General features: G+C 38.5%; 2 protein-coding genes and 1 long non-coding RNA gene across 3 annotated transcripts; 2 read left to right on the top strand and 1 right to left on the bottom strand.

Annotated features, from left to right (window-relative positions):
- The first annotated feature begins 12,328 nt into the window (after nucleotides 1-12,328).
- Nucleotides 12,329-16,406, top strand: LOC148847326 (uncharacterized). Its single transcript, XM_088951698.1, has 3 exons — nucleotides 12,329-13,960; nucleotides 14,762-14,957; nucleotides 15,551-16,406. Exons 1-3 carry the CDS (start codon nucleotides 13,082-13,084, stop codon nucleotides 16,072-16,074), a joined length of 1,599 nt encoding a protein of 532 aa, XP_088807824.1. The 5' UTR covers nucleotides 12,329-13,081; the 3' UTR covers nucleotides 16,075-16,406.
- Nucleotides 16,407-26,034: 9,628 nt separating this feature from the next.
- On the top strand, nucleotides 26,035-37,539 carry LOC148847325 (uncharacterized). The gene is made up of 6 exons (XM_088952306.1): nucleotides 26,035-26,470; nucleotides 27,372-27,492; nucleotides 27,769-28,199; nucleotides 34,671-34,739; nucleotides 34,845-34,971; nucleotides 35,723-37,539. The coding sequence occupies exons 1-6, from the start codon at nucleotides 26,427-26,429 to the stop codon at nucleotides 37,244-37,246; spliced, it is 2,316 nt and encodes a 771-aa protein (XP_088808432.1). The 5' UTR covers nucleotides 26,035-26,426; the 3' UTR covers nucleotides 37,247-37,539.
- A 4,221-nt stretch (nucleotides 37,540-41,760) lies between these two features.
- LOC148847324 (uncharacterized) lies at nucleotides 41,761-45,087 on the bottom strand. Its single transcript, XR_016101267.1, has 2 exons — nucleotides 44,733-45,087; nucleotides 41,761-42,416 (listed from the first exon to the last, which is right to left on the bottom strand). It is a non-coding gene; the product is annotated as an uncharacterized LOC148847324 (long non-coding RNA).
- Between the last annotated feature and the right edge of the window lie 15,861 nt (nucleotides 45,088-60,948).

The following is a 60,948-nucleotide window of genomic DNA, read 5'->3' as shown; positions in this document are numbered from 1 at the left end:
CCAAGAAGACTTATTTGTTAATGCACACATCCGCGGTGAATTTTCCATTGCATGGTTATAGAAATTCTGTCTCCCACAAAATCCAAACCAAATAAAGGAGATGATGAGAAGGCTTTGGCAGGTTTTGAGCCGGCAAATATGAGGTTGGTAAGTTTCCACTTGTATGGTTAACTAGGCATTCATGCTAGTCAAGGTTTGCTTCCACTTTCAATGTGATTTTCTCGTTTAATTTTTTTTGTTTGGTTCTTGATAGATCAACTTTTGGTGATGTATTAATTCTTTGATCAAGTACCTCGTCATTTGGTCTATTTCCAAGTGGCCGATAACTTAGGCAGAAGTATAGAACTTTGACTGTCGAGCTGAGTCGAGCTGGGCAGGTTAGTGGTGAACTGACTATAGTGCCGAGCTAACCAGGTGACGAGCTGCCTATGAGGTGCCGGGTTGACCAGGTGTTGAGTTGCTTGTGAGGTGTTGGGTTGCCTGTAAGGTGCCAGGCTAACCAAGTGGGGCACCATCAACTTGGCTAAGGCAAGTTGTTGCTAAAGTGGTTCCGAGTGTCACCTATTTGTTTCGAGGTGCCATGTGTCACAATATCATTGAAGGAACAAATCCACCCTCATCATTTCTCATGCAGAAGCTATATATGTTTGCTATCGTATCTACACAAGAAAACAAGCATGAAAAGTGGGAATCCTCTTACTTGGAGAAGAACCCTATTTCCTGGGTTGCTTAAACTTGAAGTCTGATCGATGTATTATTTTTAGTGTTATTTGGACCAAGGTTTTTAAAATTGGATCAGACAGGGAATCATTTTTGGGTCCAGTTTTCGGGCCGAATGGTCTGACCATCCGGTCTAGACGGATAATCCATTTTGATAAAAATATAAAAAATAAAAAACAGTCAAAACCCATTGTCCAGGTCGATAATTTGACGGTTCAACTGCCTGGATCATCAATTCACTGATCAAATCAATGGTCTTTTTGGCCAAAAACAGTTTTAGGGTAAAACGGAATCGATCAGGTGACCATTTCCGATTTTTTCCGGTATGTCCGTGCAGTCCGATCCGGTTATGAAAACACTGTTTTTCATCAAAGATTATAGAGAAGGACAAGACACACGAATGGGTGTGAATTGATGTGGACAATGAGGCCAAGGGCAGTAAAAAATGGACGGAATCCCTGGCTTCCATGTGGACGATATGCCATCCACCATTGAAGCTTACTTGACTCACTGTTTGGCTGATCTATTGAAATCCAAAAGTAACAATTGACCTACATTTCCAAACCAAGACTGATTTTGTACGCAGACGCAGTTGATGTTAGAACCCACTACCCATCATATACTTCTTCTAGATTTTATTTTTCTTGAAGTAAAATTAGATGAAAAAACAAGGGAAAAGTTCAACAGTATTTATTATTTGTTCTTATTTTGCAAAAGAAGACGACAAGGTGGTTAGAGAATTGGAAGGACAGAATAAAGGAGATTTGGATTTTATTGCCAAGAAGGGATGGGCGTACATGACGACATGTAGTGTCACAAAGAATAATCTGATTTTATGAAGAATTGGTCTACAAATAATGGGCAGGAAATCACTTTGTTATTTATTTTTATGCACTGAAATTTGACACACATGGATATGAAAGTATCTGCAATCAGTGGTTTCCCTTTTATTTATTTACTTATTTTTTGTTTGTTTCATGTCATTCTGAGTCTGAATAATTGGTCTGCAACCATGTACAGATGTGTCTGTAAGAAAAATGAAAATCAAGGTATGAAAAATAATCAATTAACAATGTTCAATTCTATAAGAGACTAATGAGATCAGATTCCTTGTTTCTCAATCCATTAAAGGACAATTTGGAACATAATAGCTCATTATGTTAGTGTTTATGGAGGCAAAAACAGATTATGATTCCAAAACACCATGAAATTAAGAAACAATGAACAACTCTTTTTGGTAAGGAGGATAAAAACAAAAAGTGCAATCAGTCAGAACAATTGGTCTGCAACCAAGTAAAGGTGTCTGTAAAAAAACGGAAATCAAGGTATGAAAAATAAACAACAAAATTCAATTCTATCAGGCACTAATGAGATCAGATTCCTTGTTTCTCAATTCATTAAGGGACAATTTGGAACATAAGAGTTCATTGTGTTAGTGTTTATGGAGGCAAAGGCAGATTATGATTCCAAAAACAACATGAAATTAAGAAACAATCAACAACCCTTATTGGTAAAAGGAAAAGAAAAAACAGAAATTGCAATCAGAAGTTTTCTGAATCTGAATAATTGGTCTGCAACCATGTAAAGATGTGTCTGTAAGAATAATGGAAATCAAGGTATTAAAAAATCAACAATGTTCACCTAGAATTGGGGCATTAATTAGATCAGATTCCTGTTTCCCAATCCATATAAGGGACAATTTGGAACATAAGAGTTTATTATGTTAGTGTTTATTAGGGCAAAGACAGATTATGATTCCAAAGCATCATGAAATTAATAAGAAACAGTCAACAACCCTGTTTAGCAAAGAGAAGAAAAAACAAAATCTGTTTTATGATTTCGTTAGGGTCCCCTAAAATGTTCACATGGAGAGATGCCTTTTCCTAATGGATTTGCCTAAATGCCTCAAATGAGGAAAACAAAAGAGTTTGTCTCAATATTCAAATGGGTTCTTTCCATTATTTGGTAGGCTATGGGTATCAAGTTCAATAAATTGGGAATTCCTTTTTCTGTAAGTGCATTTTTATCCCTCAGATAGGAATCTGCTTAATAGCTTTTTCTCCACCTTGAATACTTCAACAAGCTGACAGTTGAAAAATGGCCCTAATATGAGGACCCCAATTTGAACTGCAACCTTTTTTTCTCAATTTGGAAAGCCCTATGACGATTTCAAGAACCAGTGTCTGTGAATCCACCCTTTAGAATGGAATCTGAGGTATACACATCCCTAGACATGTCCTTGTGCAACTTTGATGCCAAGAAAGAACTGATACCACAGAAAATCGTTAGGATGAACCAAGCACGAGCCTTAATAGTAAAGGGAGATTAAAGAGTAGTAACTAGTAACTTGTTAAAAGCACCACTTGGTCATTTGTTTAAGCCTTTTTTTTTTTTTTATTGCCTTTTGCAAAAGGGAGAAAAGGCAGAAAAACATGATTAAAGCAAAAGGGATTCAATAATGACTTTTGGTCCATCTTTCCCAAAAGCTAAGGCTATCTTTGGTTTAAAGGAAAATGTACGAAAAGAAGGGAATTGTAAGAAAATTTTTAAAAATCTTGTATAGATTTTCCTGTCTTTTCTTTTTTTTTTTTTTTACTTTTTCCTTTAAATTAAACATGGCTTTAAGGGAACTGAAAGGATAATTGGCTGCAAATCCCGAATTGACTCAACCAAGTTAGATAAATCCAAAAGGGAAGCAAAGCACAGGAGCTTCTGAGAGTCTCTGGGGGCATTTGGTAATTGGTACAGTGGCATTTTCATTTAATGAATACAAATTTGTGAGAAATATATGTTATTATATTGTATACGAATATCATTTCAATTAAAAAAATGCATGTGTGTGAGAAATATCGAATTCGATGTTTTCGATATAAATAACAATTTATATTAATCAATTCAAAATATTTCAAGTAAAAATCTATTGTATTGATCAATCCAAAAAGTAACGGTAAGATAATGCCACTGTACAAAATACCTGCACAATGTTCACCATTGAGTTCTTGATGCAGACTTATATTGACACCAATCATTGTACAGTTTGAATACCCAAATGCATAAAAATAAATAAAATTACTTACACCGACTGACTGAATGATCCCAACGATTCAATGTATTCAACACTTTCTTAGTTTTTCCTTCTGTTTTTGGCATGATTGTAATCTTCAGTAATTTTTCCTACTACTTTTTATTTTATTCTTAATTTTAACTTTTTATCCTTCAACATTGGATCTCAACATCAGTAGGTGTTCTATTCCCCATGGGCCCATTTTGGTTCATAAATCAAGGGGGCCCATCATATAGCCAGGTTCCTCTAAAACCGTACGATTGCTGTCAGAGGAGAGATCTTGACAATACAAGGTGGGGCAACCTACTGAGACATTTATGTTGCTTTTAATACACTGGATGGACCGGTAGAATAAAAACAAAATATATAATATGTATAAAGGAGACATTTAGTTGGTTTGGTTTGAGCACAATTCAAAAAAGTTAAATGCAAATATCACGTGTTCTTATACTAGTATAATAATATAAGAGGTATAGATGATATATATATATAAGTGAGGCCATGAAGAGAGGAGAAATAGTTTTATTTTATAATTGCAAGTTTATAAGCAATTATCCATTTTAATAAAAAATTGGAAAGAATTAGGACACAAAGAAAAAAGAAAAACCATATGATTCCAAAAAGAGAAAGACATGATATAGGAAAGGATTTGATCAATTCAAACCCCTCAAGAATGCCATGAAGCCTTATTCGGTAAAAATCCGGAAAGCCAAAATTATACTAAGCTTTCTCTGGTAGCTTCTAACCCTGCCAAATGGGATCTCAGGCTTTTGCTTTGGTCTTGAAAGTTTTTCGGCTTTACATTAAAATGCTTCTAAAACATCTTTTGGCTTAATTTTGTTTTTCACAGCCTGAATCTCAAAAGCATAAACTTATCCGACAGATCTAAGTTAAGTAAGATTTTAAATTCAAGATTAGTAAACTTTAGTGCCCGTTTGAGAGGGTTTTAACAATGGCTCAACGAAAGCAGTTCAATCAAAGTTCCAGCCCTGCAAACGGTCCCTTAACACCTTTTTACTTAAGTGTTCGGCACGTAAAATATGTAAGGTTTGCTTGAGGACATTTTGGTCGATACACGAGTAGGATTAGCAAATTTTAATTGCCAAAAATACCCTTACTAAGTTTTGACGTTTTGTGATTACGCCTGGCATGTTTTGTTACGTCTAGCATTAGTATTCCTCTAAGACAAATTGCAAAAAATAAAATAAAAGGATTAGTATTAAACTAGTAAGGCATTGTAACAACTGTCATTTGTAAGGCAAATAGGTTAAATGGTTAGCATCGGATCCTCAACACTGTAAACTTGTGGAAAAAGTTATTCAATCCCAATTCACCACCACCACCTTTCTATAGCTTTGCTTGGTTGCAGTCATGATTCCTGAACATGACGTGTCCTAAACATCCATGGGAGGACTAAATCCTGTCTCTCTAGTATTTAACTCTGTTTTGAACCAGTGTTTTCAAATTGTGGCAGTCAGACCTGCCTGTGAGTGGACAGCTGACTTGGTTTTAATGTTTTCATCAAGGAAGCCTTCCGGTTGAACCATTTAACACACCAATGGGCTGCTTTCTTCTTTGATATCGGGGTTGGATTTTGAAATAGTGGTTTGATGAACTCACAATTAAGGCTGTTAACGACTCCCAAGTTCCAATACCCGATTCGACTCTAAATCCGATCATTCTGGATTTGGATGTTAAAACTTGTATCCGATTAAAAATTGAATTGGATGTGGATTAATTCAATCTTGTCTGATTAAAATCTGAATACTATAAAAATGATTATTATAAGTATACATATATATATATATATAGATTTATAAATTTGATATTATATATATTTATATAAAATTTTTTGTCATTTTAAACACAATAATATGAATGCAGATTTAGATAGATCCAATCTGAATCCAATCCATTTACAGCCCTAGGTACAACTGGGTCTGGGCCGGGCTTAGCACCTGTGATAAGGATTAAAGAGCATGCCTGGGTTCCAGGCCTAAAACATAAACTAAGTCTGGTTGGGCCTATGAATTTTATGTATAAAATATTAAAACATATATAATTTTTATATTATATGTCATGTAATATGTGTACAAAATTAAGTCTATACATTATATATAATATGAATTGTAGGTGTCATATTATAACATTTATCTTTAAATATAAAATATAACATAAAATAGCATATATAAATGTAAATATGTACGGGCCAGGCTAGGCCTGAATATAAAACCTAGGCCCGATTCCAGAATTTCCGGGCCAAGCTGAAAATGATTACCCTCTTAGTTGAAGGTGAATCCAGACCCAACCTGAAGATGCAATGCTCGGGCTTGGGCTTGATCCACCCCAAGGCCAACCCTGAGTTTATTAACCTAGGCGGTTAGGCCCAACCCAAGCTTAATTAAACATAATTTGGGCCAGGTTTGGACAGGTTGGTTGAGTTTAAAAGAATTTATAAATATATTTTTGTACAGCCGTCTTTTATTGGGATTTATAGCGTAATTTAGGAGTATAACGGATTGAAAATTTATGCAAATTTCATTAAAAAATGTATATTATATAATTCAAAAAAATATTTTATATAGTAAAATGCATGTATATGTATATATTTATTTGGACAGATTTAGCTTTGACTGAGCTGCGTTTAAACTTTAAACTATTAGAAAAATCAACCCAAACCCAACCCAAAAGCTGGAAGCTCGAAAACTCATATCCAACCCATGCAAAAGTTTAATAAAAAATAAAAAATAAACATGCAAAAATACGGATCGGGTTGGGTTCAGGTTGAGTCCACCCAAATTGCAGCCCTACAGCCAGTACTCAGTTAAGTAGTAGGTTTATAAAAGAACCGCTGGCCTGAAAACCAAGTTTCTTACATTTAGTGATTGTCCAGATAATCCTAAAAGATGGTTAAATCAAATGAAGACAACAGTATAAGTCCGCATTAAAGAAGATTGCTACTGTGATAAGATAATTAAAAAAAGAGAAACCCATTAACTAGGTTGGTGTATAATAAATAATAAATTCATGCTTTTGTTAGTATGTAGGTCTATATACAAACAAAATAAATAAAATAAAGAACAAAAGACATGAATGGGCAATGTAGCCAAGGACTAGGACACCAATTTCATTGGTACATTGGGTTCCCCTTGTTTCTTTCTCAGGTTTCTGAACACTTTCTTGGGCCTGGTAAACGCCAGCAAACCCTATTCTTAACTTTGGGTTCCTGTGCCAACTACCATTCTAACTCTTATAGATATTGAAATGGATTGACTGCTCTCACTTTATTTATTTATAGATATTGAATTGGAGGGCTTCTAGTTCTGGTGCAGTTGCTTTATTTATTTATAATATTTTTATTATTTATTTTATTCAAGTTTTTTAAGATTGACCCGAAAATGGAATCATTTTATCCATTATTTTCTGGGTTGAATGGCTCGAACGGTCAATTTATGAGGTTTTTAAAATAAAAAAAAAGACCCAGAAATTATTGTCTAGGTCAAATGGTTCAACCATCTGAATTGACAATTTTCTGACCAATTCGGCGTTTTTTTTTGGGAAAAATTTAGGCCAAGCTAAAAATTGGAACGAGATAGATGATCATCCCCTGGGTCAAATGGTTCGACCACTCGGGTCGTGAACGGTTTTAAAACCCTGATTTCTATTATAAGATCTTTTAATTGAGGGAAATTAGGAAAGAAAAGAAAGATTTTATCAATCTTAGTTTAAATATTTATCTAATAAAATATATTTATTAAGGGTTTCCCAAATGTTTAGAACTAGGGGATGCATGCCACTAGTTAATGAGTTGTGTGGGAATGAGATATAGAGGACCCAGATATCTTTGTCGTGTCAACTCAGCTAACAGCCTCGAAGGGCTCCATGACTTTTTTTGGGCCATAGTGCAGTATGGAATCCATTCTTTCTGAGGCACATTTTTCAAGTGAAACTAATTTTGCTGCATTATTGTGGAAAAGATTCAAACACATGGTGTACCAGATGGCTGACTGGCCAGTGTACAATGCCACGTATTTTGATGAATGATCTGATTTCCACGGTGATAGTTTGGTACAGTGGTGTCGTGTTGTGTTGCAGAAATGAAAATGCATGGATTTTGCCCCAGGTTTTACATATTTTGGGTTTATGCAGCCTTACCACCAGCCTATGTGGTGGCACCCTAAATGTACATTGGCTTACCAAACACGTATAATGGAAAAGCATGACAGAACCCTCTAGTTAGTAAGTCCCCTTACCAAATATATCATCTCCCCACATTTCCCTCCATACATATTCTCTCTCTCTCTCATATGTCACATTCTCCATTCCCCCACATTTTCATAAATATGTATCTCTGTAGCCATGCTACTATTAATGAGAGTGGCCTCAACATAAGATCTATGAAATTCCTACTCTCCAAATGAAGGGATCTATACTCACTATCAAATGAATAGAGCTAGCCTAAGATAAATCAGGAAGCTTTTAATACTTATTGGTTAATATTTTCAGTAGTAGTTTTTTTTTTTTTTTTTTTTTTTTAATTTCACCATTGGATATAGAAAGATTGAAATCTGCAATCTGGGAAATTTGATATAGATATGTAAATAGGTCCTAAATCCAGTCCTCTTTATTTTGATTTTTGACCCATGGCAGCATGGAAGAGCACCTCATTGTAATGAGTGGTATGATGATGGTACTCTCATCCTACCATTGCCTCCTCTGAATCAATTACATTTAAATAGATTAGGTAATGATTTGAGCATGCTTTGCTTTTTCTTTGGTGACTGATATGGGGAAAATTTTGTCTTCTTTCCTTCTGCTTTCTTTTCCTCTTGACAAGAACTCAAATGGTTCTTCCCTCTGTCACTATTATATTCAGATGTATATTCCCAGTGAAAGGACAAAGGGTGTCTCCTCTAAATACCAACAATTTTTTTTTTTTTTTTATACATGAATACCAACTAGCTGCAAAGGTACTCCTTGTTTATTAAATATATATATATATCCATTAGTTGCTTAAATTCTTAATTTTATCTATTTTATTGGTTATTCTCTGAACATCATAAAAAGTACTGAAATGACAACAGCATAAACACAAGTGTAAAGCAGTTAAATTCAACAGCAAAACATGTATGTATGGAAGCATAAGCAGTCAGAAATTTATGTCTAACTTTTGATCAATATTACAAACCCTCCCCTTATATCTTCATCAATTAAGGTTTTAAAAACATCGTACATCCAGTTGGTTGGACCACCAGTTCCGTTTCGGCCCCAAACAGTTATTTAAAAAAAACTGTTAAATTGGCCAGTGGTCTCCGTTGTTCTGGACGGTTGAACCGTTGAATTAGATAATGGTTTTTTAGCCTTTTTTTTTTTAAGTATCATGGACATGGTTTTTGAACCGCCGTTGATTTGGATGATTGGACCATTTGGATCGGGAATTATTCAGGCAATCGATTCCATTTTACCCTAAACTCGATCTCTGATAAAAAATTATTGAATCAGTCAATAATCCGTTGATCGGGTTTTTGATTTTTGTGAAAGTGACAAATTTGTGAATTTTCTTGCCAACATTGGGTATGATCCAGGCTTCTAGGGTTGCACTTCCCTTCGTCTATGTTAGCGCTCTCTTCCGGCTTGTACCAAATGCTTAAATTATACTGTGCAAATATATACAAAATACAAGATTTTGTACTTAAATAGCCTTTTAATGCTGTACAAACTACAAATTCACAGTGAAACAAGAACCCATTTGAGTACAAAGAGATTTTTTACTTGCACATTAAGACACTTTCTTAAGACATGGATTGACTTACACTTGATAGTTTGCGGTCCAAATTGGTACGCCTATAAAAAATTTGTAGCCCTAAATTTTACTCCAGGTGAAAGTATGATCATCTTAAATTTTATTAATCATTATCAAAAGAATAATAAAGAGATACTGGAGAGGACTTATCTGCCTTGCCTCTAACACACTCACCCCATACCCATACTAGCCTGGAAAATTTGATTTTAGCACCATTCTATAACTTGTCCCATCTTGATTCATGCTTTCAATTATGGTTTATTAGCTATTGAAAAATCAACCAAACTGAATAAACTTATCTTCAAATTTCTAGACCAAAGAAATTAAGGTCAGTAATTACGAAGAAAAGAACAAATTATTTTTTATAGTTATCTCACCAATAATCTTAATTTGAGGATAAATCTATCTCTTTCAACACATGGAAGAACAGTATAGCTAAGCAGTATCGACTATTCATTATGCATGCATTACTTGTGATTGACTGTTTGGTTAGTACCATGACATCTACGTTTCAGTTTTTAATCCATTATCCAAAGGACATACTAATCCATTATTTTCTTTCTTACAAGAAAATCCTTTTCTACTAGGGTCCATTTATTTCATCATTTTTATGATGAAACATCCAAATCACTATTGAAATTATAAAATCGATCATAAAATAAATATGAATCATGCAAAGAAAAAGATGATAAAATTCAAATTATATTATTGGGATAAGTGAATAGCCAAGAAAACTCATAATAAAATAATCAGATATTAGAGATAATTGAATAAAAAATTAAATTATAAAAACATAACAAACAACCAAATAGGATGGGCTAATTATTTTCCCCGAAAGACATACTCATCCATTATTTTCTTTCTTATAAGACAAACCTTTCTATTAGGGACCATTTGTTTCATTTCATCATAAAAATGGGCATAAAACTCTTTTCACACTTAAATATTTGAGCTATATAGATTTACCTCATTTAATTTGATAACCATGCTTTCCTTATATCATGACAAAATTACGTCCCTCTCGAAGAGAACTACTCTTAATCTGCACATCAAGAGAAAGAGAAAGGACGAGCTAATATAACCTAGATTCAGTTTTTGTCAGTTGTATTAGCTTCACGGCTTCACCTACCCCCTTCATCCCCCCATTGTCCGGTCCGGATCCGATAACGATTATTCCCATGTACTGTCACAAATTTCGGGTCCTCCCCGAGAATTCATCCAACCCATTTCGGATGATTCTAAGTTCTAACTGTAAGATTTGTCACTTTCGTTCACAGTAAGTCTCATCTGGATCAAATGGTCATGGTTGAACTCACCAGACCCAGATTTTCTTACTGCGTGCCCAACTTTTGCAGCTTCCATAGAGTACTTTGAACTAGTTTATCTAAAGAAAAAAATAATGTGTTTCGTTCCTTTATTCTTTTTATCCCAATTAATTTCTTTGTTAAAAAAAAAAAAAAAGAATGGTCACTGTTGAACCGGAGGATCATCCGTCGCTGTTTGGGTGGGACAAGAAAATTAAATAAATATTTTTTTTTAAATTAAAGTTGAAGACTGAACAGGCGAAAGCGTACGATCGGACGGACGCTCTGGCGGTGACAAACAGAGAGAGAGAGAGAAAGAGGCTTTTAACTCTGGGCTCTACCTTGTGTGATACTGATTACGACGTAGGTGAATTGAGATTTGAGGGAGTTAAAAACTCAAATTTGTTTGCCTCTTCAGAGCCAATAAGTTTTGGACACAATAGCACTCACAAGGGCCTACCCAGCGGGACCACTCCCGCATGATCACCTGATTTTGCCTTTTGGGACAGAAAATAAGAAATAGTGCCAAATCAGTAAAAAGGGGTGGGGGTGGGGGGAAGGGGATTTAGCGCGGGAAAGAGGCGGTAATTAAGATCTACGGTGGAAGAGACCGTCAAAGATTACGTCCAGATCCGGTTTTGCGCTTGTCGGGATCGGGAATCGTCGGCACGCGTGGACCTCCTTTTTGTCCGTTTCTTTACGGTTTCGGCTCTAGTGCTGCCCGAGACGGAGACGGCCCTGCCCCCGATCCCACCCATCAACCATCTGTTTTCTATTTTTCGCGACAAATTGAAATTATTATTAAAATATCTCCTGGGTTGCGGTTTTATGCTTTTATTTATTAAAAGCCGTCAACGCTTTTGTGGAGGAATCATAATCATAGGAGTTAGTTACGTGTTTGTACCGGAATGATTTCCTTCAGTTAAAAAGGAAAAAAAAAAAAAAGGGGGGGGGGGGGGGGGAACCCTATTAAATTTGGGGCCCAGACCTTAATTTGTTCCGGTCATTTCAGCTTGATAATAATAATGATAGTGGTGATGATGAATCATCTGATCCCACAAACTGCCCAATAGGGTTTCTCATTAAATGAATTTGAATGCTGGGGATTATGGGCCCCACAGACACCCCTCTCTTTTAGGGTCATGATTTCATGAAGGCGCCCCATGCATCATGACTTTGATTCCAATCATCATTCGTGGTGGAGCGAGTTGGCTAAGCATTTTTCCAATGCCACATCAACAAACAGTCACTAGTAATAGCATATATTTTCTTAGCCCACGAATTTCTGATTTTCAATGTGTGGTCCAAGAAAATGGATTTTTAGCGTCTTTCAGAAAAAACAATCAACTAAACAGAATTTCCAGCCTAATCTCTACATGGTGTCTTTTTTTTTGGAAAACAGCATCAATTCCAAACACCCCCTTAAGTTCTCAATTTGGCATTAGCTGCTCTGAGCTGAGCCGTCCATCGTTCTTGAGTCATGAGTCATGACCATGAAAACAGGGCTATTTGATAGAGGACGGGTTGACTGTAGCCTGGCCAGGACTCTGCCGAATGGAAGGTTGGGCTTCTCTTTTGGTCGGGCTCTACATAAATATCAACAAATAATGAATGGGCTATTTATGAGTATCGGAGTAACTGATTATCATCAAAATATCGGGAGATGTTAAGTATTTGATTTAATTTGCAGACAAAGAAGCAGAGCGCGAGACACTCGAGAGAAGTTGTGGCGTATACCGTGACTGAGTGGTGTGCAGCAAAGACGAGAGAGAGAGAGAGAGAGAGAGGATATACAACACAACACAGAAGACAGAACCCTCCAGAGTCCAGATCACACTCCCACCTCTCCACTCCTGAGCTGCAAGGCAAGCCCAAGATGTTTATTTAATATTTGTTTATTACCTCCACGCCTCGAAATCATAAACCCAGATTTCAAATGCGAAGTCTCCTCATTCCTTCCTCTCTTTTCCTCACTGTCTCTCCGCTCCGCTGGCTCACCTATTTCTAGCGTCTCACTTTTCCACTTCTTACCTTCCAAAATCCTCCATCACCTACCTTTTGTGTTGAAGTTGAACTTTAATCTCTCCAACTTTTTCATGGAACTCAAGTTCGAAGTCATTTGAGGCTTTGTCAAATTGGTTCTCTAAACCCTTTTCCCTTTCCCCACTAGTTTTGTTGCAGAGCTTAATCATGGCTCACAAGCATTTGCGCGAGCTATTGAGCGAAGATCAAGAGCCTTTCGTTCTGCAGAACTACATTGACGAGAGATGTTGCCAGCTGAAGAAATGGACCCCCAAAACCCACTTGCAGGTTAAGAGACGGAGACCCATGTCGGAAAACTCGAGTATTCCTGCAAGTTTCTGTAAAAGCGCTTGCTTTTTTTCCTTCCACGACTCTCCAGACGTACTAAGGTCCCCTCTGTTCGATTTCGCTTCTCCGGCCAGGAGCCCGTGTAGAAACCCAAATACCGTCTTCATTCACATCTCTTCGAGGACAGCTGCTGTGCTCCTTGAAGCTGCTCTTCGGATTCAGAAGCAGTCCTCTTCTTCAAAATCCAAGAGTCCGAATAAAAGCTTGGGCTTTGGCTTCCTCGGATCGATTTTGAAGAGAATATCCCTTAGAAAACGGAACCGAAAGAGAGAGATCAAGGGTGAGGAGGTTAGAGTTTCTGTTAAGGATATTTTGAGGTGGGATTCGTGTGATGGACGTAAACTGTGCATGGAGGATAATAGGTGGGAAACCCCGGCACCAATGGAGGTTTCAGAAGAAAAGGAGGTCATCACGGAGATGGGTTTCTCCTGCTCCTGTAACAGCAGACTCAGCAGTGCTTGGTCTGAGAGCAACGAAGAGAAGTCTGAAGATTTGGAGACCTCCACTAGTAGCCGGTCCGAGGATTCTGAAGAGATGGAGTTCATCGTCGACGAGAGAAAGAATGGAGAATGCAATTCGTGTGACAAGCCATTCTGCTCTAACTCCTTCCGCTTCGTGCTTCCCAAGAGCCCATCTTCCGGTCGCCGGACGCCGGAATTTGAGTCTCCGGCTACTTCTCCTAGTCGCCGCAGAAAAGAGGTTTGTCTTTTTCATTTTTTATCCCCCAAGAAAGAAACTTTTGTCAGCTTTATTTCACTTTATTTGACCGCTGATGACATGTCCGGCAAAGTCCGGAACTCGTCACTCGGACGTGACTCGCTTACCGAGTGTCCTCATTCAAATTAAAGTCGAAACTTAAAATCACGTTCAAAATATCGAAAGTGAAAGAACACGAATTCGTAAAAGAAAGCATTTTCATGGCTTAAACCTTGAATCAGATTAGAAAATACCAATTCCATTACTAGTTTGTTGATTCAGTGCGGACGATCCGTGTGGTTCCCGTACTCGTGAGTCATGACTCAGATCGGGTCGTAGACCTGGTTAGGCCTTCCCGAGTTGTCGGCGAATCATCCAATTTGTCTTTATCGTTGTTGAAAAAATATGCTTATGAGGAACTAAGGTAAGCAAAAACTGAAGCCCGAAGGGTATTAACGTCATCTCGCTATTAATCCAATTCTCATTACTATACTCTGATCTCGGCTCTGCCATGAAATCTTTTTACAAAATTCTTGTCTCCAAAATAATTTTGGAGAAAACGACAAATAGGGTCTTTGTTTTTTCGGTTGGATTTTATAAAAAAAAATTATTGAATTTGGTCGGGTTAAAAAAAATAATAATAAATAGAAAGAAAGCAGAGGATCCAAAGTCAATAGTCGATGAATTATGACTCAGAATTTTTTGTTGCCATTTATCAAATTAACAAGGACAAATTAGGGATTTCACCATTTCCCCACTTCACAATAATCCCATCTTAATTGAGATTAATTTGCATGTAATCAGGTGTTAGGAAACGACGAGAGAAGCTGCTTAAAAAATAGTGAAGGAAAGGACTATGAAGAGGAGAAGGAACAGTGCAGCCCCGTGTCTGTGTTGGACCCTCCTTTCCACGATGACGACGACGACGACGATGACGGAAACGAGGATGAAGAGGCTCAGGAGGGCTTTGAACTAGAACGCAGCTTTGCCTTTGTACAGAGTAAGTACTAATGCATGAAACATTGAACAGTACTGTGGTTGTCTTATTTGTTTCCTGTTCGGTTGTATAGTCGTTTTCAGAAAAGAATGGTTTATTTGGTCAGTTGATTGGGTTTCATTCATGAACCAACCAAGTTCCTGTAGGTAATTGGTCCATTACTGTTTTTCTTTTCACAGCAGTTAAAAAGGAGGGCACACGTGCCATGTGGGCTGTGCCGGAAATGGTATCTTAGCCACGTGGCACATTCCTGATCTGTAGGGTTGGCAAATTTGCTATTCAAGTTTTATAGAATTCACTGTTTTGTGCTTGGTTTTGTACTTGAGCCATCATCATCATTTATCACCACTGATAATAAATTTGGAGTCTGTGAGTTTCAGTCACGTTGAGGGGGTCCATTCCTCTCATTTTCTGAACACTGTCAAGATTAATTGGAGTAGGAGGGTTGTCGCCATTAATGATGTATAGTTTGTGTGATTGTAGATTGCCCCTATTGATTCAAATTTCGGTGTATGTGAATGTGTATGTGTATGTATTGTCAGACTCACAGCTGGGTGAGGTGGTTCTGATATTTGAATTGCTTTTTGCATTCCCAGGAGCAAAGCAACAGCTATTGCACAAGCTTCGTAAATTTGAGAGACTAGCTGAGTTAGATCCCCTTGAGCTTGAGAAAAGTCTGAGGGAAGAAGCAGATGAAGATGATGAAAAGTTGGTAGACGAAGAGTGCGATTATGATGAAGATGGGTCAGTGTTATCAGATAATGAAAAGAAGGATAATGGGTTTGTGAAAGAAATTCTAAGCTGGTTGGAGGGTTCCCACGTAAGGAGAATTCCAGAGGACATGAAGAGACTAGTTGCAGACCTAATTACAGAGGAAGACGAAGAAGCTACAGCCTGCCATGACAGAGAATTCGTTGCAAAGAGAGTCTGCAAACGCTTGGAATCATGGAAGGAAGTGAACTTCAACACCATCGACATGATGGTGGAGATGGACTTGAAAAGAGAGGGAGATGAGTGGAGGAGACAGCAAGAGCAGGTGCGAGATACAGCAATGGATATTGAGCTTGCTATCTTTGGGTTCTTGGTGCAGGAACTCTCAGACGAACTTGTCTATTCATAGGGATCAGTCTGAACTCTGAAGCTCTGTCTCTGTTCATCCAAACTAATTTTGCTTATTTTTTCATTTTATTGGAGGATAGATACAGGAATAGGATAGTCTAACGAGCGCTGCAAAGGTGTAGGTTAAACCAGACTTGAAAGGCAATGCAGGAAGGTTTTGGGTTTATGATGATGTCCTTCTGGATATCCTGGTTCGTGGATAGAAGGGACGACGACGACGATGATGATGATGTATATGTTTCAACTCCATGTATTTATCGAGAAAAAAATTTATGTAGGCTAGCCTTATGAGAAATTTTATATATATCCCTGGCCTTTTGGTCTACAGGAAAACCAGAGCTTCATGCCTATTGATTCAAAACCTACAATCTGAATATCTGATGAGGATGATGATGATAAACGGAACCAGACATTTTATTATTTTCTTTTGAGGGTTAGAAAATTTCTCTCCGTGTTCAAGAGTCAAGACAACCTAAACAACTGATCAGAAAGGCAGCTGGGAAAAGAAAATCTATCATACTTATGATGATTATACTTTATAGCTAGGTTTCAAAATTCTCCAGAAAGGGTCATTCAATAATGGGTCCTGACTCCTGAGTACTCGTAGGGCTGCCACTGAGTCCCAATTCAACATACCAATTAAGATTCAAGTTGAATTGAAGTTGGCTGTATATAATTAATTACTAGCGAAAAACCCGTGCAAAGGAAATGGTAGTATATGGGATAAAATACTTTTTGCAAAGACATTATATAACAAGGATATCATCACTTTGAAGATATGCTTTGCATATTTATAATGTCGAATTCAAGGCATTAATGTACTCCATTCCTTTTATTGTCATTTATTCATGAAAAGAATAATAATAATAAACGGCCTTAACAAAATGTACAAAACTCCCTTTGTATAACTACATAATCGAAAATTGTGGCAAATGCCGTCAAATTCCAATTTCATTAACGGTTTCCATTAGCCATAAGATTAAATAAGGCGGTAAATGAGAACAACATAACATTGATTATGAGATTGGACATAACTAAGGGTGCCAATGGACTTGTTTTGGATTGGACCCCGTCCAGTCCAAAATCAATTTGGATGAATTAGACAGACCAATAAGACATTTTGGATTGGATCAATTCGGTCCAAAATATTTATTAGATTGGATTGAACCTGTTTCGTTCGTAACAAATTTATATTGGATTGGGTTGGATTGGATTAAGCCAATATCTGATCCATTGTTATAAGATAAGAATATATGTGTCAATGAACAGATTGGACAGTCTAGATATTGATTTGAACCGGTCCAAATTGGTCCAAAACATTTATTGGATTAGATTGGACCTGGTCCATTTATAATGGACTCACATTGGACTGTATTGGATTGGACCAAATCCAATCGAATTGACACTCCTAGACATCACCAATGCTCTACAAATGATAAAAAGAAAATGTGAATATCCATGAACTTGAGAAAAAAAGGTGAAAAGGTGAGACTGCGTCACTTACTGTGCTATATATATTCTCAATTGAAAATGTTATGGCTGAGAAGCTCTTTGAAGATGTAAAGCATATGATGGAAACAGCAAGGTAGAAAATTAATGTTGATGGCAATAGACTTGATGGACTGCACAACCAGTTTTATAAATGTGGAGCCCGTACACAACAACTTGTGAAAGGGCGAAACACAAGGTGATAAATATGCAGGTGATGTGTTCTGATGATTAGTATGTGAAAAAAAAATAGCAATTATTGGATAATAACATAAATATCAACTACATGGAAAAAAAAGATAAAGGATAGTTGTGTAATGGAAACATTAATGGATAATTTAATGTGTACGTTAATAAGCTTTTGAAACAAAAAGGGAAGGCTGTGAGATATGTCAACAAATTTTAGCCAGTTAGACTTGAAAATTAGGGCTTTGAACAAATTTTGATTATAAAGAAATGGAAAATAGAAAAACTAATGCAAAAATCATGGTTAGAGGCTGGATAAGAGAGAGAGAGAGAGAGAGAGAGAGGCCAGACTGAAACATTGATGGATACAATATCAATGTATCAATGGCCGGCCGAACCATTTGCAAGCCCAGCAAAGTCTTCAAGTACTATTTCCAGTACAGCTCAAAGATCCTCGTACAATTCATCAAAATAATTAATCAAACTTTCAATTTTAGTAGAATAAGACATAGAGAATCATAGGACGTAAAAACAAAAAAAAAAAATGCTGAAAGCATAAAATGGGGTGAAGCCCTGAGAAAGAAGAAAAAGAAAATAAAGAAAAAAAAAATAGATATATACCTATTGAACTGAGAATGAAGGGCTCCTCCTTTGTTAATAGTGGCTTACTGGTGGTGGTGGTGATTGTGATGGAAGGAGGAAGAGCGAAGCTAGCTGAGGGTAAGAAAAAGGTAGAACTTAAAAGTCAATTAATTAAGAGGAATATTGCTGAATCTGTGGATTGATTAAGAGGGATGTGGCTGAGTATGTGCATTGATTAATTATGAGACAATTAATCTGAGCATTAAGAGGGATATATCCGTTATATTCGAAAATATAATGGAAGATTTGAAGAAATCCGTGGAATGGGTTTCACCAAGAGAATATTTTGTGGAGAAACCGATCTTACTTTCGGTTCCCCACTAGTCCACTAGAACACTGACGGTAAAAGATGAAATTAACCTCTATATTAGTTATTAACCATATTTAAATAAGGGTGTTCATGTTCTTAAATAAGAGTCATTCGACTCATATGTGTGAAGAGTGAGAAACCAATGAGTAACTTGTGAGGCTTTGCCCCAACCTGGGGCTGGTGTGATCATAAGGAATCATTTGGGGGATCTTCTTGTTGCTCGGTCTATTAATCTCGCTACCTGCACTCCTTTGGAAAGTGAAGCCTGGGCTCTTTTGGAATCTTTGAAATTAGCAACTGATTTGAATATGGATCATATTATTTTTGAGGGAGATGCGCAAATAGTCATTAATTCTCTGTTGGGGACATCATCTCACCCCCCTGGCGAATCAACATTATCTTAGCCGACTGCAGAGAAATCCTTACTAAATTCTCCCAATACTCGGTGAACTTTACTAACAAGTGCTGCAACAAGGTTGCCCATAAACTAGCAAGACATGCAACTTCAATTTCTCGTCCTTGTACCTAGTCGGAGTGTCCTTTTTCTACGACAATCGATTGATTCTGACTGTACTCGCTGAGTATTTTGAATGAAAATTTGCCTGCCTTTTGGCGTAAAAATAACTTGCGAGGCTTGTGGTGAGTGTGGTGACAGATGTTTCAATTCTGACACATTCCTCTTTATATTATAGATCATGGTTTTAAAAAACGATCTGAAATAGAATCGTTTTAGCTACTGGTTTTTGGGTTGATGATTCAACCATCTGGTTTGAATGAATAGCCTGTTTTGATAAAAAAATAAAAATAAAAAACAGCCAAAACAATTGAATGGGTCGACAGGGCGGCGGTTCGACCACTTGGGTCAATGGGTCATTGGCTGATTCAATGATTTTTTTCTAGGAATTGGGCTTAGGGTAAAACGGAACCAGTCCAAGTTAACGACGGTTCGAAAACCATAGTATAGATAGATATAGATGCGTGTATAAAGTTTATACTTAATAAATTCAATGATTTATAATTATGTAAATTTATGATGTATATAAATTACAGAGTAATTTATTTTTAAACTTTAAGTTTTAATCCTCATTTATTTTAAGGGTTCGACTATGATACTGAAAAAACTTGAAACCAATCAACCCGTATCATGAAAGTTATCAACTAAGTGATATTTATCAAAATTCAATGGGGTTTTGATCAGGTAAAGCCTTTGTCCTTGTAGAAGCATAAATTTTTTTCTTATTTTAAAGACAATAATTTTCAGATTGGATTCAGATTTAAAAGTAATCAAATTTGATTGAGATGTGGCTAGATCCCAACTAAAGCCTTATTCGTTTATTTGCAATGCAATTTCATTTGCAATAATACAAATGCATGCAAGTACAAATTAGACAATTATAAATTTTGAAGTACTTTTGCTTTAGGTTTTATTTTATTTATCTTCAGAGTTTATTATTTTACTTCATTTGCATTACCATACCTTTATACTGGTGTAAAAGAAATTGTATTAAACACGAAACTTATGTCAGATATGTGAATTCACTATGGTGCATTCATTAGTATTGGCTGCACATTAAATCTAAATCTCAATCAATGCTACTTATTTCTTATTGAGTCATTGGTTCCTCTTTCATAAAACGTACTTTAATTACTATCATGTTCAATTAATCACGTACGTCTTTTGTTACATGAAGAACCGTAGATTTTTTCCAGATATGCATCAACTTCTTTCTTGTTCAATTATACACATGGAAATAGCTGAGGCACATATGGTTCAATAATTGAGATCTTGCATCCAACACAGTTTCTATGGCTCAAAACTAGAAATTGGAGTAGACTAGCTCTATTGTGTCCAGTCCAGTACCTCAGTATACAGGCAATTTACATTAGGCAGTACAGAATAGATTAGTGGTCCATCACATGAAGCCAATTTCACTGCTCTATTTGGTGTCAGATGGGACTTATGCCATTACAAGATGGGGTATGGGTGTCAACTATCAAGTACATTACAATCTGTCTACAACAAACTCTTCATCTCATTTAAATCAAAACTCAGTAAGAGAGTAATGTACATCTATAATTTGGAAAAGATTGTAGGCCCCATTTGGTTCTGGAATTGGAATCCTATTTCCATTCATAGTGGAATGATATGTTCTATCTCTCCTTTAGGAATAAAATCTCATTCCTTCTGATTCTAATTTTCATTTCCTTTGCTATCTGAACCAAATAGAGTATGAGAAAGACCATTCTAATTTTGATTCTGAAAGATTCCAGTTCTAATTCCAATTCTGATTCCAATTCCGACTATGAACCAAATGGACCAGTAGAATTAACACCTATAATCTTCCTGTAACCTTTGCTCCCAAGTCTTTGGTATGTTTGAGTCCAGTAATGTTACACCTATTACGTTAAAAAGGGGAAGGGGGACTGAAGATCTCTCTCTCTTTTGCACGTGCAACCACGTGACACTCGGCTAGGGGATAAAAATGACATTTGAGGTTTCGTTTGGTTCAGTTGGAGTCGGAATCGGATTTGGAATAATTCATTCCTATAGTCTGTTTAATTCAGACAGAAATGAGAATGGGAGTTAGAATAAACAGGAATAAAATTTTATTGCCAGGGGAGAGACAAAAAATAGCTATTCCCTCAAATGGGAGAATGCCATTCCAACAAAACAGTTAGAATTGAAATCCAACGGGATCTGAATTCTGGGTGCAACTTGGTGGGCTCGGGTTAGGCTTCTGCCAAATTTTGAACGAATAAAATGCTAATTGGGCGAACCCGAGTTGCACACGTAATTTGAGATATAAATAGTAAGATCCATTATATTGTTGCTGAAAAAGTGCTATACTATACCAAGAATTGATGGACACTGAAATCGTTGACAGACGAAACATACACATGATGGGCTCTTGAATTCGCTAAGGCCTCCTCCCAAGTCCCAAGCTCTGCCGGAGCTTAGGATTAGTCGGATCCGATTTGCAGCATCGATTAATACAAAAACACGAATACCAACGAAATAGAATGCATTGAAGATTAAATAACTAGTGTTTTAGCAAGAAAAAGAAAAGCATGCAAGTCAGTTATGGCCCAATTGAAAGTAAGCTTGACTTTGACCATCATTTCATTCAGCCCAGTCCGGCCCGTCAGATCAAGACCAGCCCAGACCTATAAAACTACAAACAGGTTAGAGCCGAGCAAAGTGATTTCCACTTTCCAGGTTGATCTTATCCTCAATCAAAATTTTAACTATAATTAGAGAAACAGAAAATTGTAGTTGGGTTAATCTTGGGCTTATATCCGCAAGGCTGTGTTTGGTTTGATAGAAAAGAAGAGAGAAACATAAAGTTGAAGAAAAGTATTTGAGGATTTCTTGTGAAATTCTTTAAGAATTTCAACTCCAACTTTCTATTACTCTCTTATTTTCTATCAAATCAAACACAGCATAAGTTTATTAAAACAAACTATATAGAAAAGAGGTAATCAGAGTGGAGACACAGATCTTATAATGCATTGTCCTATAAATTCCCATAAACCAAAAAACCATAATGAGCTATCAAGGAAGATATTATTAGTTAACAAAAGCAGATGAGCTCATGCTCTTATGACAAAGCTAGGCTGGCAAACTGGTCCTTGCTGGCTTCACAACACATGTGGCTAACTTCAGCTTCCGTGGACCCCAGTCATTATATACCTTCATCTTCTGTCCAATATATCATACATACTACAACAAAAATTAATGTCAAGTGTCAGCTAACTGTCACAATAAACTCAGTTCACTGAGTGACTTTTTCTAAACAATCCATTACGCCAGCTATTTTCCAAGTCTTACATCCACACTAGCAACTTATTTTACTACATAGTGGTGCAGGATAAAAAAAAAAAAAAAAACGAATTGAGCACCACTTTCTGGTTTCAAATTGAGTGAATTGAGCAAAGATCTATGAAGTTCTTAGTATTAGACTTCCTTATGTAAGTTTCATACCGAATGAGGGGATGTTTGGTACCATTGCTATTTTCTTTAAAAAAAACGGGTTATATAGACACCAATTTAGAAAGCCGTTTTTCCAAAAATTGGTAAAAAAATGCATTGCCTTGGAACTTGAGAGAACTGATTTTCTATGAAACACCCGTTATGACGTTTCCTGCTATGTCATGGCATGGCATTGATGTGGCGGCAACGTTATGCCATTTTTTATGAAAATGGCAATAGAAAAACGTCTTACCCAAAAGGCTGAATATGTAATTTACAATATGAAGGGATTTCAAACAACAACATGAGAGAAATTCTTTCATTGACATTCTCATTTGCTTCTACTTGGAGCTGGGAATTCTCACTTTAGTGAAGCTAATGACTTTCAAATGGCTATAACAATTCCTACTTGGAGCTGGGAAAAGAGTCTAATTTATATAGTTGCCTAACATAAATGAGCCTATAGATTCTGACCAGTGGAAGGTTGACTTCAATGATCTAAGTCTTTTTCTTTTTTAGTCTAAGCCTTTGAGTCTGTTCATTATAAGGTCGTTTGGTAACGTTATAAATTACCAGGGTTATAATCACTAACCTACATCGGTATCGTTCATGCCTACAAGGGATCTTCCCCTTTGTTTTTCTCATTGTGGGAGTTAGAACTGGAATTGAATTAATAAATATCCCCTCCCCCCCAAAGAATGTCTAATCCTGCAGAAGCATGGAGTCAGGAGGCTTGCAATGTAATAATGGCTACACAACTGCAAACTTGGTGTCACCAACCCTCATAAGCTGATAGGGATTAAAAACGTCAGATGAATCCAAGGATTAAAATAAAGAGATTTTTAGACTGTACTCCACCTCATGAAAGATCTTTTTTAATTATTATTATCATTTATTTTGTTAGATACCCATGAAAGATAGAGCTTGCAACCTAACTAATAACTTACTAAAAGACAAAAAAAAAAAAAAAAGGTCATTCAATTCAGTCATATCAAATGGCTCCTCATAGCTAATCACTTGATGCTAAGGCTTTTGGGGCCCATCCTCAGAGATCCAGCCTCTACTCCCTTAGTCTCTCTACAACTAAATAAGGATGAAAGAAAGATGACCCAGCCCAAGCCCAACTACCTTGAGTATCTTCGCTTCACTTTGACAAATGACAACTTACAATCTCGTGTCCAGTCCCTTTATGCTGACGCATACATATACATACATCCATACATCATCATCATAGGCAAAGAAGAGACGCTCGCTCGTGAGTCGTGATCGTGAAGCATTCCAACTTCCAAGTACAAAGACAGCTTGCGGAATGTTTAAAAGCCGTGCAGTATGAGTCACGCCTTCAACGGACCTCTCAATGTGTGGGCTTTCAGATCGTCTAATGATATCCATCCATTTCCATTTCCAGCCCACTTCTTGGTTGTATTACGATTTACGACGCGACCGGACAACATTATCCCATGCAACCTCACCATTGACTCTTTCTCACACCTTGCTGGTTGTGGGCCGTGGACGGTGACCCTGTTCCACCGAGGCCCACTTCACCCCTTCCCTTTACAATTGCATTTACATACATTGTTATTTGTTAATTCTTTCTTGCTTAAACCTTAATGCTATATATAATTCTACTCCACTCGCCATATGGGCCGGGCCCACTGTTGTAGCTGTTGGGTTATTTAAAGAATTATTCAAAGACCCGGTCCACTCATCAGGGCTCACCAGTCCAACTCTTGGTTCAACCTAGTGGATATAGTGGCGAGTGATATCGTAACTAGAATTGTTTAAAACACGAGAATAACTATGAAATTATAAATAAGAGGTCAAGAAACCTTTTTTCATTTTTTATTTGTGATATTAATTTCAGCACCTTACTCTGTGTGAATAAAATAAATGACAACGAAAAAAATTATCACCATGAAACATAAAAGAGGTGATATTATAGCCTCAGGCCCTTGGCATGATTTCTTGTTTTTTTTTTCCCTTTTAATTTCATGCTGAAACAAATGAAAAAAAAAAAAAATAGAACCCTCCCAAAGTATTAGCAAAATTAGAAGCTATTTGTAGGTGCAACTTGGACCCAATCCAAAACCCAAACTCAAAACGGTGTAAAATGTTAATTCAGGCACCCCTAATTATCAAGATAAAAAACACCTTAATGCCAATAATGAGACTCGAAAATTTTGCTTGAGGTACAATTAATTTTTTGTGCTATGGGTTATGGGCTTGCCTTATGTTTGCTAATGACCCGCTTCTCAATCAAAAAGGAATGAGGCCCAAAGCAAAAATTTTGTCTTAATTAATTAAAGTTTTCCATACTCTTCGATTTGAAAAATGTTGCATATTGAGACTTTCGATTGCTCGAAATTATATAAATTGAAGTGACAACGGAATTTGTCACATCATATATTATAACTTTAAAACAACAAAATCATAATAGCCTTATATTTAAGATATTAATGATAAAAAAAATTAATATCGTATGATACTTTCAATCTTGTTTCATACCTAGAAAGAATACTATATGCGGATTTGCACTATTATAACTGACCAAGGTTCGAAATTTCAATACATATTGGACCATATCAATTGATACATATTGTATTGGGAGCCACATTCCTATAAGGGGTGTTTTGGGGTTTAATCCGGTTCAAGAGTAAAAGGGCCTTAGACCAACCCCTCTGAATCAGGTTCTCAAAGAAGAGAAAAAAAAAAGGAATAGTGAGAGCCGATATAGCCTGATACTCCCCTCATACTGTATCGGACTGTATCAACATTTTAAACCTTGTATCTGATTGTAGAAGTCCTTTGACCAACCTTCCATCTTGCTCAGTAGGGTATGTTACGAGAGGCCAATTATGCTGCTCACAATATATTCAAAATTACTATATCCCTTGCAAAAACTCTGACTTGGTCCACAGTAATGAGGCAGTGGCAGGTCTATTGGTTCAACCACTTGGCATGGACCGTTTATCTTAAACCAATTTGGAGCAGGCCAGTGGGTCGGCGGGTCATGGACTCACGGCTTATCGAACCTAATTGATAATTAATCATTTGGTTTAATTATGATAGCGAATGAATCATTACCGTCCATATATGATTGAACGGTAGTGAGGCGTGCAATCCTCATTACCCCTTTAAAAGTAGTAGACAGTGAAATCATCACCGCCGTCCAACTGTAAATGGACGGTAGTGATTGACAAACATTATTAATTATGTGCAACCAACTTATTACTTCAAGGTATCATTAAGCCTCTTCAATAACGTCTTGTCGTGAAATAGGCCGCTTTTAGTCATTTCCGTGGTCGTTTTTGGTAATTACGCAGCTTAAAATTCGATTAAAGCAAGTTAGTAATTAATACACACAAGGCCCTAAAATTTTAGGGATATTTGTTCCGGAGGTCGACAGAACGGAAGTTCCAGCGCGTATTCTTAACGCCACCAACCAAACGCGCCCGACAGTACAACTATCTTCTTCGTCGTCGTTGTCTCCTTCGTCTTAATTTCTGTGAAAATAAAATGGAAAGTGGCTTTTTCAACTGCTTCCGTTGGCATCTTTGATGGGTTTCGTCCTGAATCTCGTTCTCGTTTGTCTTTAATTCGTCAGACTTGCTAGTGTTCTCGTAAATCTGGTTGTTAACTTCAGCTCAACTTGATGCTGGGGATGCTGATGGGGCAAGAATTTGAATTGCCTTGATGCTCGTTGAAGTAGCGGAAGCTAAGTTACGAAGCTAGGGTTTCTTCGGGTTGGGTTCTTATAATGCAGAATTCTGGGGACGAGGATCAGAACAAGCAAGATCAGAGGTAGAAGGCTGGAAATCCTTTACTCATTTTGTTCTAGTTTGTATCTAAAACATGTTTATATAGAAATTTGGGCGCTTTGATGCTTGTAGTTACAGTTTTAGAGCTCATTTCTGTATTTCTTTTTTCCTCCGGTAAATCTTCTTTCAAATTGCTTTCCGTTGACTTGTTACTGTGCGTTGATGCACGGAATTTTCCCCCTTTTTGTTAAGATATGAATTCGTGTTTGTTCTTCGCTTCTGTTTAACTGATTATGGAGAATTTGTTCGCTGACTTTTTGGAATTGGTAAGTTAAAGCAATGCTCGAATGTACTCTATTTAGGGATTCTGGCTTTGGAGGAACTCTAGGGACTTCAAAGAAGTATTTGTCGTTCCTACATTTTCTTTTGTTTACTTATATTTTGGGAAATGGAAGATGTTTGGACCTTGGACTAATGAAGTTTATGAAATGATGAAAGCGTGTGAATTAAGTTTTTGTTTTGGAGTATCATGATAAATCTCCTAACTTCCAATAAACTACTGATTTTCGGTATAATGAAGAGGTTTTAGGATTTAAAGAATTATGCGTTTTCTTTTTCTTTTGAAAAATGCAAGAGCTTTAGGTGTTTGGCACATTGTGTGAGTTGATGAAATGAAGTAATCAGAGATTAGAGGTTTCTCGAGTATTATAACTTGTAGATTCCGCGAATTCTGCTATGCTACTTATTGTTTGTAATCACTGTTTTTCCCCGGTTTGAAGGTCTTAGGTACTTGCTTGCTAATTGGATTTGTTGAAAATTGGGGTTCTTACTCATTTGCTTTTGTAATTTGGTAGGGGCATGTTAAAGACATCTTTCCTAAAGTACAAAGAATTGAGAGTTTGTGATTTGAAAGAAAACTGAGTATCTGTGCTCTTATTTCCCAGGAAAAATACGGGTATGGAGGACTCAACTGCTATGACTATTGACTTCCTTCGTGCTCGGTTACTATCTGAAAGATCTGTCTCGAGAACTGCAAGACAAAGAGCTGAAGAGCTAGCTAAGAGGGTTAGTTTCATTGAAATTTTTATCCTTGGTTGTGGAGATTTTGTTCTTTGATCTACTGTTGAAAAATTTGGTTTGCTTGCCTTCTCTCTGGTACTGTGGTTATTAGCATATTATGCTTTCTTCCTTTTGTCTTTGTTTTTTTCTTCACAAATTGAAATTTCTTGTTTCTTTACTTTTATCTGAAACTTCATTAAGCATTTTACAATGATTGGGTTGCCTTATGTTCAATTGTCTCAAATATATTCCATTCTATTTGTTGCTTGAAACTCAATATAGGTAGTTGAACTGGAGGAACAACTAAAGCTTGTGACTCTCCAAAGAAAGAAAGCTGAGAAGGCAACAGCAGAGGTTCTATCTATTTTGGAGAACCATGGAATCAGTGACTTTTCGGAGGCATTTGATTCAAGCTCTGACCAGGAAGAAGCATCTAAGTCAAAAGAGGATGATGATTCCACAAAGAAAGAGGAAAGTTCTGTGACATCAGAACTGAGAGACAAACCAGAGGAATTGCCTTCTCTGGAGCTTGAAGGTTCTTTACCTGGTAGAAGTTTGTGTTGGAAAAGCTCCAATGATAGTCCAAAATCCACTGAAAAGAAATACATGGATCAAGCTAGAAGGCAGCGGAGCAGTTTGATGTATACTAGTTGGTCTTCTCCAAGGCAATGTCCAGGCAAGTCATGCCGCCAGATAAAACGAAGAGAAACCAGGTTAACTTCACTCTCTCTCTTCACGCACACGCACACACACACACACACACACACACATACATGTGTATACATCACACACACAGCAATGTGAGGCCTTCTGTTGTCATAAAGTGAGAACAGCCACTTTGTGTGCACAAATGCCAGAGGTTAGGTCTGTATCCTGCCTAGCCCTTCCAAAACCCCAGATGGCAGATAGTCGGGACCGTCATGGGGTAATGGGCTTTTCTTTTCCCAAGAACTGCCTAGCCCTTCTATCTGCATTCATGCAGATAGTCTGTATATTAATTACACTAAGAATGTCTGCAAGGGAATTGTGGGCACTATTACAAGGTCTCTGGTTAGCAAAGCAGTTGGGCTTCAGACGGGCTGAGGTAGAAGCAAGGTTCAAAGTATCGACACAAGCCGATACGCCGGTGTCGGTCTGTACTGGTACTTTTTTTAGGTTTTATTTATTTTTGTTCGAAACTGGTTCAGAGGGGTCAGTTTAAGGCCCAGCATCCTCTGAACCAGTGTCTGACCTGATACAACCCCTGGAGGGGCGTATCGGGAAGCCATCGGCATGATATGTATCGGCTGATACAGGCCGATATGTAATCAATACTTTGAACCTTGGGTGGAAGGGGATTCAAAAGTATATAATGTCAAAAAATAAAGAATAGAAATTAGTATATAAACAGACAAAATGAATATTTTAGTTTAATAGTGCCTATTTTATAATTATAGTGTCAAAAAATAAAGAATAAAAAAGTATTTTATAATACATGGTACAAAACTGCTTGGCGATTAGGCAAGGCAAGCCTCAAAGGGCGCCTTGTCGCCTAGGCGTCACCTTGACAACTATGTTATAATCAATTATACATATAACTTGAGAATGTATTGACTGGGGCCATGAACAAGATGCTAAGGTGTTTCTTAATCAGAAACGTATATTTGCTTTCTTTGTTAGCTATAACCCTGTTTGTGAGCGTATGAGCGTATAAGAATTCAAAATTTGGGCAGCAAGGGCTACTATTCAGGAGGTACTCTCTTGTCTAGTTAGAGGAGAATAGGAGGTTTGCAATGAATCTTCCTGAGGGAGAGCAGGTGCCTCTCTTATGACAAAAAATGGCAGCATTGGTGATGCAACAGTATGCACTTGGTTGAATCAGTTTGAGCCTCTTTCGAAGCCCAAAAAGATGTTAACAAATCTAAAGAGAAAGAAAAATTGGCTTGAAAAAGACTTTTGGCCTCATTTTCGTCTTGAAAGAAATTCATGGGAGAAGAATTGGCAAAAACTAAAAGCGAGGTCTCAGTTTTTATTGAATTTGTGAAAATCTTGGGAATAAATTTTCTAGAAATTTACTATTATTTTGAAATACTATTTGTGGTAACTCTTGGACTTACTATTTATAGTAATTGTCATGATTAGTATTTTTAGTAAACTTGTAATTGTTCATGACTTGCCTCCTTCCTTGTGGTAAGCTAGATTCTTGTTCTATTTCATGTCTCTTCATTGTTATCAATTAGCTCAAAAAGGGCATGAATGTTATAACCATTCTTCTCAACGAGTTTACATATTCATGAATGTGTCCTTGGAGTCTCAACCATTTTATCTTGCCTCTCTTCAAGGGGAGAAGTACAATAAGCTTGAGGAGAGGCAACTTCAGCTCCCTTTAGCCATTCGTGTGTCTTCTTCTTTGGAGCCTCCTCAGTTTTTTGTCTACACTCTTGCTAGAAAGATCAGCTTAAATCTTGAAGCGCTGACCAACCAGAAGAAATTATGCAACCTGATCGAACAAGATCTTATGAGACAAACCCAATTCCCACTCAGCCAGGTATTTTTTTCATCAATAAAAAAATAATTTTTTATTAGTAAATAACAAAATAACTTTTATTAAGTTAAAATAGAATTATACATTTTGATTTTACAAATATGGCTCCTACTGAGCTAGCTCCTTAATGACATCAGGTAATCAAAGAAGCCCTAAAAAATTGCTCCCTAGAAACTCCTTGCTTGGTGAGTGCATCTGCCAAACCATTAGCTGATTTATTATTAACCCATCTAAATGAAGCCTTGATCTCTCTTGCTAGCTATCTAATCTCTCTCGGAACTTGTCTATAAATCCATATCCTTTGGCTGCCACCATTCATTATCAACAATGAATCGCCTTCAACCTCTACATACCTGAGCTGTAGTTGTTTGGCTAGTCTTAACCCTTGTAGTCTTCTTTGGAGCCTCCTCAGCTTCTTTTCTACATTTGTTGCTAGAAAGATCAGCATACATCTCCAAGTGTGGACTAACCAGAAGAAGTTATGCAGCCTGATTCAACAAGATCTTATGAGACAAACCTGAAGAGTAGTACATGACCCACTTAACCAAGTATTTTTTTATCAATAACAAAATAAGTTTTTCATCAGTAAATAACAGAATAACTTTTATTAAGTTAAAATAAAATTATACAAATTGATTTTACAAAAATGGCTCCCACTGAGCTAGCCCCTTAATGACATCAGGTAACCAAAGAAGCCCAAAAAATATTGCTCCCTAGAAACTCTTTGGTTGGTGAGTGCATTTTCCAAACCATTGGCTGATCTATTAACCCATCTAAATGAAGCCTCAACCTCTCTTTGTAGCTATCTAATCTCTCTCAGAACTTGTCTATAAATCCATATCCCTGGCTACCTCTATTCATTACCAACATTGAATTGCATTCAACCTCCACATACCTGAGCTATAGCTGTTTGGCTAGTTTTAACCCTTGTAGTAGTGCTAAGTTTTCTGCTTTAAGTAAACTTCCCTAGCCTATAGGACCAGGAGGGAAAAAAAGAGCATAATTTGTTCCATGGCCATTCCTACCCCCCCCAACACACACACACACACACAAAGGTCCCAAATTCCCATGTGAACTTCCACGAAAGTTTAATTTTATCTTGTTATTTGCTTGAAGGAGCCCACTTGTCTTGTAAACCTTCAATGTGGAGGGGGCTGCTACTGCTCCATAGCCTCTTAGCATGCCATCCACTGTAAAACAATTAAAGATCTCTAGAGTCTTAACCCAATGGACTACCTTTAAAGTTATACTTTCAATAATGGCATCCAACATTCTCCATTGATCCTAAAACAGTTAGAATAGAAGAAGCCAACAGCAGATACCAGCTTCAAAGGTTGTTGCAATGATAAAAGGAGGTGTATTTGGCATTGGGCCTAACAACATAGTAAGAAAACACCAAAATGTAGTCAGAAGACAAGAAGAAGATTGCATTAAAAAGATCGGATAAGTATACTTATTGATGCAGAGTCCATTGGGGTTTTGGGTTTTTCTTTGGAGCTCTTGTGGGTGGCGGTTTTGTGTGCTTTGGGTATTGTATGGATTCGGTTTTGTTTGTTTTAATGGTCTGGTTTTTATTTGGTGGTTGTTTCTTGTTTCATTTTTGTTCTTTTTTGCTTTGTAAGGGGTTTGGATTTTGAGGGATTGGCTTTGTTGGGATGGTTTGGCCTGGCTGGATTTGTCAGCTTTAGTTGGGTTTCCTTTGGGTTGTTTTTTTCCCCTCAGATGATTGCTTATCACCTCTCTTTGTATCTTTTTTTTTTTGTTTAATAAAATTTTTATTATCTTCAAATTTTTATTATCACACCCTAGGACCCCTACTATATTTCTCACCTCCTTCTCAGTCATGTTCACCCCATCCACACAGCTCTTCCCTAAGTTAATCTTCAAACTAGATATCCTCTTGAAATTTCTAATGAGATGTAAAGTTTTCCTAACCTTATCATCATAACCTCCTTCAGAGAACAACATTATATCATCTACAATTGTAAATGAGTCACCGCCACATCTTGTCTCTCCATCCTTTAATTAGGTTGAAACTATTTGTTCTACTTACCAATCTAATTAGCACATCAGCAATTAGCATGAACAAAAGGGTGAGAGGGGGGGGGGTCCCCCTACGGCCTACCTTAGTCCTCTTTTAACCAGAAAGAAATCATAGACAGCACTAGTTACCACTTCTGAATAATGATAGATCCTCAAACACCATTCTATCCATCTTCTCCATCTATCCCAAATCCAAATTTCCCTACTCCAACAAAGGACCCATTGATGCAAGAACTGAAGAGTCAAATTTGGAATTTTATGATATTTTATGTATTTCTGTATTTTTGGACAGCAGGGGTATTTTTGTCTTTTTTGCAATTTTCTGTGGGGTCCAATGACAGGGTTTAAATTGTATAGTTATAGTTTGTTTATGTTTAAAATTTCAAAGTCATTGCATAAGTAGGACTAGAGTTATTGATTCTTCTTTGAATTGAAATAGGATATGACAGCTTAGTTTGAGTCCTACTAGGATTATTAAGTCTAACAGCTTGACTCCTAGGATTATTATGAGTTTAGAGTCTATAAATATGTATGGATGTTTTACACAAAGGCAATGAATCATATTGAGTTTTCTTCAGCTTATGCTAGCTATGGTGAGTGATTCCCATGCCCTAGAGTGATTCTAGGTACCCTGTGAGTGATTCTAGGTATTTTCTCTCTTCTTTCTCTCCCTATTTTCTCTCTTATTCCTTCAAGAAGCCATTGACAGCCATAAAACTCTGATCAAGAAGACCATTCATCATTCTCTAAGGATTAGAACTGAGCTGATCCTACATCACCCATCCACCAAATCATATGCCTTTTCTAAGTCATAGCTTGCAGACTACGCCCTTCCTTCCACTTCTTTCCTCCACATACTTATTTGCCACCAAGAATCGGTCCACTATTTGGCTGCATATTCTTGATCCTTTGGGATAATACCTTGGCTATCATCTCAACAAACTTCCCACCAAACTAATGGGTCTAAAGTCCTTTGTTTGTCATGCTCTCACCTTGTTAGGAATTACATCAACAAAAGTAGCATTGGCTCCCAGATTTGTTCTTCCTCTATCAAAAAACTGATTAAACACCTCTAAAAGGTGCTTCACAAGTCTATAAAAAAAAAGGTCATGCTTCAAAATATCCTGATAAAAATCCATGGTAAATCCATTAGTAGAAAGACAGAATTACTGTTTTAAGCAGCAAGTAAACTACTCTCTGTCTTATTTATGTGTTACAAAAACAAATAAAAGGACTTACTTGCCTCTCCCTAAAACATAACAAAAGACATAATAACCATGTTGATAGAGACAAATGTACCCTGAATAAACAGAAAATACCGGAAATACTCAGACCAAAAAATATAAACTAATTTTCTAGATAACCCAACCAGATCTTCCTTTCTCTAACTCTTCTGAAAATAATCTTTTCTTCCCCTTAACTTGCTGGTAAAACTAGAAAATAATCAAACAATGAATTTGGAAGTTGTAATGACAATGAGCAGATAAAAAAGGTTCCAACACCAAATTCCTCCATTAAAACATAAATTAGAAGTAGGTTCAAATCCTGAAAGACCACAAGGCACAATGAAATAAATTGAAGAATGGGAGTGTAAAAGAAGAAGCAATCCAATTTATATTAGTGTTATTTTGGAAAGATGTATGGCTAGGGGAAGTATCTCTCATGGATAGATTCCTGTCAATTTACTCCATTTCTTTGAATAAGAGAAAAGTAATCTCTGCTATCAGAGGTAATGGGAATTCTTGGGATTTGGGGTTGAGGAGGGCTTAGGGTGACTTAAATGGAGGCAATTGATTAGCTTTATTTCTCTTTTGAACTCAGCCTTTTAGACACCTCTTGTCAGGATAGCAGGGTTTGGTCAGCCTCCCCTTTAGCTTTAGGTTTCTTCTTGTGCTCCTTATTTTTCAATGTACTTTTGTGTCCCCAGGTTTGACAGGGTCCTTTCCAGCTAAGGGAGTTTGATTAGTCCAGTACCTCCAAAAGTGACCAAGGGTTGAAACTTTGAAATTGGCTAAACAATTGGGTCTCCATCAGATTGAAGCAGAAGGGGAATCAAAATTGGTAAGGGTGGATGCAGGAAGGAAGTTTAGGGGCCTGGACAAGCCTTGACATAAATATGGTGGTTGACAAGGGAAATTGATATAGAATTTAATTGGGTTAGAAGACCAGTCAATGGATTAGCTAAACAAGGGTCAACTGGGACTGAATTTTTTTGGGCAGCACTGTAATAGTGGACTAAGTTGTGGGATTCAGCACACCTTATCGGGGTGTTTGTTACTTAAATTATTATTAATTTGAATGAAAGTTACCATTTCCAATAAAAAAATTATATTAGTTTTCTTGTTTGGTTCCTTCTCTTGTTTAAAGCAAAGGCATCATATACCTGTTGGTTTTTTATTTAGAATTAATATGATCTGGCCACTATTCGTTCCCTATGGTGTCACAAGGTACCAGTATTGAAATGTCTAGATAAATCTTGTTTAGGTTAACAAAGGGTCATCCTTATCATCAATTACTCATGCATGTTCTATAGCAACAATGTACACATATAGACACAAATAAATTGTAACTACAATCTTCATATGTAAAACCTTACACACACTGATTTTGTTGTCAGATCTGCAGAAGATGAGGTATACGATAGACCTATCCAGCTTGAGGATCAAGAAAAGGGAGCTGCTACCAGGTTGGAAAATACTTATAATTATTTTAAGGATGGGCTTGTCATCTTGGAAGGTTCTAGAGGTGAGGAAGACGTGGTGACTAACACTGGTTTTTTTGTTAATGGAAGTGGACAAGATACAGACATGGAAAGAGCACTAGAGCACCAAGCTCAGCTCATAGGTCAATATGAAGCAGAAGAAAATGCTCAGAGAGAATGGGAGGAGAAGTACAGAGAAAATAACAGCTGTACTCCGGTATGCCTCATGGATGCATTTGTAAATTGCATGACATTTTGTATGCCTTTGGTTCAAAATATTGTCAGAAAATCCCTGCTATATTGCAAAGCATTTTTTTATCAGCTGCTATATTGCAAAGCATTACACACATATTGCATGTATTGGAAAATGGAAATATATGCCCCCCTTTTATCCTAGAAACAACATGTCTTCTTAAGGAATACAAAGCTTGGTCAGTACTCGGTAATACTTCTGGTATATTGGGTCAGGATATGCCAATAAGATGCAGAGTAGCAGACTACTTTCAATGGCATCATTGTCAATGGAACTGGCTCCATATCTACTAATAGTTTTAAATTTAATTATGGAACTCCAGTACCAACTCTTTATGGGATTTGTGATGCTGATTAGTTTTGACTTTTAGGTGCATTACTGAACCAGTTGTTGGTACTTTGGTTTTTTCCTCTCCTCCTGGGGATTGATAGGTTTTCTAAATATTTTGATGATTAGATATATTTTGGTCCTTATTTCCACATAACAAGTGATGTTTACAGTATTTTCATTCATCAAAAAAAAAAAAAACGAGTGATGTTTACAGTTTACTTGTTTGGCCGACTCATTAAATTCTGTTTACCCTTATCATGTGACACCCTTTCAGTGTGAAGTCTTGGTTATGCTTAGATATTTCTTTTGTTGGTACTTTATGAATTAGGTTGTGGTGTACTAGAAACTAACAATTATGCTTTATTCTTGTCCATGAAATATGAAGGATTCATGTGAACCTGGGAATCGGTCAGATGTTACTGAAGAAAGAGACTACATCAGGCCTGAAACAACAGAGCCCGGTAAAGCAGTTCTTTCTCATGACCAAGGAATAAAGTCAGAGGCAGAAGGTATCTGCTGCCATGATGATGCAACAGCCAAAACTCCTTCAAGTTCCTTTGTCCCCAGTACATATGGTGATATGGGATGCTCATTGGATCAACATTCCAACAGTAGCAAAAGCACTGCTGGTAATGAACTCCCAGCTGTTTTTTCTTTTCCAGACCAACTGAACCTAGAGCTTAACTCCAAGGTGAAGCAGAAGCAAGAGTGTCCTGAGAATGACCATCTTTACCAACTTTCATCTGAGTACCCTGATCACTGCCAAGTACAGAATTCTTCTTCTCATATGGATGGGAATTTTCTTGAAGGAGAATCATCAAAGAGCCAAAACAACACCCATGCAGTAATGTTGCATGAAACAGCCGGTGGTTTGGGGAGTGTGTTGGAGGCACTTCAACGTGCAAAGCTATCACTAAAACATGAACTTGATAAATTGCCATTGTCAACCCAAGTGGGAGCTATGGCAAGAGTGCCAGAAATTACTGATCCTGCTACAGGGGCTGATGATACAATAAATATTCCTGTTGGATGTGCTGGTCTATTCAGAGTACCAACTGATTTCCAATTTGAAGCTACTTGTTCTTCTCATACCAAATTATTGGGGTCTTCCTCCAATTCTCAGTTAAGTTTGACCAGTTATTATCCCAGTGTGAGAGTCGGACCTGCTGATAGATATCAATATGCCTACAGCCCTCAGTTGGATACTGAATCTAGAACTTCTATTAAGAAGCCATATGTTGATCCTTATTTGGATGCAGGAATTGGTTCACCTACTATGAGTAGATACACTTATCCTTCATATGCAGATCTTATGCCAAGAATGCCAACCGGCTCTAATGATGGATTTCAGGGACCACGGCCAATGCCAACAATGTCAGCTGGCTCTAGCAATGGATTTCCAAGACTGCAACCTATCCCAAGAGTTAGAATGCCAATGAGCTCTAATGATGGATTTCCTTGGCTGAAACCTGTGCCAAGAATGCCAATTAGTTCTAGTGATGGATTTCCTGGATTGCAACCTATGCCAAGAATGCCATCCAACTCTAGTGATGGATTTCCTGGACTGCAACCTGTGTCAAGAATGCCAGTTAGTTCTAGTGATGGATTTCCTGGACTGCAACCTATGCCAAGAATGCCATCTAGCTCTAGTGATGGATTTCCTGGACTGCAACCTGTGTCAAGAATGCCAGTTAGTTCTAGTGATGGATTTCCTGGACTGCAACCTATGCCAAGAATGCCATCTAGCTCTAGTAATGGATTTCCTGGACCGCAACCTATGCCAAGAATGCCAAATAGCTTTAGTGATGGATTTCCAGGACTAACACCAAGTATGGCACCTGGAGTTCTGTCGGGAGATCGATATGCTGTGTACAAAGATCAGACTCGACCTAATATGCATAGATATTAGTTTGCATTTGGCAGATACTGGGCTGTTCACGTTGTAAGTCTCCCGTGAAGATTTTGTGACATTGATTATGCAATATGTATTTCTCGTAGGAGACCATCTGTATCATATTTGAGTTATAGATGCAAAAAAAAAAAAAAAAAAGGTGTGTATTTAAATCCGCCTTTTCCTTTTAATTACCAAATTAGAGAGATTTTGAAGGCTATGTTGATTAGCAGCATTTGAGAAAACAATACATGCTACTTGCTACCAAAGTGACGAGCAGTGACAATGTAATCTCATCTTTTTTCTTTGTATGGAGAAGGAAAATCCTGTAGGAATGTTTCCAAGTGCGGGGATCTGCTGTGAAGTGTAAACACAGTGTGTTAGTATACATTGGACCTGCATATGGTGTGGCCCCATGTGTAGGGAACACTGGCATGTTCACTCATGATTGATTAGTAGCCCGCTATACATGCTTGAGTTTGCAGCAGATCGGAGTCTATTTCTACACCCTAATTTTTAAGCATGGAGCAGATTGGCCTGTTAAGGGTTTGGACCATCACCTAATAGGCTGGCTCAACTCCCCGAGCCAGATTTTATTGAAAACTGCTGAAGATAGTGTAAGTGGCAATGTGGCATTCTGGTTCAACCGCTTGCAAGGTAGATGGTCTGAAATCTGAATCTGAATGCACTTCTTTTTGGGTAAAAGACTTAAATCTCCCTTGACATTTTTGAGAAATACTATAACTTCTCTTTTTGATAAAAAAAGACCAAGACTTTCAAACAAAGACCTCCCTTTCATCAGCCGTCCATCAAGATCAGTTTACATGTGACGTTATGGGGCTGAAATTTTTTGAAAAATCCAATTTTACCCCTTTATGGTCACTTAGAAAGAAAAGAAAGAATATAAAAAAGAATCTGATATCCTTGCTTCCTATTATTTCGAACAGATGTTGGAACTTGAAACCATTACTAGGATGGGCTCCCCATAGGCCAATGGCCCACAGCCCATCCCCCGTTTATTGCGAACACCTTCCGTGCTTAATCGGGAGTCGGGAGATGTTCCCAATTCACGGAGGATGGGTTGTGGGGTGATGACCGAAAAATGGCAACATTTTTTGACAGTATAAGGCTCTGTTCGTTATCACTTATCTTTATATTTGTACTTTATAATATAGGCAGTGTGCACTTTAAGAGGCTTTCAGTGCGTTCGTTTGCTCAAAATCTTCACACCTCTGAAATTTGTACGACATCCCATCAATCCATAAGTTTAATTCCAGTTTTATCCCTCTTTATATTTGTTTTCTACTTTTTACAACACACCCATATTCCACACGAGCCACAAGGGTACCCATTTCGGATTACCAATGTGAATTATGGCTTTTAAAATAATAATAATAATAATAATAATAATTTTATTTAATTTACTTCAATAATGGATAATTAAATAAATTAATTTTTTAATGTGTAAAAACAATTTTATAATTTCAAATAGTTATTTTTAATAATTACAATAACCATATCAATCATTTTTTATTACTTAACTCATTAAACAAATTAATAATTATTAAAATATATTAATAATTAATCACAGAAATAATAATTACATAACTATTTAAATAATATAATTAAAAACTCTTAATTATTTTAATAATTAAGATGATTATATTAATTTTTAATTTAATTAATTAAACATTCACATAAATATTTAAAAAATTAATTATTAATTTATTTAATAATTAACTATTAAAATAACTAATTTAGTAAATATTATAAATTAAAATAAATATATTAAATATTTTATTATATATGAATGATTATTTTATTATATTCTCAATTATTAAATAATTATTATTTACTTATTTAATTTTTATTAAATAACTAATAAATTATTATGTTTTAAATATCTCTTAATAATTAATTACTTATTTTAATTAATAAATAATTATTAATTTATTTTAGTAATTTTCACCAATTCCACTTTTATTAATAATTTTTTATTCATTTAATTAATTTGTTAAATAGTTAAACAAACTTTTCATATCCAAGGTTAAAATGGTCATTTGTTACTTTTTAGACTTCAGCATTCAAATTTCGAAATAACATTCTCTGCATTCAGACTTTAAACCAAGAAAAGTTCACCAACTCCAATACACCTCTTAAAATAATTATTACATTTTCAAAGGCATTCAATCTTTAGAATTCAATGCAAATAAACAAGCCCCAAGTATATGCTTGGTTCCATGGGTATTTATAAATGGGTCATTTATTGCTTTAAATGTTTATTTGTACAACTTTACTTTAAATGTTTTTCACTTTAAAAATTGTTTACTTTCTACCTCAAATTAGCATCCAATAAAAGCGTGCCACATAAGCATTTTGTTTCAAAAAGTATTGGGACATTGCGGGAAACAAGAACTTGACATTTCCCTAAATGACTCATGCACATAAATCAAAGTGTCTTTTAATGTTTATTTGATAAACAGTGAAACCAAACAATGGTTTCATATGCAATAATCGCCAACATTTATATGGCGTTGATGTGATGACATTTTTTCAATAATCGCCAACAAAACCAACCATAGCCTAAATAATGTCTAGCATTTGATCATTTTATCTCAATCAAATACATGACTTGGTAGAAAGAAGTCTATAAAGAAAAGATGACGTGAGAGCAAGGTTCAAAGTATCGTTACGTATCAGCCTATATTAGCCGATACATATCGTTTTGGGACCCTTCCGATATGCCCTTATAGTGGGTTTATCGGGGGTCTGACCGGTTCAGGGGATGGAAGGGTCCTAGACCGACTCCCCTGAACTAGTTTTGAAAAAAATAAAGTACCAAAATGCCTGATACACCCCTACCTGCATATCGGGCGTATCGATATTTTGAACCTAGTGTGAGAGAAAAAGAAAAAAGAAACATTTGGAAAATATTTCAAGTAAAACTAGAAATTTTACGGGTCACTTTTCTAGCAAGAGAAATTTTACTATTTTGAAAATATGAAGAATTAGCAAGGGCAGAAGAGACTTTTTGATGATTGCATTGGACTTAACTTTACCAGAGGTCTTAGTCCTTTTTTTTAAAAGACAGAAAGTTCTAATATTTATCAGAAACATCAAGGGAGGTTTAAAGTTTTAATATTTGGTATCAAGGGAGGTTTTAGGTTGATCAATGCAATTTGTTAGAGATTTTCTTTTTCTACCCAAAACATTGACTTAATCAATATGAATTACTGTTTCTACTCAAAACATTAAATTTGCAGTTTCAATTATTAATGTCATTGATCAATCTCCTACATATGCTATTTTCTGATTGAAATGACTGACATGAAAACATATTTCTCACGGAGGTACCAAACACAACCTAAGGGGTGTTGAAAACATGGTTGGATTTGTTTTTGAACACCCCCGAAGTCTTTTTCCCTTTCGTATTTATCTCAGTTGCAAAGGGTGATCCAAATTCCATCTTTTTAAATTCGATCAAATATGGATCTCCCCCTACCCGATCCAATTTGATTTGAATTAAATACATATACTAGTAAAAACAGGGAAAAAAAACAGAAAGTGCAACAATGGTGTCTATCATATTTATTCCAAACTTGTTTTCATCGTGTTATATGCTACTCATGAGTCCTACTATGCTGCATCATCATATTGTGGTCTCACTCGTTTTTATTTTTCTCAGAAAGATTTTCAATTCAAAGGGCAAAGAGAAAAGCAACTACAACAGAGACTCACGCGACAACACAGACATCAAGCTACACCGAAACTAGACCTAATACCACCGAAACAATCCCCTAACAACAGCATAAGCGAAAAAGAAACTATGGGCCACGTTTGGTTCACGATCAGAATCGATTGGTTCAGACCGGAAACGGAATCGGATTCCGATTTATGCTGTTTGGTTCATTAAGAGGCTGGAATCGCAGTCAGCCATGATTTTCAATTTTGCCCCTAATAAAAAAAATAAGAAAATGCATGAAAATACCAAAATTGCAGAAATTACAATAATTTTGTAGAAAATTCAGAGAAATGCATAAAAATACTCGAAATTTGCAGAAATTGCAAAAAAAATGTAGAAACTTTGCAGGAAAATGCAGAAATTACAATAATTTTGTAGAAAATTCAGAAAAAAAATGCATGAAAATATCAGGATTTTGCAGAATTGCAAAAATTGCAGGAAAATGCAGAAATTACAACAATTTTGCAGAAAAATGCATGAAAATACCTGAAATTTTGCAGGTGTTTATGAAGAGTAAGCAAGGGGTTCTGTGCTAGGAGACAACCTAACATGAGGATTATCACTTTTGTACATAGTATTCTTTCAACATTCATAATTAATAAAAGCTGCATGTAAATGTATTTCATTATTAATTCCATTACAAAAGTTTCAACCTTATTTACAGATTCATAGTGTTGAATGTGCTTATTAGTTATTACAAAAGAATATTGATTTTAAGATACAAAAGAAACAACATTTCTTCTATGATCTTCTAAATTCAAAATAGGAAATAACAAAAGGAAAGTAAATATATTCCTAACCAAATTCAAAATAGGAAAGTTGTTTAGAACTAATATGAGATTTCTACAGTTTTATCTATCATGTAGAACTGTTTTAGAACCAACAAGTAAATCCTAGAAACATGTTCATGAAGTAGAAGCTGTTCAAAAGTAACAAGTGTTGTTGACATGAAATATCTACATATTTACCAGTTAAAATATTTGCAGTAAATCAACTTGGGAAGCCATAATTATAATCTGGTAATGTCATGGGAGAGTAAGGCTAATGTTTGTAGTACACGAAATAACTTTTAGAAACTTGAACCAGGCAGGTAAATTCAGTAACTTGTACAAGTCATAAATTTCATAGATACTCTCATTACTCAACCAAATAACCACCATTTTATTCCCCATGTCAAGCCATTAAGTGAGACAAAGCTTATCAACTCAGTTTACCTTCAGCTTAGTAGGTCTAGAAAATGGGTTCACTGGCAAAACCTGCTCAAGCAATAACAGAAAAAAGCCTGTCTACGATTCCATCATTGCCGTACAAGTAAGGAATGTATCCTTTTCTCAAGTGTCCACTCTTTTGGAGACTCCCAACATCAGCACATTCATCATGTCCATCGATTCTTGACCATTTGGTTATGCTTCCTAACCATTCAAGAATATATAGCAAAAAGGAAACCTGCAACCATTTAATGACAAAAATATTGATCATGTTGTGACATGTTTTGTTATTATTTTCCTTCATTTCTGGATTTCTCCCACATAATGAGTGCCAATAATTTGCATGCATGTACTCCAGAGAGGTTTTTGGAAGTTTACCAAGGAAACCAAGAGCATTTCATATTACAAGGCTCAATACCTAATAAAGAAATTGACATGTGTTGTAAGGTAAATTTTAATGGTCATAATTCCACAAAGATGTCATATTCCAATAACTCCTTATGAAATTGTAGGTTTGACACAAATAGAGAACATCCCCCTATTGATAACTTAAATTTATATAAACATAGTTAGAATTCTTTCCCTGCACTTAATTTGACATAATTGACCCATGCACAGGCTACAAAATCAACATTGCAACAGAACAAAGAATCCCTCAACCCTCTGGCAACAAGGTCAACAAGACAGCAAGGTTATTAGCAAAATTAGAAAACTGGAATCAAGGACAACAATATAAGCCAAGGCTCTAGTCTTAAATTGAATTTCAAGAGATATTCCAAGGATAAGCAGAAAGTGAATTGAGCAACCCAATGGTAGCACTGGAGCCCCCTTCTACCTCCACCTTATGCAAGTCAAATCTATTGATATTCCAACATTCTCTAACAATGCTAAGAGCCTAAGACTTCAACCTTTTTTAAAGTAAATTCAAAATTGTATTAAAAGGAGTTATGCAGCCTTAGCATAAAAGAAAACAACAAAATACCAGAAACCTAACAAGACAAAAGAGTGACAGTAAAAATTAGCCACTTCCTGTCAACCCTAGTCCCATACATGAAGCACTATACAACAGCCATGGAACATGCCAAAAACAAAGGAAAACAAACAGAATGCCGAGCAAACCAAACACAGATGTGCATAACCACATCCAACATGAACCACCAGAAAATATCACAAACATCATCTACCCCCATCAAACCACCTCACAAGACCATCTGCATTCTGCAATCTCTGACATTTTTACTTCCTGCTGCCCCTTCTGCCTCTTCCCTTCATGCTTGCACTCTTCCTTCTCTCTGACTTCTCACCCCCTGATGAATCTACCTTTCCTTTCTTAATCTTTCTACATCCCCTTCCTCTAGCTGCCATTGGCTTCAGCTTCAACATTTATTAATTCTACCATATATATATATATATATATATATATATATATATATATATATATATAAACTGTCAATATTACTAACATATGAAGCAGTTTCCATATTAATGGCATCAGTTAACACATTAAATCAGAATTTACATGTTTGTTGATCCAAGTGCCTGATTGAGCTAATGATTTTTCCTTTTTTCTTTCTGGAGGGGAAGTAACAGATATTCTATTAGGAAACATAGAAAGCATATAAGTAGAATGATGGGTGCCCCACTATCCAAGATAATGGAATTTCCTGCACCTAAAACCAAAACATATGGTACAAGTTGAAAAAGGTAAGTCAGCAACTTAGATCTCTAAAGGCTTGTGATCAGTGTCATGAATCTGCACAACTTGGTCTTGATTTAAGTTAAGCACATAAGCATTTGTAGGTTTCTGAGAATACTAATATTTTTGAAATAAATTAAAAGAATTTATTAATGATGAAACTAAGTAAACAAGAAGCATAATAAATACCACCCAAGAGTGAGAAAAAAAGAAAACATCCAACCTTCTAGACAAGAACTCCTAACATCATGATAAAACTACAATGACAAAACCAAACTCTCTCCAATTACAAGCTAGGTGGGAATCAAGAAACAGCAAGCGCCCAGTCAATAGGACATTATTTCTCCTTATCACACTATGGCCTCTGTCTCTATTGCTTTTTGAGGTACCCTTGTCAACCTTCGTGCAATTGCTGACCCCCTTTTGAACCCATTTTGTATTTGCCACTATTAATCACTGCTGCCAAGAATCCCATTTTAGTCTTCTTCCAACCTATACCCCTAGAGACCCATGGCTCCACCAGGACCACCACATCTTTCTCAACAACATTACAAACCAACCCAATAAAATTCTCTACGTCATCCTTAGTTTCAAAAAACCACCTCCGGCATCTGGACTCTCCTACACTTCTCATATTTTTACAACTTTCTGAATATCTCCAACACAAAATTGATGCAAGTATTTGCAACTTAACAAGAAAATACTATGCAATTATTTTATGTCAGGATCAAAACAATGTCTAAGCTAAATTTGAAAAGAAGAATAAACAAATAAAACACAAAGCATAACGGTGCAGCTATTGTGCAAAAGAAAAACACAATAATGGTACATTTTATACGGATCTTAAACAATACGTACCTTTGTTGAAAATGATTCGTCTTCTGTGAAGATTGGATTACATATGAAACCGAAGCAATTAGATCCCACACCAGAGCATGGGCGGTTGATTTGGAAGGAGGAGGAGGAGGAGGAGGAGAATGATTCAGCAGCGCTCCTACCTTACCTCGCCAGAGGTGGTTTCGGCGACGGCAGATGGTTTGGAGTTCTACACTGCTTGCAGTCTCTGTCGGCGATGGCTCTCTGTTTGACTAGGGTTGGAAATGAAGGGGGCATTCTTGTAAAAAAAAAAGAATCAAACCATAAACCGGAATGGGAATCGCATTCCCTTGGGGGTTGGGAATGGCCATTCCCCCATACGGGGGATTCCCATTCCGCCTAGAATGTCCCATTCCAGTCAATCCACTTCTTATAATTAATAATAAATTATTTGTCTTTATTGTGAATATTCCATTTATATCTGCATAATGCAAATGCCAATCTCATGAAACTAACAAATGGATCTATTGGGTTTAAAAACAGAATTAACTAATTCTGATTTGAAGCTTAATACTTGGGCCAATGATTTAAAAGGCATGCCTAGGCACACAGGCGAGGTGCATTTTGAGGTATGTGCCTCGCCTAGGTCCTTGGCGTATCCCTTTTAAAAGGTGCATGCTTGGTGTGCCTAGGCATGTGTTTTGCGCCTTAGCTCAGATGTGTGCTTTTTTAAAATTTTACACTTTTTGTTCTTTTTTTTGAGTCTTACGGTTGGGCGGGGGGTTCCACCCTTGAACCCTTGACCACGCCCCTTGAGACAAGTCCGAACAAGTCTATGTTAGGGTCTGAAATTCTTATTTCTCACATAAAAAAGAATTTCAGACCCTAACATAAACTTGTTCGGACTTGCCTCAAGGGATGTGGTACAAAGGCGATTCATAGAATCAAGAATATAATATGTTTTGCATCACATTAGTTACTTGAAGCAATGCAATTAAGGAAAAAAGAGATTGTGGGGTTTGCATGTTTGAAAATGTTTTATATGTTTGCTTTTATTTTTAAATTTTCATTTGAATACGCTTTACATGTTATGTTTATGTATTTTAATTTTAGATAATAGGTTTTTTAAAACATTTATTTTAAAATTAAAATTTATATTTTTATTAACATTATGTTTAATATTTTTTTTTTGCATTTTTAAAATTTTTTGGTATATTTTGAATTTTCTGACTTTTTTTTTTTTATTTTATAAATTTGCACCTTGCTTGCTAACCTCCCTATAAATAGCGGATTGTGAATCAGACACAAATGGAATCAAATTATGAACCTGGTGACTGAGGAAGCAACAAGTACCTCCGGTGGATTGGTTATATACCTTTTGTACTTTGTTTGGCTTTTCTTCCCATCTTATTTGTTTACTCGACTAACTTACCTTTGGATTTTGCATTGTGTCATAAACTTCTTTTCTTTTTTTTTTTTTTTAATAAGTGTTTAACTATTTATTTTGTGCTTACATATATCAAGCTTGACATTTAGTAATCTACCACTTGATTTAATAATTGGATTTTCAGATTATAGATGGCATACTCTCCCGCAATTGCTTGCCAGTCATAGTTGGGGGAACAAATTATTATATCCAGGTATGCACTGTATTTTATGTTGCTTTAAAGGAATAGATATTGAGGTTGTATCTGATATTTTGTATTTGTATGCAATTATTTCTCTGAGGTACGTTTTTCACTTGCTTTTTTCTCCATCCTGCTTTGTGCCAAGGACCTCATAAAAAAAGTCAAATGCTTAACAAGACTTTGGCCGACTCTCTTGCTAAACAAGGGTCTTCTAGGGGTGAGTTATTTTGGGCAGTAATCTGTTTTTATGATCCTTTGCTTGTGCCTCTCCAAGGGAGGCTTGTAAAGTTATATTATGCTTGATTAATGAAATCAATTTTGAATCATATAAAAACACTTTAAAAGTTTAAATGTTGAACCAAATTGAATTATGAAATGAATTGCATCAAAATCATAAAATTATTTCTGATATTTTTTTTTCCAAAATACTTTAAATGCATGGTAATCAAACTGAATTACAATATTTTAAACGTATTGTAAAATACTCTTCTTTGCAGTAAAAGGATCATGGATTGGGTTGTCATTCTTCCAGAGTTTGAGGGGTTTTCAAAAGAAGATCTTGGTGCTGGTTTTTGGAATCTCCTTGAGTTGGTCTGGAGTTACATTCTTCTTATTTTTTGGTTATAGTCTTTCTTTTTATTGTTATCCTATCTTCTTGTACCTTTATGTGTTTCTTGGTGATCTCTCATCATCCTCAGTTGTACTGTACCATCTATTATTAATAATTTTTTTCTTTTTTATTTATTACCAAAAATACTTTAAACATCTATACTACAAACTTAAATGTATAGAAAGATGATTTGACCACATTTTCAATCCAAATCTATCATTTTAGTAAATAACAGAACAAATTTTGCAACTTTACACTATAAGTGATGATACGAGCAAGTTTAACTTCAAGTTCAATTAACCTAAACAATATGGCTTTTTAGCCTGCATATGATGGAAAATAAACGGAAGAAAAAAAAAAAAAAAGATTTTGAAATAGGTTTTAGATTACTCAAGCAGACCTTATTCTAGCAAGGGTTTTAAAATAAAAGCCCTTCAGGAAAAAATACAAATACAAACCTAGGTCCTTTCCAAATTGATTCAATTGTATGTTATAAGATTCATGAATGAAATCATAAGATTCAAGAAATAATTGTAAGATTTATAAATTATAATTGAATCAGAACAATTGTGATTCATGATTTGAATTTCAATTGTATTTTAAATCATAAAATTTTTAAAACTCTTCTCTGTTCATTAATGGTTAGTAATGTGGACATCCACTCGGGTTGGAATTTTTGTTCTTCTTACTTTTGTATGTTTGTGCAGTAGCAAATTCGTGTCACTCTGTCCAATTAATTCTTGGATCAGTATTCTGTTTTCATGACATGGATTGGTTTATAAATCTTCATCTTTCACTATGATTGGTTGAGCTTGTCTATTGTAAAACTCACAGTGTTAGTTAATTTGAGGTTATCATTATGATTGCTTATCTTCTCAATTTTTGTTATAGTTAGAAAAACCTTATTTATTTGGGCATGGGACATGGTTCAGATCTAGCGAATCATGCCTGTTTTAATGCTAAAATGTAATGGATTGGGCATGCATCCAGTACACAGACGGACAGACACATTCTGTTTAAGCTGTACAGTCATACTTTGTATATGAGGTTTTGGGCTTGTACATGTATTTTCGGGGCTCTGTCTATCAGTAATGAAGACACACCCCTCTCAAAATAACTTATTGATTGATGTTTTTTATGAAAAAAATGTTGCTATCTGGAAATGTTTATCAAAAACATTATCTTCAGAAAAACGTTTTTACCTTTTCTCAAAACAATGTTTTTATGAAAAAAAATTGCATTAAGAGTTTAAAAGTCTGGGAAAATATTGCTATCTGGGGTCTTGTGACCGGTGGAATTTGAATGCTTCTTAAATTATTGGGATTTGGCTGTTTTTTGTCCAAATACAATATGTTCTTGTATGCATATTCGTTGGTTAACCAATGTAAGATGAATCAATGTGACCCAGAATTTTGGGATTAGGCAGATTCGACCGTCAGAGATTCCCATATTCAAACCCATGTAGCCTAGTATTATCTTTTTTTTCCCGTTTTTGGGGAGAGGAAGGATTTTGGTTTGATAATATCTTGTGAGTGCTGCCAATGGTTAGAAACAGGCTGGTTCAAGATTGACCTGGAACCAATCTCATAAGGGGTTTGATTAGAAGCACAAGTGCACAACTAATCTAGATGCTGTGGGATCTGAGGGTAATTGGTCCATAAACAACCTTTTAATATTTTGGGTTTACCAGGCTTGACCTAGTTACTTGAGACAATGTTTTGAAGGCATGCCTCATGTATCCCTACTCTTATGGGTGAGGCTTATTTTTCCGTGTGCAACCTACCTGGCTTTTTGACACATTTTGATCAATTGACCTTTTACCTGGCTTCTTGACACGCTTTGGTGACTCTAAGAAAAGAGCGGCGGTAAAGAAGGTGCTTGAAGAGAGGCAACCTAGTCTGGCATTGTTCCATGAGACAAAGAAGACATAAAAAGACAAAGGAGAGCTGTAGTAAGCAATTAGTAGAGGGGGTATGAAGGAAACCAAATTTGTATTCCAGCCTTCAGTTTGGAGTGTCTGGTGGTATGCTCCTGATCTGGGATATGAATGGACTTGCATGAAGGAGCTGTTGGGCAGAGATTGAATCCTTTGTTAATAGATGGAACCTCCCTATTTGTATTAGAGGTGATTTTAATATTATCAGATTTGTTCAGGAAAAGGAGGGGAGAGGCTGTCACTTGAGATGATTGAATTCAGAGAGTTTGTCTACAGGTTGCAGCTATTGGATTTGCCATTACAGGGAGCGGAGTATACATGGAGCAGTTTCAGAGATAACCTGGCTTTGTCTAAACTGGACAGGTTTCCATTGACAATAGGCTGGATGACACGTTTCCAGGTTCAGTACAGGTGGCGTTAGCTCGGCCAACATCTGATCATTGGCCAATTCTTTTGAGAGTGGGGGCTAGAAACAGAATGCCTAGGCCCTTCAAGCTGGGGATGATGTTGTTCCAGATCCCTGGGTTCTTTGGCAAGTTAGAGGAGTGGTAGAATGAATCCCAAGTGTCTGGTTCTGCATGTATGGTGTTCTGGAGGAAGCTAAAGTACTTAAAGAGCAAAATCAAGGCCTGGTGCAAGGAAGAGGTTGGATGCCTCTCTTATAGAAAGTCTTAAGGTTTTGGAGGTAATCCAGAGGCTGGATGTGAAAGAAGAGGTTGGGAGTTCTTTCTGATGCTGAAAGGTTGGATAGAGAAGCAGCTAGAGATGAGTTTTGGTTGGCTAGCACTGATGGAGGAAATATAAACCAAGAGCCCATTGGTTAAAGGAGGTTAGCCTGACTTCAGATTACGCTCGGGGGTTGCGGCAGGCTATTGGTGTACGCGAATTTGAAGATTTTCTTAGAATATTTCATTCCAATACAAATGCATCTCATTCTTGTATCACAGATGCACATTATGACTCAAGTGCTGGGGGTGGCACGAGTACATCGACAAACAAGGGAAATATGATTTTAAGAGAGAATTTGAGGGCTATTTTGGATTTCTCTGATGATGACTATTACAAAATTATCTTACAAGAAGCTATTGACAAGCTAAATGCAAATACCAGAAGACTGGTTCATCGTCAAGTATGTGTACTACTTTCACATCTTTATGTGTCATGCTTTCTTGCTTGCACATGCATTCCTGGTTAAGGCATGATAAGCATACTTATCATACTGTAGTTCAATTTTCAGAAATAATTGGGTACATTTTTTTGCTTAGTACAACTCACCTCAAAGCTCAGCTCAGCATTTATCCCCAACTATCTAGTATTGGTTACATGAATCGTCTTCTGCCATTGTTCTGTATCAGGAGCCAAATTTTATTTCAAATCATACGTCCTTAGATTATTTTCAGCACTTAAATCCGTGCATTTCTTGCTATTCTCCATGCTCTTTTAGAACCTTCTACTTGTATCAAATTACTCCTATTGGTGCAATCATTAGTCATATATGCACCAGATCAAACCATCTTGGTCAACTTTTACTCATCTTGTCATTAATTGGAACTACTTCTAGGTTCTCTTCAATGCATTTAAATTATTTCCTTTCTAATATTTTCACTCATCCATCTCAACATTCTCATCTTGTCCATGGTTGAAAATGTCTATATATTTCAACAACATATTTCCATTTCCATGGGTACTGATATGAAATATTATTGGAATATATCTTGACAAATTTCCTAGTGCATTTAAAATATTTTATATTGTTCTGAACAAGTTTTATTTTGCTAATTAAATCAACATCAGGTTTTCAATTTATATGATATATATATCATCCAAATAATTTGTTTTAATATGGATATATTCTCTTCAAACCCATAATATTTTTGAGTTTCATTATAGATGACTTTTTCCTTTTTATTTTCCTTCATGAAATTGAAATATTTTTAGTTCAAAATTTGACAGAGTTGGAGGACTTGGACAGATTTCTGCCTGGATTTAAGACTTTCGAGATTATAGAGCAATTGAATTCTGAGGTACGTTTTGTTCCTCCTCCCTTCTTCGTCGGGGCTGGAAGGTTCCAGTAAAGTAGGGGATAACAGGAGAACCATGGAAGTTGAAGAGGGTGTAAATCAAAGAGGAAAATTTCTGGGGAGGGTGACAGGCTTGAACAACAGCACAGGGTGTATAACTGAAAGAGAAGATTTTCAAGTCAAGGAAGCAGAGGGATTGGGGGTGCAAGGGGAGAAGTGGAAGAATGGGAGGTGGGGAAGGAAGTAAGGGAGGAAGGAGAGGTGACAGAGGACTTGAGAGAGAGGAGCTTTTAGGTGAAGAAATTACTGTTTAGCTGAGGGTGGATATTGAACAACAGGTGGAGGTGGGAAAACCACTTGGCTTATTCTTTCTGGGGGAGGAGAGAGTGGTCAGAAAGGCAATTGGAGAATTCGAAAGGAGTAGGAGGGAGGAATATAGTAAGAAGAAAGCAGTGGGGTGGGGAGAAGCGTGGGAGGAAGGTAAAGGGCAGGAGGAGGACCTTGACAAGGGAGAGTGAAGGGAAGCGACTATTGTGTTGTTGCTATCTTGGAATGCCAGGGGATTGAGAAAAGGAAGAAGGGTTCTGGTGAGAAATATGCTGAGAAAGCGTAATCAGGATATTGTGTTGTTGCAAGCCAAAACTCAGAGGAAGCAAGAAAGCCAGGTTAATTTGGAGCTGTTTACCTTTTGCCATCTGCTGGAATATATAGACAGAAAGAAATAGGTGAGTGAGTGAGGATAAAGCTTGGAACTTGGATAGGCTTGTGGCAGCTATTGGAAAATTCGTAACAGATTGGGTCTTGGCTTTGCCAGAATTTGATCAAACAAGTCAATAGAGAAGACCTAGGGGACAGTCTTGGGGAAGTTTTGGGGTTACAAATTTGTAACCTGGATGATATGTTTTGATGTGGTTTTCTTTTTATTTTGTATTGGCATGGTGTTGTTAATGCTTTGTTGTGATTGTTTGTGTTGCCTGAACACCTGTCTAGATTGTATACTTTTTCTTTTTAATGAAAAAAAATTCTATGTACCTATCGAAAAAGAAGAATATAGGGTACCACAGGCCGTGCTGATTATCTCCTCTGATGTCTGCACTTGGTTGAAAATTCGATCATTCCTTTTCTTCTATATATTCCAGATTATCACAGTCAGCATGAATCCAAATTGTTTTTTTTTCTCCTTTTATAAGCTACTAGTTTCATCTCTTAATTGTCACTCACCCTTTCCCAAATTTCATGTCTTTTACTCCTCTCAGTATGCATTTTCTTTGTTTTATATTATATTGACCAATTTAGTCAAGTATAATAAGCCTATCTCACCTAAGTATTTCCAAACTTTTATTGGGATGGCAACAAGCATAAAGCCTTTCCCAAAAGGCTTTTCCAACCTCTGAATCCCTAATTCTACAATGTATCTATGCTCTCTCTCAGACATACATTGTTTTTTCAGGCTTGTAGGCTTGACATTTTGCCATTACAAGTAATGGCCCCTTTGTATTTCCAAAATGTTCTTTATTTATTGATCTCTGAAACGATTGTTTTGCTGCTTCTTGATCTCCTCATTCTTTACTAGGGTTATTTGATTTTCATTTTGATGCATCCAACTTCATCTAGGTTTTTACTTTTTAATTTCTCCCTTGTCTTTGGATTGTTTAATGCTTTTCTCACTTTTTGCATTTATCTTCTTGCAGAATTCATCATACACCGTAAGTTTAGCTGCTTCTACTGATTCTATAACTTCTCCTTTCAGCAGTTTTACTCCCAAGTCTTCTGCATCTCTATTTCTTTGCCATGCCATATTTTCTTGTTTGGCTATTTTTCCATGTCAAAGGTCATAGGCTAAGATATGTCATTGTTCTCTAGAAAAGGAGACTCACAAGATTGCAAACCCTTTTTTGGATGGGATCTGCATTATGTTGATGCAACTGAAGCCATATTGTGTATGTGACAATCTGAGTAATTTAGTTGTGAGAAGCACTTTCTACCTGTTTTCATGTATTATTTCATTGAATACACTTAACTGCAGGCAACTCTGATGAATCATGGCAAGAACAAGTGGTTAAACCTTCTGTTACCGTAATCAGATCTTTCTTGTTCAAGGATGAATACTTGGTGCCCGAGTCAGAGATGTTCAATGGTATGGAGAGGCCAAAATTAGTTTCAAGAGATTTGTGGACTTAACATATCTGCGAGGTTAGTGAATGCCTTACAAGTGGGACACTATCAGAATTTTCTTTTCTGATTTCCAAGTGGCATGTGATTATAATAATGATTTTAAGATCAACACACCTTCAACTTCTCTTTCTGTAGGCCTGTGGAAATCGGATTCTTAGGGGAGCACATGAGTGGGAGCAACACCAAAAGGGTCGTTCACACAGAAAACGTGTTCTGCGGCTTAAAAAGAAGTTGCAAAGTTCTTCCTTGGCTGAACTGTGATGGCACTAGGCAGCAGGACAGCTCTGAATAGGAAAAACAATGTATTCATGTAGACACCATATCTGGTGCTTGTAGCTTATACAGCATGGCGATACTATATACAGATTGCAACTTTGAGATGTAGATCCAAGGTCATTCCTTGGTGCAATGGTAAAATCTTGGGCTGGCATGTTTAAGAACATGGATTTGAGATTTTGTGTCTGAGGGCAACTACTTTGTGCCCGAAAAAAAAACAAGCCCTTAGCTGGCAACAGTGGCTAATGGCCTTCTAGATGTAGATCTAGGGTTGATAAGAAAAAGAAAAATGGGAGAAGTGAGAAATGTGATTAGCTTCTTGATGGAGCGCGATCCGGCTGGTCTTAGCTGTCCGCTGCCTTGCTTTCGAACGAGGTAGCAGGGATCCTGAAATGGGAGAGATGGGAAAGCTCCAGGGGGAACCCGGTGTAGAGGCTCCGAAGCTCAAGTTAGAATCTTTCAAAAGCAAGGTAATACCAGATAGCGCAAAGTTTTTGCATACCTCTCTTACCGGGGGGGCAGGGGGCTCTTATAGTCGCTTTGTGTACTCGCCCTGAGGCCCTTGTCAGATCGGGTATGATTACTCTGGCGTTTGTCAACTCGGCTGTCGTCCCTTCTTCTGAGACAGAACTGTCACTGCCTGACCGTCCAACTGGAGATGGCGGCGTCAGTGGCGGTGGCAGGTGGCCGTTTAGAGTGCTGCTGCCAAACGTTAGATCCCAAGTCAGTCAGGCGTGGCGCCCTCGGGCACGGAATTCCTTGGTGCCAGGCATGGTACGACTTGTTTGGCTTTGGTGCCTAGAAGATGATGTGAAGTGCTGAGCGAGGCGGTCTTGAGCTCGGAGGTATCCCGAACTGTAACAAGGTGGGTCAGTTCGGCGAAGTCTGTCCCGAGCTGTTACAAGGTGACAGTTCGGCGAAGTCTACCCCGAGCTGTTACAAGGTGGTAGTTCGGCGAAGTCTATCCCGAGCTGTTACAAGGCGGTCAGTTCGGCGAAGTCTACCCCGAGCTGTTACAAGGCGGTCAGTTCGGCGAAGTCTACCCCGAGCTGTTACAAGGTGGCAGTTCGGCGAAGTCTACCCCGAGCTGTTACAAGATGGTAGTTCGGCGAAGTCTACCCCGAGCTGTTACAAGATGGTAGTTCGACGAAGTCTATCCCGATCTGTTACAAGGCGTTGGGCGAAGTCTACCCCGAACTGTTACAAGGTGGGTTAGTTCTGCCACGTGTCTCATAATAAAGAGGTCGGGCCAAATTTTCCTTCATCAATTGCCCCCACTCCTTGCGCTGAGGGCCTTGCCATGGTGCGAGGAGTTTTCACGAGGTGGTTGTAGATTTGTCCCGTCCTTCAAACCTTCATTGTACGAGACGCTTTTGCTAGGGTTTTTTCAGTTTTCGAGAAGGCTGGGAACGTGCCTTACTCAAAAACGCTGGTGGTTGTGACCGTGCGTTTTAAATTTCAAACCAACTCGCGCCGCTGGGACGTGACAGCGGGTCATTTCAAAAAGGCACGCCACTACTGTACGTACGCCGTCGACTGTCAGGGAGACGTGCGGCGCGTCAGATTCAAAAAGACGCGTGTCAAAGCGACGTCGGTTTCAAAAAGACGTGCTGACGTTCTGCTTTTTTCGGAAAGACGTGCGCCAATCACGTCTCGACTTTAAGGGTTGCAAGGTTGGTAAGAACATGGGCCGTCGGATCGTCTTCAGTCTGCACGGTCGATTCTTGGTTACTGTAGCTATAAATAGTGGGGGACCCCGGTTGGTTTGTCACTTCTGCGGTTGTCTATCGAGTTCGCGTCCAACCTTCCAACTCGCGTCTCTCTTCCAGCTCGCGTCGAGGCTGGTTATACAGTCTTCACGGTTCTTTAGCTTGTTCTTCAAACTTTCCGATGAGTACTTTCTTGAATCTATCTTTTTTCCAATGTCTAGCTTTGATAGCTTAGACGATTCTTCGAGTAGGGCCGACGTAGGTTCCACCAACCGAGCCGTGTCCCCAGACTGCCTCAGTGACCCCGAGGTAGAGCTTGAAGACTATGAACTAGCGGGCTGAGTTGCTTCGGGCAGTTTGGCGTCTACCTCCCGCCGAGGTCGGATGCTAGACAGGTTTGGTCCTTCGACCATGACGCCTGAGGGGCTTCAATCCATACTTCTGTCCTACAATCTTCCTGGGGGGTACACCTATTTCATTCCTTCGGGTAGCTTTCCTTGGGAACACGGTCCCGATGAGATCGTGATTTTTCGAGAGCAGCTCGCCGTAGGGTTGCGACTTCCTTTCCATCCCCTCCTCGTCGAAGTCATAAACCACTTCGGTGTCACCAATGGCCAGCTTCATCCGAACTCTATTCGGAACCTGGTGGGGACGATATCCCTTTTTTGCGAGCAGAATTTCCCCTTGGACTTAGAGATATTCTCCTCTATCTTGATGCTCAAGAGACAGGCGGGTCCTCTTCCTGGGGGGAGACGGGCGTATTACCTTACTCCTCGCCAAGGTTTTAAGCTTCTGCACGATCTCCCTAACAAGGTCCCGGCGTGGAAGCGGGACTATTTCGGCGTGCGAAGTGCACAAGGATGGCCCTTTCAGACCGGGTGGGGTGAGGCCGCTCCCGACTCGGGCGTAACTCTTGATAAAGAGACGGTGAAGGGTCTCCGACAGTGGGCACGGAAAGGCTTAAAGTGCCACCACTACTTAACGGAGGCTAAGCTTTTTGCAGCTGGCCTGATGGATGCGGAGAGAACTCGCGGCGGGCGTTTGTTCCAAGGTATGAAGAGGAGGAAGCGGGTCGCCAAGCGAACTCGTACCGAGCTGCCCCTAGATGAGGAGCCCCAAGCCCCAGACCATACGACAGAGGATCTGCCTAGGGAGCCCAAAGTGACTCCACCGGTGCACGAGATTGCCGGGGCGCCTTTCGCTGAAACCACTCATACGGGCGCTCCTGCGTACTCAAGTGCTCCTCACTCCGGGTCTGCTCATACGCGGGCTGGGCCCTCAGGCTCGGGAGCTCAAGGGGAGTTTAGGAGCGTGTTGATGCCGAACTACGCTCTTCAAAAGAGTAGGGATGCTACTTTCCCCGAGGAGGTCGCGGTGTGGACCGATCTTCCCTTGAATCAGGTCGCTTGCCGCGCCGTAACACATGCCATGGTGGTAAGTGAGATGCCGTCTTCCTTTTTTATTCTGTTGCTTCTGCTGTTATTTGCTCACTTGTTTCTTTTGGTAGGTGAATTCTTCAATTCATGCCTTGGCTGCCCAAGTGGAGAGGAGCTCGCGATAGGCGCGAGCTGCTGAGGCTGCTGCTCATGCGGCTGAAGAGGCCTTCCGTGCTGCAGAGGCAAATACCCGGGCTGCTGAGGCGGCTGCTTACACTGCTGAAAAGGCTGCTCGCGTCGCGATGGCCAGACAGGCGAGGTCTCAGTGTGACGCCGAGGCCATGGGGGTAGTTGTCAAGCACATGGCGGACTTAAAGTTGGATTTGCAGCATCAAGTCGAGTATCTTCAGGAGGACATTAGGGAGAGAACACAGATTTTCTCCCAAGGCATTGAAGATGCCAAAAAGAAGGCAGTTGAAGACTATATTGCCTCCCCGCGTTTTGACGATCTGATGGTGGACTCTTACAGGAGGGGGTTCAAGTTGAGCCGGTGGATGATTCGGAATACATACCCCGACCTCGATGTAAGTGCCATAACCACTTCGCGCATAACTCAGGAGATGGCCAATGCTGCCGATGGCGAGCCGGACTCTGAAGGAGAGGTAGGGCCTTCGGGTGTTGTTGAAGTGCCTTCCGATGGCGAAGAAGTTGCTCCGGGCGTGTAGTTTTTTTTTTTTTTTGCCAATGTACTGTTTCTTGCAATGGTGTCTTTTTCCCCTTGCTCATCTTCCCCGAGCTGTTTCTTTGTCGGGTTTTTAGATTTCCGTGGTCTTTTATGCCGCGAACTGATTTTTTGCCGAGCTGATAATGTGCTGAAGTTCCTCGGCTTGCCTTGTGGCACGGCCTGACTTTGTCCACTTCGCTAGGTGGTTTATAGGTAGTATCGCCTCAAGTTCACGATGTTCCACGTTCGGGGTACTCATTTGCCTTCCAAGGTTTCGAGTTCATATGCGCCCCCGAGCGCTGTTTTTACTTTATAGGGACCTTCCCAATTAGGTCCAAGCTTGCCGACGCCGGGTTCGGGCACCATAATTTTCCGGAGGACTAGGTCGCCGACTCGGAAGCTTCGTCGCTTTACTCTGTTATTGTAGTAGCGGGCTACCTACTGCTGGTATGCCGCTGTTCGGATGTGCGCGAGGTCCCTTACCTCGTCCAGTAGGTCGAGGTTGGTGCGTAACTCGTCTCTGTTCGTTCGATCGTCGTATGTTTCTAATCGCAATGTTGGTATTTCGATTTCCGCCGGGATCACCACTTCAGTGCCGTAGGTGAGGTTGAAGGGGGTTTCTCACGTGGCTGCTTTTTCGGTCGTTCGGTGAGCCCATAAGACACTTGGTAGCTCTTTGGCCCACAATCCCTTAGCTCGATCCAGACGTGCTTTCAGTCCGCGTAGGATGGCTCTGTTCATTACTTCCGTCTGACCGTTTGCCTGTGCGTGCGTGACTGACGTGAAATTTTGCCGAATCCCCATGTCCTGGCACCACTCTTGGAACTTGATATCCTCGAACTGTTTGCCGTTGTCGGAAATTAGAACCCAAGGTAATCCGAAGCGACATACTATGTTCTTCCAAAAGAAGTTCTGTATGTTTCGGGCCGAAACAGTTGCCAGAGGTTCGGCTTCTATCCACTTCGTAAAATAATCTACCGCAACAACTAAGAATTTTCGCCCGCCTGCTGCTGGTGGGAATGGCCCGAGGAGGTCGATGCCCCATTGTGCAAAGGGCCACGGGCTGGCGAGGTATTTGAGGTCGGAGGCAGGTTGATGGTGGATGTTAGCGTGCTTCTGACACTTGTCGCATTTTCTGACGAGCTCGACAGCTTTTGCCTTCATCGTTGGCCAATAGTATCCTTGTCGAAGTGCCTTTTGGGCGAGTGCTCTGCCCCCCAATTGTCCGCCGCACAGGCCTTCATGAGTGTCGCGGAGTACAAACTCGGCTTCGGTAGGTCGCAGGCACCGCAAATAGGGGAGCGTGTACGACCGTCGGTATAACAGTTCGTCTATTATGACATATTTGGCGGCACTGCGTTCTACAGGGAGGGTTCCGTCTATCAGGAAGCTCGCGAGTGGATCGATCCAGCTCGACTTTGCTTCTAAGATGGGAGCGACCTCCTCTGTCCCCCCGAGAATACTAGGCCGAGGTAAGTCCTCTATGTACACGGTTCTCATATTGTTGTGACTCGTGCTGGCTAACCGGGACAGGGCGTCGGCCTCAGTGTTTTCGGACCTCGGGATTTGCTTGATGATGTGTGACCAGAAGTTGAGCAGGGCTTCTTTTACTTTGGCCAAATATGCGATCATGGAGAGATCGCGTGCTTCGTACTCGCCGGTAACTTGGTTTACCACGAGCTGAGAATCGCTGCAGATGACCAAGTGTTTTGCCTTTAACTTCCGCGCTAGGTCCAGCCCAGCGATTAGTGCTTCGTACTCTGCCTCGTTGTTGGATGCCGCGAACTCAAAGCGTAGCGCGTACTCTACTTTTGTGCCGCTCGGGCCGCACAAGACTATTCCAGCTCCGTTGCCCTGCCGGTTCGAGGAACCATCCACGTGAAGGATCCAGGGCTCCTCATCCCAATTCGCTCTTCGCCTGATCAGGAGAGATGCCACACTGGATGCTACTTCATGGGGTTCGAACTCTATGGGCTCAGGAGCTCCGGGTTCACCGCAAATGGGGACCTCAGGCTCGACCTGCGGGGCTTCATGGCTGAAAGTGCACTCGGCGATAAAATCTGCCAGAGCTTGGGCCTTGATAGCGGTTCTCGGTTTGTACTGGAGATCGTACTCGCTGAGTTCGATGGCCCATTTCGTCAGTCGACCGGAGACTTCGGGTTTGAGTAAAACTTGTCTGAGAGGCTTGTCAGTTAGGACGATGACTGTATGAGCCTGGAAGTACGGGCGGAGTTTCCGAGCTGCTATTACTAGGGCGTATGCTAGTTTTTCTATCTCCGGGTACCTTGCCTCTGCTCCCTGCAAAATCTTACTAACATAATATATGGGTCATTGGACTCGGTCTGTTTCTTTTATTAGTACCGAACTGACCGCCTCGTCGCTCGTCGAGAGGTACAGTTGTAAGACCTCGCCCACCTCGGGCCGGGCTAAGGTTGGTATACTAGTGAGGTAACTTTTTAGTTCGTCGAACGCGAACTGGTAGTCCTGGGTCCATTCGAACCCTTTGCCTTTGACTGCCTTGAAGAAGGGTAGGCAGCGGTCTGCTGACTTGGATAAGAAGCGGCTTAGAGCGGCTATGCGGCCGTTTAGCCTCTGGACCTCTTTTACTTTCCGAGGTGGTTTCATATCTAGAACGGCTTTTACTTTGTCCGGGTTGGCCTCAATACCGCGCCGATTGACAATGTAGCCTAGGAACTTGCCCGAGGTGACGCCGAAGACACACTTGTTGGGATTCAACTTCATGCTAAAGTGTCGCAGGATTTGGAAAACAGAATCTAAGTCTTGTATTAACTCTTGTGAAGACTGAGTTTTGACGACCATGTCGTCTACATAGCACTCTATCTTCGTACCAATCAGGGGCCGAAACAACTTATTTACAAGTCTTTGGAAAGTTGCCCCGGCGTTTTTTAGTCCGAAGGGCATGACTTTGTAGCAATACAGGCCGAACTCGGTAATGAAGCTGGTTTTTTCCTCGTCGGATGGGTCCATCCTAACTTGGTTGTAGCCCGAGTAGGCGTCCAGGAAGCTTAGCAACTCGTTTCCCGAGGTCGCGTCCATTAGGCGGTCAATTCTGGGGAGGGGGAAGCAGTCTTTCGGGCAAGCTCGGTTCAGGTCGGTATAGTCGACGCACATGTGCCACTTGCCGTTTGCCTTTTTTACCAACACCGGGTTGGCCACCCAGCTCGGGTAGTGGACTTCCCTTATGAAGTTCGCTGCAAGGAGCTTCTCAACCTCCTCGTTGACCGCTCTCCAGCGTTTGGGGCTAAGTTGCATTTCTTCTGTCTAACGGGTCTGACTACAAGGTCAGTATTAAGCTTGTGAGTTATCAGTCCGGGGCTAATGCCGGGCATGTCGACCGCGGACCAGGCAAAAATATCTAAATTTTGGAGTAAAAAACTCACCAGTTCGGCTCGTAGGGGATCTTCGATGGAAGCTCCGATGCTTAGTGTGCGAGCTGGGTCCGTAGCTGAAGCCTGGATTGCGACTGTTTCCTCCGTGGGCGAAGCTCGCTCCTCACCTTGCTCCACCGGCCGCTCCAGCTCGAGGTCGTCGGCCGTCTTGGTTTTTCCCTTTAGGGCGGCAACGTAGCACTTGTGGGACTCGAGCCGGTCGCCCCGCGCTACCCCTATACCGAAGTCCGTAGGGAACTTCATGGCCAAATAGTAGGTGGAGACTGCCGCCCGTAGGACATGCGTGATCGGCCGCCCTATTATGGCATTGTATGGGGAGGGGGGCACGACTACCAGGAAATCATGGTTGAGTCTGACCGCACAAGGCCATGTGCCGACTTCCACAGGGACAGT

Source organism: Nelumbo lutea, chromosome 6, assembly GCF_056320005.1.
Source record: "Nelumbo lutea isolate HS-2025 chromosome 6, American lotus-T2T, whole genome shotgun sequence".
Taxonomy (NCBI): Eukaryota; Viridiplantae; Streptophyta; class Magnoliopsida; order Proteales; family Nelumbonaceae; genus Nelumbo; species Nelumbo lutea.
The sequence above is the reverse complement of the archived record's forward strand: the minus strand, read 5'-3'. Positions and strand labels throughout refer to the sequence as shown.

Coding starts and splice junctions, on each gene's coding strand:
- LOC148847325 (XM_088952306.1), top strand. CDS start 26,427: ATGCAGAATTCTGGGGACGAGGATCAGAACAAGCAAGATCAGAG. Junction 26,471..27,371: donor CAGAACAAGCAAGATCAGAG/GTAGAAGGCTGG, acceptor CTTATTTCCCAG/GAAAAATACGGGTATGGAGG. Junction 34,972..35,722: donor AAAATAACAGCTGTACTCCG/GTATGCCTCATG, acceptor TGAAATATGAAG/GATTCATGTGAACCTGGGAA.
- LOC148847326 (XM_088951698.1), top strand. CDS start 13,082: ATGGCTCACAAGCATTTGCGCGAGCTATTGAGCGAAGATCAAGAGCCT. Junction 13,961..14,761: donor CTAGTCGCCGCAGAAAAGAG/GTTTGTCTTTTT, acceptor GCATGTAATCAG/GTGTTAGGAAACGACGAGAG. Junction 14,958..15,550: donor CAGCTTTGCCTTTGTACAGA/GTAAGTACTAAT, acceptor TTGCATTCCCAG/GAGCAAAGCAACAGCTATTG.